The sequence below is a fragment of the Epinephelus fuscoguttatus genome, linkage group LG21 (genome assembly GCF_011397635.1).
Source record: "Epinephelus fuscoguttatus linkage group LG21, E.fuscoguttatus.final_Chr_v1".
NCBI classification, from domain to species: Eukaryota; Metazoa; Chordata; class Actinopteri; order Perciformes; family Serranidae; genus Epinephelus; species Epinephelus fuscoguttatus.
This window is the reverse complement of record NC_064772.1, coordinates 27,028,556-27,099,129: the sequence shown is the minus strand read 5'-3', so window position 1 is coordinate 27,099,129 and position 70,574 is coordinate 27,028,556. Positions and strand designations below refer to the sequence as shown.

The window sequence follows — 70,574 nt, the reverse complement described above, 5'->3', positions numbered from 1 at the left end:
TCTGCTTTGCATTTCCTCCCAGGGCTAATTTATCACCTCTTTTTCTCAGCCATTCTTCTGCAGGGGTGCAAGTTCTCCTGGGATGGGACTCTTCTGGGATGGACTAATGTGCTAGTGTCCAGTGGGACGCAGCACCACACTTCACCCTGTCTTTGTTTTTGAATAAAGGCAGCAACAAAAACTCTGGAGTCTTAGTTTAATCAGTGATATTTGTCTATAGGACATCAAGTTTATGTTTAATCAACTCTATGTAAGTTCTTCCAAATAAAAAATAATAAATACAGGATGTACAGTCCAGAGAAACAGCATCTGCATTTCTGTTAACACTCTATTAAGTCAATGTATGAAATGCAAAACTGGTGTATAAAAACCTTTAAACTGCCAAGTAATCAGACTTGAGGCGTCATTAGCACCAAAGCAGCTGGAACATACTTTCTCACAGTGTGGAGTTCGTCTTTAAAACCGAGCACAGTATGTGATGAATACAAAAAAAAAGAAAAAAGACCTGTAATCTAAGGTGTCTGATTTCACCTCCGGGGCAGGAGGTGGGGGTGAGCAGCTCTGTAGAGAGGTACAATATTTTTTAATGCTTTAGAAATTACCGCTCACTATTTGTCGACTTGTTTGGGCAACGAACAAACACTCGTGGCATATACTATACCTCCTAGCCCCACCTCTCTCCTGCACCCACAGCTGCAACCACCACCCCCGATCGTTTTGATCTAATTTCCTCTTCTTCTTTTTTTTCTTCCTCTTCCTTTACCTTTCCTGCTGAAATTGATTTCTGCTTGTTTGGTTTGGCAGTAATAAGATCAACAGTAGGATCATGTTTCAATGGCATACTACCTTGAACCCCAGGCAAATGATTTGTCCAAACTTAATAATGGAAATACTTAGGATGTATTGGGAGATGTAAACAGTAGTTGTAATAAAACAGTGCCGGGAGGTAAGGGCTCCTTTAAGTTGCAAAGCCTTTCCACTTATGTTGGCCGTACACACCTCGGGCTCTCCCCAAACACTACGAATAAAATGTATCCCCATTTAGCCTGGCAAAAAGTCACCCAATAAAAGCTATTTAACTGGAGTGCGGTCTGGAGCGTGGCATGTTCAGCCCGCTGCAAAGTTTGACCGCCAATGACAAAGCTGTCAGCACAACAGGAAACAGCTAATGCTTCACTACACAGACAATTAGTTTAAGGCTGTCACACACACATAAAGACAAGGTTTAAGTCCCACTTTATACTCTCTGTAATGCCACAGTGCTGTTTCTGCTCTACAAAGAGGAATTGACTAGAAAATCCCACAGCAGCGATGTGAAGAAGGAGGACGCATTTTTCATATTTTTCTGTGACAGGAGTCCCAAAGAAACAAAGGGATTTTTACTGGTGGCATGTGTTGCTACTCTCGAGCTAGTTTTGTTGTTCCTCATCTTTGTAAACTGCGAAGATTATTACCATGACAGCAAGCTGAGGCATTTTTAGACATAGATCAAAATTGCTTTCTGTTGTCTTAGTGTGGAGTTAACGAGTCAATCAGTCACCAAGACTTGTTTGGGATTTCATTACATATTGTGTTCTTGAGACTTGTCTTAACCTACTTCGACATTACAGTAAAACCTCAGCCATTTGCTAAAGTAGCCAAGGTAGCAATTTCACTGTTATATTTAGCTTTTCAAAAGGTATATTATATGTGTGTCAGTTTCTAATTAAACCCTTGGAGAGTTTTGTTTACAGGCCGTCGCCTCACACCTTGTATGCATTGGCCCATACATTCCTCAAAGTGAATTAGATTAGTTTCACTCCATGCAGGATGGCAGAGTTACTCCCTGTCTTCTGCTGTAACCTGAAAATGTATCCATTCAGGAAACGCTTCACATCCTCCCTCTCCTCTCCTACAGATTCCTCCTCCATTTTGCAAAGAAATGATACCTGGAGTCACTCGAGCATGGCTAAGTGCCTGAAATATAAATGTACCTCAAGTCGAGTTAATGACAATGCTCTTAACTGAGTGTGAGCAGATGTGACTGAGGAGCGTTCAGGGCGTGAAAAGTTTCTGCAACTACACTTTGCGGCACTGTTGACCCAAAGTAGACAGATTCATGCCACATTTTGTTCTGTATCATACCCACTGCCACATGGAGTCCTTGTGACCAGGCCACAGAATCAAGATAAAAACTTAACGGCTTATTCTTAATAAGTTTTCTCGCTCAAACACCCAAATCATTCCACACAGTGAAGCACAAATTTGAAACACAGATGCATTGATAATTTGCAGATTTATCACAAAAACTCAAACATGTGTGGACACAGTCTCAAAAAAGACCTCAAACATACTGTGCAAGGGCAAATGCTAATACATGATCTGTCACAAATCAATACCCCCAATAGTTTTTCTTGCTCTAAAATTGTCTCTCCGCACACACAAAGACCCGATTGAACCAAAAGTCTCTCCTGCCTGTGAAAAATTAAACACAATTTGAATCTCCAAATCCAATTTGTTACCATGATGTCTTTATTTTCTCATGTCTTGAGTGTCTTGGTAAATGTGACACGGACGCGGGAGAAGCAGCCGAGGACATCGAGTGGCTTTGTTGGTGGCGTAACTGGTGTGATGATGATTGTAAGCCTGGCATGTTTATATTTAAATCAATTTGTACTCTTGGAATTGAGGCAGTGTCATGCCTTTTGTGCCCTTCATGGCAGTTTTTAACATTCTCACAGCGCTAATTTTTTCTGCCTCTGTGGTGAGTAACCAATAAAAAGAGGCTTAGTCAGTGATCAGCGATAACAAGGAAAATATTCATCGTTCAGCTGCAAAGGGAGCAGTGTTTCTTCTCAGGACTTTTTTTCCCCCCTAACTCAGTCAAATACGAGACCAAACAGGAAGAAAGTATAAACCATGTGATTTGAAGCTGTCATCTGCTGAGCTGTTTAATTTTTTTAACCCTTGGTCGGAGGTAGAAATGGAAACTCTGAAAGTTGGGTGGAAATAAACAGCAGGCGGACTCGTAAAACACCTGTTTGCAGTATGGAGGCCTGAAAGCAGGAGTTGTTAATAGCCAGCCATAAATCGCTCACTCCATTGTTCTGTCACCAAGTTCCAGGCCTGCATTTCTCTGCGGGATTCACGAGGTAAAACTTTGTTGAAAGTATAACGCCCCCCACTCTGCTACTTTGACATCAAACATTTGAAAGCATCAATCGCTGGGCGCACCATGCGCACCTTTGAAACTGGAAAACGAACTCCTGAGCCGTGACCTTACACAAACATGCAAAACGCCTTTTGAATTTCAACTTCTTTGCAAGTGATTTGGTTCTCTTCACATAATCTACGTAAAAAACATTTCATAAATTTGAATAAAATATTGCTGCCTTCTTTTGTGGGACACAATTTGACTATACTATGAATTAGTCACAGCCATTTAACAGACGCTTTTTGGCAGAATGCTGATATTGAGATTAATGTTTGCTCAGAGAAACATGACGATTTATCAGAATTTAGCTGCTGTTGACCTTTTGTGAGGGCTTGGGAGTGCCAGCAGAGAGGGGTCTTTTTCCTAATCAGTCTTTTGACAACAAACACAAGCTGTTTGGGCCACAGAAAGCATTGACGGTGTGTGATGAGTGCATTCATGTCTGTGTCACCTGGACGGCCTGGGTAAATCCCCCACCTCTTTCATTCTTAAAATGGACCTGTGGATGTCTCTGCCGTCTCGTTGATACAAACCACAAGTCTGACAACAAAGGAGGAGGCAGAGAAATTGAGGGTGGAGGGGGTAAAAGAGCAGTCGCCACGGACAAGCCTGAACAGGACAGGAGGGAGACCTCTGGCCTTCCACCAGTCGTCCCTCCTCGGACAGGGCGGGGGATCAGCTCACTGTAACAAGCTGCACAAAGACAGCAGGAAGAGCAGAGGGAGGAGAGCTGAGCACCTGAGATCAGATCTGCTGATCACTTGGCTGACGTAAAGGGTCATCTCTGCATTCATCCTCCTTTTAAAGAGCAAAGTCCCTATTGTAAAGGAAAAAAGATGAAGGGGTTAAAGGTTCAGTGTGTCTCTCATTTGGAATAATTGTATTTTTCAAATTATTTGCTGCAGTTTGTAAGCTAGAAACAGAAAAATGTTATCGTTCCACAGCTGTTTTTCTTTTTTAAACAGGTGCCAGTTTATTTAAATGTTAATTTTCCTCATTATAAATCAGATTTTAAAGGTGTGAAGAGTGTGCGATCACTATGAGTCCTGCTAAATGCTCAGTATAGAGTACAGTGGTGTCCTTCTGCTGTAAATGGTAGACCATAAGAGTAAAACAGAAAAGACAAGGGCCACACCAGCTTTTCTACATCCTCTGTCTAGTTAATGTTGGGAGGCTCTAATAAAAAGCCACCATGTGCCAATTGAGCGCCTACAATTAACAGATTAGAGTGATAAAGAGGTTGCATGGCTGCGAGGCACGGGGCCGCCTCCACGGGCCCTCAGGGCTCCATGATGGGCAGGAGCAGGAGGAGGAGGTGGTGGTGGAGGGGATGGATGGTTGGGGGGGGGGGTGAACCACTGATGAAGGGCCCAGATAATCTCTTCCTCCCTCCTCCTCTCTCTCTCCCTTTCCCTCCTCCCCCTCTCACTTCTCCTCCCCTCTCCACCATCGCCCCACCCCACCCCAATCCCTCGCACTCCGTGCCCTGGAGCACCTTTCGCAAATACCTGCTCAATATTCTAGTTGGGGGTGCAGCAGTGGTGGTGGTGGTGGTGGTGGTGGTGGTGGGGCATGTGGTGTGTCTGCAGAGGGGAGATACAACACACAAAAAAGCCGCTTGAAACAAAAAGCGGAACATCTGCTAAAGCGATTGCGAGGTAAATATGTTTGACAATTATTGTTTACAGTGACAGTGGTAACAGTTTCAACACCCAAATCAAAACCCCGCCATTTCTCTATTTGCAGTGAAACAGATGGGCCTACAGCGATCCATTAGCAACCTGTCAAAAGCTTTATTCTCAACTTACTTTTATGTCTTTGCTTCTTTGCTGTGTGACTGAGGAGAGGCACTATTTGGGCATAATGATTATTATCTATTTGCCCAGCATAAATCAGATACCTACAGCTCATTGTGTATATTATTTTTTGTCTTGCTCTTTCTTTACTTTCTTCTCTTGCCAGTGTTTACTGTTCAAGGAGAGCTGCTTGAATCCACATTTGTTTCTCCCTCTACACATATTATTGTATTATTGATGGCGATACACTCCACGTTGCACTTGAAAGAACCTGCGTAACGATTTATTTTTTTTCTTTCGCACTGCTTGTTGTTTTTGTTTGTTTGCTTCGGCAGTGAAATCTAATACATTTGGGGCATTTCTTATTTGTGTGAGTGAGATTATTCAACAATACAAATTATTAACAAGTTGCCTCTTTTATCCTGCTGTCTGTATTCTCACGCTACCTTGAGACATCGACATGAGCCGCCATGAGCCGGCATGCAAAGAAAGACCTTTGAATAACATGATGTGAGGATCCTAATCAAATCAATTGGCAGTGGTTGTGGAGCGAGGGAGGTGCAACGTGAGACCTTCTCCTCCATTTTTATATTGTTTCACACAAAGCATGCAGTATGAAGCACAACACAGAATTAAATTAAGAGTACTTCCTGCTACAGGAAGAGGAAGGACGGTATATCAGCTGCTACCAAACAGGATTTGTGTGTATGTGTGTGTGCACGTCAGCATGCATGTGTCTGTCACTGTCTGTAAGTGTACATCAACAAACACTAAGGCGTTATCTACAGCTACCCCCGTCACCATTTTTCCCCAGCACTGTACTGCTCTAAATACGCTCAATCAAATAATGTGTTGGGAATAATTAACCCCAGAGCCCCCATTGGTTCTAATTGGCACCTATTAGAGAGCTGTATGATTCCTTGATAAACACTGTGGAGAGAGAGCGAATGGCAGCAGTGGTGGGCGGAGGTTTGATTGGTAAGCAAAGTGCGGGAGCGATGCATACCGGGGGTAACCAACATTTAATTATCAATGAGGTTTTCGCAACACTTTAGAGAGGCCCCGGGCATCGTTTCCTTCAGTAGTAGTAATGGGCTCTTTTTAATGGAACTTGTGTTAAACACGGTGCTGCCACTGCAAAGCTTTGGCGTTCAGCCCCAGCCCTTAGTTGTGGCTGCTTTAATTTAGGTGACTACTGAAAGAAGACGGAGCTCATTTGGGTTACACACTTTTTGAAAGTGTGCGCCAGGGCCATGGAGGGAGATAAAGAGGGTGCCCATGGTGAATTCACATAGGCCGCATTTACATTTTCTCATTTGTATCTGCTGTGCGACTTCTTCAGGGCCAGGAAAATGATTCATCTATTCAGGTTGCATCTAAGAGGTTCAGAGTAGTCTGCTAGTTAACTATACTTGTCCTTGTGTTAAGGGAAAAAAATATATTCTGCTCTGTATTCAAAGCACAAATTGTTGTATAATTTTCTTGAACTTTTCAGCCACAGCAGTGGAGCCACACTGTTTTAAATGACTTGTGGTTGAATGTCACTCTACTGTCAAACTCCACCCGCTGTCACCACAGTCATTAATGTGGTTTCCCAATAAGACCAGTGAGAACTTTATATGATATGTCATTTGCTCTCTCAACCAAACAAACTTGCCTCTATCCAACATTTGAACCATTTGTTTACCCTGTATTGTCATTTTTATGATCTTTTTGCTTTTCTTTTGAAAGTGTGTTTTATAAACACTTTGACGGGTCATGAACTGGTTGCCATAAGGGCTCAACATGTTACCAGACTTGCTATGTACTTTTAACATTGGGAGTTCAAAGCAAAAGAACATCCGACCTCACAGTCGTCATCAAACACGATCTAGGGGAAGCCTAATACGCTCTGTTTAACTAGAAGCAGTAGAAACAAAATCAGGATGTGTGGCTTTAATGTGAAGGGCTGGGGCTGCATACTAAATTTAAAATTGGGGGTTTTACCACATTCCACCAGCCCAGTCACATAAGATGTTTGCATTGTACTATTCTGCAAACCACTGATAATGATATTGATACTGATATAATGATTACATGTATATGAGCTGAGCATCTCACCAGAAGGAAGAGTGGAAGTTGGATGGCTCAACAAAATTTTTGCATTTTAACAAGAGATCGGGACATTTTCAGACATTTTTCTATGATTGACAAAAGCAGGTGTTTTTTAACGAAAGTTTGGGACATGTACAGTGTTTTTTATATATATCTATATGTTTTTTATATTGACTAAGTCAGGTGTTTTGTAAGGACAGATTGGGACTTGTCCAGGTGTTTTCAAGTTATTGACAAAAGCATTTTTTTTTTTACGAGAGTTTGGGACATGTCCAGCCGTTTTCATGATTGATAAAAGCAGGTGTTTTTAAATGACAGTTCAGGACATGTTTGACCATTGAATCAGAATCAGGTATTTTGTAACAATAGACATGTCCAGCCATAGTTCTGTATTGACAAAATAGGGTGTTTTTTAACAAGAGATCAGGACATGTCCAGCAGTTTCTGTATGATTGACAAAATCAGGTGTTTTTTTAACAACAGTTTGAGACATGTCCTGCAGTTGTTTTGTATTTTATATGGACAAAATTGGGTATTTTGACATGTCTAGTTGTTTTGGTACATTGACAAAATAAGGTGTTTGTTAACAAGAGTTCGGGACGTGTCCAGCCATTGTTCTATATTGATAAAAGCGAGTATTTTCCAACCCAAGATCAGGACATGTAAGGCCTTTTTTGTATATTGACAATATCAAGTGTTTTATAATGAGAGTTCAGGACAAGTCCAGCCATTTTTCTATAATGACAAAAGCAGGTATTTTTTAACACAATATTGGGACATGTCCAGCCATTTTTGTGTGCTGACAAAAACTGGTATTTTTTAACGAGAGTTTGGGACATGTCCAGCTATAGTTCTTTATTGACAAAATCAGGTGTTTTTTTAAGAGGAGATGGGGACATGTCCAGCCGTTTTTTTAATGGTTGACAAAAGTGAATGTTTTTTCAACACCAGCTCAAGACATGTCCAGCCATTGTTTTATGATTTATATTGACAAAATCAGCTATGTTGTAATCATAGATCAGGACATGTCCAGCAGTTAAAAGTCAGGTGATTCTAAATGAGAGATTGGGACATGTCCATCCATTTTTGTATAATGCGAAAAGTGTGTACTTTTTAAAATGCAAAAATGTGCAAAAATCCACAATAAAACAACAACTATTCAAACATCGTGGCCTCTCAAGAAAAACAAGCACATGTCTGTCACCATGTAAGTGTATCTAATATTAGATTATTTTTGATATTGCTCCATGTCCGAGGTGCAGAGTAGGAAAATGCAGTTTTCCCCAGATCTATTAAAACCTGTGGTGCATTGACAAAAGCATGTATTTTAAGCCAAAAAATGATGTTTTCCAATAGTAAGCAAGTTTTTCTGCCTAGACATAATCACCATTTAACCACAGTAGTGTCACAACATAATTTTAAAAACTGAAAATGTTAAGTTTCACCATATCCAACACACAAATGTATCATATCCACGGTTTGCAGAAACACACAATGTCATTATGGGGACTGGGTTGGTTTTCCACTTCCTGCCATCTTATTCAAAACAAGATTCAACCAGCAAACACAAGGAAAGTTTATTGTTTAATTTATTTAAAAATCAGCTGCTGTTTGTCTGGAATAAATGTGAACAGATGAAGAACAATAAATCTGAAGTGAATGTCATTGTGTCAAATCATCGCCCACAATGAGAAAGGACAAAGTAATCACCATTTCTAACCAAAGATGTCGTCAAGTACTACATACTGTATTTCTCTAACTGTGTTTAAGGAAACTGCATACGTGTGTGTTTCTGATTTTGGAAATGTGATCCATGGAAGGGTTGAGATACTGGCTTTGGCCTTCATCTGAGGCCTGAGGCTTGATTCTCCTCTTCCTCAACACTTGCACTGGGACTAACGCTGGGGCAAAGGGGCTCGGGGCAGAGCCAAGCCCGAGCCTGACCCACTTTTCGGGGGGTTCCTGATAGCAGACGGCTGGGAGTCTCAGGGTAGCCCTCCATCAACACCAGCTCCTGTAATCTGGCCTAGCATGTGCCAATCAAGCCGAACACGATGACAAGCTCGCGATGACACGGCCATCGTCCTCTCTCCTCTCTTTGCTGCCTGGACATCTCAAACGCAGGAAAACATCCCAGTGATTATGGCATTTCAGTGTCAACTGGCATGTTGAGTTTGGCCACAGCGTTGAGATTGACAATGGAGAGACAACATGTTTGTGAGCTTTGCAAAGTTTATTGGGAAAGGTTGAGGTTTTTGGCACACAAGTGTTCAGTGGTATTAGATGAAACTTGTTTGTGGAAGCGAACCATCAGATCGCATTTACATCCATGAAGATTCCAAAAACCATGGAGCATGAGGTAAAAAATACACACTGATATAAAAATATACCCACTGTAACTTTAAATACACTTAAATGTCAACTTCAACTACATTTAAATATTGGCAGAAAATTCATTTCATATGAACAAAGCCTCGTGGAAAGTTCACACTTTTTTCCTCCATTTTGAAAATGGTCTTTTCCATTTTCCAGCTGTCAGGAGGGAATCCTTTTTCTGGACACTCACATGTAAGCATACTGGGAAAGAGGGAGAGAGTGAGAGATAGTGAGTATGAGAAACAGAGGGAGAGAGAGCAGCACATCTGACAATCCACTGGCATGAAAGTGAGCCCCTCAAGCTAACAAATTCAGAGGGAAAATTACAGTTTTGCGCGTTTGTGTCAATATGCATGTCAAAAGGTAATTGGGAAATTGTTCTGCAATGTCAAGTCCTGTTGGCAGTGTTTAGCCTGTGGTAAGATCAAAACCATTTCTTCACAGGCTTCCGAGAGGCCAGACCAAGCTCTCTAACTCTCTCAACCATACAAGAGTCTCCTTTAAGCTAATAATGTGGCTGTTTATCGTAAAGTATCATACATTATTATCAGCTGCTCGCAGGATCTGCTGGAAATGACGAAAACTGTGTTGTACTTCTGTGTTGCTGTGAACCATTTACACGTCCATGAGATCAATTAACAAATAACATTCAATGAAAAAATGGCTTTTCCTTCATAGAGTTTCATTTCATCTGATGTTGATTTGATAGAGACTAATACAGTATAGCCATCATGGAGAACTACACAACCATTACCCGTTGCATTGTGCCTCAGAATTTATAGCTACTGCTAATTTCCAGTGCTTGTTTTTAAAGTTATGAGTAGTAAATGGTCACTCAGATATTCGTTTTATGCCTGCTTGTGTTGACTTTGCAACAATAGAGATTCACACTTAGGTGCAATAAGTGTTTCTGGAGTTCTGTGTTATAAAGGACACTAGCTAAAGTCGCTCAACAATTCAGTAGACTATTCGAAGCACGGCTAAGAACAAAACAAGTGTGAAAAGAGACTCAGTTAATGAAGACTAAATGATCAGAGTCACAATCATATGATTTGAAGTGAACTATTTTCTGTTAGTGATGACTGTTCTTGAGGTTTTTAACCTTAACCTTAGGCAAAGCCATTATTACCCAAATAACCGCACCAAAATGTTACCAAACAGATGTCATGTCATTTACACAAGAAATGGGGATATTATGAAAAAGAAAATTCACATTGTACACCGTTGTACCACAGCAGCAGAAATGGCCTCGCACCTACAGTTAGATGTTATTTTTAGCATGTTATTCTATTCATTTCAATCTCTCAACTCTGATTCATAACAGGGTTTTTAAAAGATTTCCTCCAACACTGGATATGTGCACAAAGGTCACCGTGCCTTAAGGTGCTGTTACACTACTGAAAGAAAAGTTCCATTAGTTTTGGTTTCAACAGACTTCCCTTTAACAATAGTCTAAATGCTGTTTCGCAGGGTTTTCCACTTTGTTATGTGTGGAATTGTAGGCTAAACAATGATAAACCTTGTAATTCTTGACAGAGACTAGGCAGATATCGAGCAGACAGAAGAAATACAGCTCGGTAGCTAAATAAAATGTATTTTAGACAGCTTTTAAAATCTATTAAAGGCTCAGTAAAATCCCCTTTTTTCATTTTAAGGAGTTCAATTCTAAACAGAGGGTATATTATTTTTATCTTTATCAGGGTCAGGCTAATGAGTTGGTCTCAGTCAGGCCTGGTTCAGTCACACTTCTGCATGCATATACAAATCATTGTTTCCTTGTCATATAAATAAGTTGAGAACAGCCTCCGTGACCTTCTTGTAGCTCCAAAGGCTCTTGTGTGCTCTCAGGAGTGTTGGCTTGAAACTGGCTCATGATGACCTTTGTTATCTGCCACAGCCGCCGCCCCTCCATCTCTCACTGTCACTATTTAGTGTTCAAACAGCAATGACAATCAATAAAGTATAACTTATTTATTTCTTATTGTGTGATGATGAAAGGCTGGATAGTGCGGAGTATGTCTTCTCCGCATGCATAGGCCCACACATCAACATCAGTCTTAGAGTTGCCAACAGTCCTTCAGAGTTAAATTCACTTTATTCTCCATTTAAAGTTTAGAGACATTTATTTTTTGGCACTCAATGTCCACTTATATCAAAATAATTACCTTCAATACCCAAAAACCAACAGCACAATAACATTCCCAAATAATACATAATAGTATTTTTGGGAATTCGGCACCAGACATCTCTCTTCTTTCCCTTTACATCTAAGAATAAATATTGTAGCCACTGCATAAGTGTTTCTTTCCTGCTGGATGAAGTTAAACCTGTCTAACCTGAAGGCAGAAGCGAACCCATATGGACAGAATGGGCCCTATCACCTGGCATTGGAGTTTTAGGACCCTATCAGCCTGGAAGCTTCAGGGAAAGAGATCCATAGTGTGTGTCCCATTTCTTTATGAATTTCTTCTTCTTCTTTTTTTAATTTTGGGAGACATATAGACATGTTTGTAGGAGCGAAGAATAAATCACATCTGTTCTTGTCCTCAGATTCTGAGAGCAGAAATTTGGATGTTAAGTTGCCCCCCTAAAATGTGTACTGGTTTGGAGCAGCTGAGTTTTTTGTTTATTTAAAAAAAAAAAAAATAAAGTCCAACAAAATGCGTAGGAGTCAAAAAAGTACGCAACCTTATGACTTTATTTAAAAAAAAATGTGTGCCTCTTTGTGTAACAACCTCAGGTGAGTTTAAAGCGACCTTTACGCCCTTTGTGGTGTTTTGTTTTTACTCTCACAACTTTAGTCATGAAATATTATTCCTCCCTTTGTTTTGGTAGGTGTCTATATAAATATATTTATTTGTTTTGTTTTGGTTTGGGGTTTTTTTGTATTGTGCCACAATGTGCGATTCCTGTATTTTGTTTTTTTTTCTATTTTGATCAGTATTTATTTTATAGCGTCTTATTGTGTATTTATCATTATTGTTGTTATTAGTATTAGTATTAGTATTAGTATTATAAGTTTTGTTTAGGGGCGTAAGGATAAAAAATAAATGTCCATGTGCAGCCACTCACAGAAAGACAGAGAGACAGAAAGAGAAAAAGAGAGGGATGGAGAAAGAGTGAGACAGAGGCGGGGGGTGTATACCAATCGTTAAAGGGCCAAGCCAGTGAGTTGATTAGGTTCGGGAGAAAGAGGAGCTGCTGCGGCTTTCTTTGCGCACAGACTGAGTATAAGTCCTTTATCATGGGGAGGCACCGGCGTGGCCCCGAGCTATTGCTGGCCTGAAGCAAAGTACCAGAGAGAAGAAAAAAAGAGAGAGAGAGAGAGAGAGAGAGAGAGAGAGAGAGGGAGGAGAAAAAAGAAAGAGAGGGTGGGGGTCTATCATCAAACTTCATAATAACGCTTGGGGTTTGCCACAGCTGCGCAGTGACCCTTTTATTTTGCTGTGATGGAACAGATAGCTCACTATGAAATAGTGTGAAATTATCATGTCTATTAATTCAGTCAGACATCCACGGCTCTCCACTGCTACACCCCCCCACCCTCACCCACCACCCCCCAACTCTCTCCTTCTCTCTCTGTCTGTCTTATTCCCTTATTCCATTCCTTATCCGTGGAAATATGTGATTTCCTAGCAAATGCTCCATTTTACTAGAGTGATTTTTCCATCGTTGATTCAGAGGAAATAAGGCAAAGAATGACACGGGGTGTTAGAGCACCGGGTGTGTGTGTTCACAGCACAACACAGGCCCGTGTGCACTTTCGTCTGCTTTGCACGTGCAGGAGAAAGTGTGTGCGTTTGTGAAATCATCACAAGGAAACAGGAATATTTATTCCTTATCGAATCAGCTTTTATAATGAATCCAACCATTTAAAGACAGATAGCAAAACTCTGCACAGTGGGGCGAGCTGTTAGTCCACCTGAATGCCCCTACATTTATATTTGACATATATGTTCTAGATTTTTCCCAACATTTATTCATTTAAATTAAGTTAAGTTAAATTCAGAAAATCATATTATTGTTATTATTGTTATTAATAGTAATATTTTTGTTGTTGTCGTGACTTGTAAAATTAGCAATAATAATAATAATAATAATAATAATTTGATATTATTATTATTATTATTATTATTATTATTATTATTATTATTGCTTACTAATAGAGTAAAGATTACTTTAAATTAGCCCTCAGCATTTTAGATTCCCAAACTGCCTCGAGCTTGAAGCAACATCTGTGCAGTTCTGCACATGATGTCACTTGTCACTTCATTTTTGTCTTTTTCCAGCAGCATATTACAGCCAAAGCAACTCATAATCAGCCATGTCAACTTTTTGCTTGGATGACCAAGTGGATTTCTTTCTCCCCCCTGACTTGAATAACACTTGGTGCTTGGAATCTGTGAGAAAAAAATATGTAAAATGCGCCTGACAAAAGTCTTGCAGTCATTGCTCATGCGCCCATTTTGCCAATAAAGCCTGCCAACGTGGTGCACTGTCAATATTAATGAAGATAGTGCTCCAAATGTGGTGACCTGACAGCAACAACAACGTTTAGAATAATAAAAAAATAAAGAATAATTTTTAAAGGATGTGTCTGTGTGCTTATGAAGCGTGAGGGTCTGGTTTGATAAAAGGTCTGGGGTTTGATACAGAGAGAGAGAGGGAGACAGAGAGACTTGATTGAAATGGCGTGTGCCTGGCTGACGGGAGCCAGTGAGGGACAAAGCCCCTGCGAAGCCACGGCCACTCGAGCAATTATTCCTCCACGCTGCATTTGGATTAGTGCAATGGAAAGAAGCATATGTTTGGCCCGGGGCGACACTCCCCCCCTGGCTGACTGCAGAGGATGCAGGGAGAGACACAGGCAGAAAGAGAGAGAGAGAATTACTAAAACTAGAATATAAACTGCATTAACCAAGTGGGGAAACATTAACACAAATTTAATCCGCTCTTTTTCTCATATATTCATTCGGGGAAACACAAGCCCATGAAATTGGCAGAGCTCGGTGCTTGATAGGTGACTGGAGGACAACAATGATTCCTGATAAGTGCTGCAAACATTGTTTATTGTTGAGGAAACCTTGAGTCAAATAGGCAAATAGACACCATTAAAAAATTCTATATGTGTGTGTGTGTGTGTGTGTGTGTGTGTGTGTGTGTGTGTGTGTGTGTGTGTGTGTGTGTGTGTGTGTGTTCTTCCTCTGTAGATGTCAACTAATCAAACACCTCTCATTTTTGTGAATGAGCCATATTGCGGTGGGATTATTGAGCGCCTATTCGGAGTCCCTTTGTTTATTCAAAGTCACTTAATGTTTTCTAATCGATTACCTAATGTCTCGAGTAATCAGGGGTGAGCTGATGATTTGGTGGAGTCATTGACCTCTCTTGGCTTCTTGAGCCCTGGCTCGCAGAGTGGGCAAGGGGCCCATACAGAAGGGGGTGGGGGGGGGGGGAGCCCCCAAAATGAGGCTGATGTCAGAGTTGAAGACAATTAGATATTTTGCGCTTCATTGCAAACTTTAAAGTCACATAATTCGATTGCACCAATGAGCGTATCAAATGTCATTTAGAGGAACCCCTACGTCTTGTCCAAGCCACTTACTATTAAGCCGGCAGTTTGAAACGCGCAAATCTGACACAGGAAGTTCTTCTGGACTGCACTTATTTGCAGAAATTGTATCGATACAAATGCCCATCTGCTCTCTATCATGTTAGACTTTGTCTCTGTGAGTATTTCTGGAGCATCAACATGCGTAGTCCATCAAAATCCTCTACCAAAACATCTCTGTTCCATCAATAAGGAGAAACTTTCCAGCACTGTGTGGACACTAATCCTTCGCAAAGACATTTTTCCCCCAAAGTACTGCGCAATGACTGATCATCTTTAAACAATCACTTCAATCTCCATCAGATCCCTCTGTTTAAATGTCAGGAGGACAGCTGGGCTTAAATCAAATTCCAATCACACCAATATAACATTTGTGGCAGTGCAGAGAACAAATCTGGGCCTTGAAGGCTGTTGCCCTATATCTTCCCCTGCATGCAGCTCCAAAGCATCGCCCTGCGAGCGTTACAGTGCAGAGTGTTGTAGCGATGGTGCTACAGGGGTAATTAGGCCATGCAGACACTCCTTTTTCACCAAGCAGTGACCTCAGCGGCATCAACTAAATACTTTCTGACCACAAACGCGGCTGAGAGGATGGGACACATTTATTTGCGCATTTGGAGCGATGAGCTCAGCAGCAGTGACGTGCAGCTGGTTGGAGATGAAAAGTTGCGTTAAATGCCCGACAGACAGTGATCAATAGAAGGCGAGGAGCATGAAGAATAAATATAGTTGCAGTATTAGCACACAAGCATTAATCCAAGCTCTGAATTAATCATCGATACATGTTCCGTTTATTTAAATTTGGCGCTGCAGCTTTTGATTTGAAGTCAGAATAAAGTGCGCGCACAGAGGTGGTTCAAGTCTGTCTGTGTTTGTCCTTCATTACATCTCTGCCTCAAACTATAAATATCAACAGAGCGCCAGCTCACTGAACCTGCCTTCACCAGCGGAGAGATACTGTATGAAATGAGCAGATGTAAAGAAAAATCTTCACTCCATCCTTGAGCAAGACGCTCTAACCCCTGGTATATTTTATTTCGCATATCCTCCAGAATATTTGATAACAACAGGCCTCACACTTATTAATTACTATACGGGAATCAGCTGTAATTGCTTTAGTTGAGACAAGCAGCAGTTATGGATTGAATTAGCCAAATTCAGCTGGGTATTGCTGACTGGCTCTTCAAATTTCAGACCTTGTTTTTTTTTCTTCTCTGCAAATGAATTCGCTGTGAGGCATTATGAGAAACTAGCTCTACCTGTTTAAGATCAAATTAGGCTAACATTACAATTTTGTATTTAAAAGGTATGCAAATTATAGGCAAGTATCGGTGTAAACAAAAACGACAGACAATAGGACTTAGAGTTTTTTTTAACACTCCAATTCCATTACACAGACAGGCACAATTACAGGCCCTGCGATCCTCCTCATCTCACACTAATAATGCGCACAAATATCCACCATTGTCACAGATACCACTATTTCTAATGCGTTCGTTTCACCCTCAAAAACCTGTTTTCATTCATCCAAGCAAACCCCGATAAATTTATTAAATAACATTAGCATTAATGACACACGTGAGGGGGCTTCCTTTCTGCGCTAATACCAGTGAATGCTGTTTTAATACGATTGTTTTCCCTTAAAGTGGCTACTTATGCTATTCCCCCCCTCACATCCACCATAGCAGGAGCAGCCGGGTAGTCTCTCCCCTTTATGAGTGAGCTATTGTGCCTGAGGACAGGATCCCACACACAATCTGAAGACTGAGCCAACAAAAACAGGGCCTGACAGACAATGCCTCGCTTCACCTGCTCCAGCACTGTGCATCGCAATTATGCCAAGGACATGTACAGTTAGGCTTCATTCACCCTCCTGCAAAACAACTGCCTCAGAATTAAACCAGGGCCCCGAAAATCATGCAGATAATAAATATGGCTGCTGAGGAGATTGGAGAGAGAGAAAGAGGAGGAGGAAGGAGGAAAGAGGAGAAAGGAGAAAGGAGGAGGAAAGGGGGGGTCGCCCAGTTACAATATTTTAAACTGCATGGTTACCAGACAGTGAAATAGGGAAAGCAAGAAACAATACCAAGATGCATATATCACCAGACTGATTCATGCTCCAGACGAGATAGATTCCGGAGCTATAGGTGCCACGCCATCAATATACAATCAAACTCAAATGTTATGCAACGGCCTGCACTCTGCAGCTCTGCACGCAAAATAAAGCAAAGGCCAGCATCAGATTTGCTATTACAGCCTGCGTGATAGCCACATTTATAGACCCACTCAGCCAAACACAACGACATGAGACAAAATAAAATAAAAAAAAAAATACCAGTCAGAGAAGGAGATTCGTTATGAAAGTATACCACGAGATATAGATTAAAAAAATCCAGCATACTGAGAGCTGATTGTTCATTGATTACACTGAGAGGCAAACAACACAACAAATATTTGATGCATGTCTTTGAATAAGGCTCCAGCACAGAATAAACGGGGGATGGGGGGGTGGGGGGCGGGAGGGGGGGAGCCAAATATAGCCTATAACAACCAAACATTGCACACCAGGCCTATATACATCTCAGAGGGTTTTAGCTGGAGGGGTGGCGCTGCACACTTCAAACGCGAATATATCCATTGTTGTGAGCCATTTGGCCTGCATAAGATCCTGTGCTCTGAACTAGGGAGTTTAAAGTAAGATTTTTTTTTTTTATTATACTTGAGGGAAACAATGAGTTCAGCTGCTTATTGCAAGGAGCAATCGTCAGGGGAGACTTAAACTCAATTACTGTAGCCGTTCAGAATGGGAAAAAAAAATACTAAGACAAAAAATAGAAATAAAAGAATAAAAAAAACGGGCGTTTTATGCAGTGAATAAAAAATTAAAAGATGTGAATAAAAATCGAGATGAAGCGTATCAAATATTTATTTTTTTTCTGGGCAACAAAGGACTATAATACATTGACAGGCATGGGAACTATTGCCAGCACATGTCTATACAATACAGCTAAAACCGCCTCCAATTTTGGACATTATCGGACATAACAAGATATCAGGTGGTCCCAAAAAGATGTTTTTTGAATGTCTTCCAACATTTAAAAAAAAAAAAAGACAATATTCCATTTATTGCTTTTATGGTGCTTCAAGGAGAGAACAAGAGGTGAAACGTATTCTGATTGGCACAACACATAAAAGCTTGTATAAAAACGAAAATAGAAACAAAAAAAAAACAGATCTCCTCAGGGTCTCACCTATATGCTCTGTCTCAAATTTAAAAAAAAAAAAAACTGAATAAGGATGATATATATAGAGAGAAATGGAAGTTTATTTCTATTCAATTTGTTCACTTGCTTCAATGTCGCCTCAACATGCTACAAGAGGGCTGAATTGAAATATCCCAGAGAAATAAAAATACCCCAAACTTCTGTTTTCTAAGAACCATAAAATCACATGAAGAACTAACCGAATATTCAAACCCACTAAAACAGGAGGCACCAGATAAATAAAAAAAGAAGTTTCAACAGACGCACCATATTTACAATTCCCATTAAATTACACATAAATAAATATATACATACATGAACACTGATTCCCTTATATAACCGTGAATCGTGTTGAAATTCAAAAAGTTCAAGTTGGTCGCTTGGAGAGAGAGAGTGAGAGTCTACAACTGAAGTCATGACATGGAGCTCTGTGGAATTTCTCTTTGTTTTTCAAGTTTATTATTCACAATACTGATAAGAATTCATCCTCTTTTAGCTTCGTTTTTGTCACAATCGTAAAATTGAGATATAGAGGGGTCGCTGGATTTCAGTCCATTCGTTGCAGCTCATAAAAAATAAGGGGAGTACATAAAAAAGTCCTCTGGCTGAGGCAATACACCTTTTTCCTCGCCCTGGAGCTGTTCCTCTGCAGCTTTTATTCTTTTCTCTTTTTTTTCTTTTCGTTTTTTAAATAACATTTCATATGGTTCAGGTGTTGGAAGAAGAAGAAGGTTCTTGCGTCGTGTTTCCCCCCGTGAATCCAAAGTGGGATGTAAAAACAAAACATGTAAAACCGCGCAAGATCAGGAAGTGGCACGTTTAACTTTATCAATAGTATTTATAAGGTATTTATAATATTTATATTGGATGGGTGGGGGCCGGGGCGAGGCGGAGGGGTGTGGGTCGGTGTAGAAGAAGGGCCCCGGGCTTTGGCCCTCGGTGAAGGTGGGATGGAAACATCACTTTCTGTGCTTCTCGTCTTTGTCTCCGCCTTTAGTGCCGTTATCTGAGTGACTGTTGGGGTTGTTGTTGAGGTACATTTTGTCCATGGCTTTGATAGCCTCGGTCAGATAGTTCTGCAGGGCAGTGACTGCCGCGCACAGTGCCGGAGTCCCGAAACCGTGCGAGATTAGACTGAAGTGGGTCAAACAGCTCTGGATCCCCGGTTCGAGAATGGGCTGCGGCCGTGAGTTTCCCAGCGGCGAGCGGTCCTGGGACAGCAGGTCTGTGAACTCTTTGCAGACTTGCCTGAAACAAAGAGAGAGACAGAGCGGCGTGAGCCAGAACATCGCAAATCCCAGCATGCATTGTAATATAAAAATAAATCTAACCGGGCACACTGCAAAAAAAAAAATAGCCTTTGTTATAATCAGTCAGTCCTGCAGGGGAGCTGGGCTGTAAATTCTAATTCTGTAAATTCCCTTAAAGTAAGAGAAAAGTGAGCAGCCAAAAAGCATGCAAAAATGCACTGCAAAAATCATCTCATTTTCTTTTTTAAAACATTTATTAGTGGGATGAAATTGTGCTTCTTACTCTGTTGTGTTTGCAGAAATTAACACTTGGCTAAAGAAAATGTCCTGGAGCTACAAACAGGTGAAACTTCATCTCAGAGCTCAGTGGCAGGATATCTTACTTTTATTAAGATTTTAAGGGAAAACACGAGTCCAAATGAGTTGTCGGTGTGAGAGCAACATTTTAAAACTTCACTCAGCCAATAATACAATAAACTTAAATTAATAACGCTTTAAAAAAAAAAAAAAAAACATCCACCTGCAACTTACATTTTGCTTATTACAACACTGTGCATTTAATGTAAAATATTTTCATAATGTATACAAAGTCATATTCTATCATTAAAAGCTATTTCATGGTGTTGGTATTTTAATAACACTAAGCCTGTAATAAGCGGTTACAGCTGTTTGATTACAGCGGGCCCGTCATCAATATTAAACGCAGACCATTTAAGGAATCCCCATGTTTCAGTTAACACGTAGTAAAAAATAACCAACACCAATGGTAGCGCTGCATGTGAACCAGCTATGTGTCAATGTCACTGGAATCACAAACACAATACTGCTGCGCGTGTGTGTGTGTGTGTGTGTGTGTGTGTGTGGATGAGGAACAGGCCAACAAGTCAACAGCAGCAGTGTATTTAACTGCATTAATTTAATTATAGTGTAAAATATAATGTGGAATTAAATGTGTTAATAATCAGAAAAGAAAAGTCTGGATAAAATGCAGGAGTAGCAAAAAGTGTGTGGCTAAAAAAACAATAGAATAAAAGTGTGTTTATTAATATAAGGAGATGATCAGTGATGACAGTGTGTTTTTATTATGATCACACGTCTGACATGTGTGTGGATTTTTTTTTGTGTTAGACGGGCACGTTTGAAAATGGTGATGAGGGTGTGTGTGTGTGTGTGTGTGTGTGTGTGTGTGTGTGTGTGTGTGTGTGTGTGTGTGTGTGTGTGCCAGATAAACACAGATGCACTCGGTGTGTGTGACACAGTGATATGTGATAACAGCACTTACTTTGTGGCCAATAGCATGTTTTTTCTTTGGACTTGTTCGTTTGGGTCGGAATGCTGACGGTTTACATATTCAGCTACTGCCTTGGCTGGAAACTCGGTCTCGCATACATAACCAAAATCCCTGGCAAGATGTACCGCTTCGCCTGAGAGAGAAGAAGAGGAAGGGGAAAAAAAAGAAGGTTGAATGTGTTTGCTTATTAATATGGTTACATCAAATTGAGAGCAGTTCACACCCCCTGCTTGGACCCAACACATGATGCGCACAGAGCGTCCACACAGCAGGGTTACAGCACCTGTGCCTCCACAGCAACACTAATGAGCATAATAACAATAATAATAATAGTGACGATAATAATAAAGGAGCCCTGCAAGCTGTCAATACACGTCAGCTCTCTCCTTCATACCGTGAGAACGCTGAAATATGGAGGGGAACAATAAGTGGATATGAAATATAGACGGAGCGTCATGCTTAACACCATGTCATTGATTACCAATGCTTGCACATTATCGGAAGTCCAGCAGATCACACAGGCATGGGGAAGCAATTTTTAAAGGGTTATACCTAAATCTTTGTCTTTACATATTCAGCTATGAGAATTACAGGTTGCATTCCGCCCGAGCTTCTCTTGTTGGTTATTTTTTTTCCTCCAAGTATTTGGTTTTAATTTCCTGAAGCAGTTGAGTTTTTACTGCAGGGCTTCCTGCCCATAAGCCTCTACTCCGGAAGAACGCATGCGCCAATTAGCATCAAAGCTCAAGTCCAGTAAACTCGTTTCCATAAAATGGAGCGGATCATAAACAATGACAGCACTTCAGCAAACGCAGTGTCCCTTCACTAAATAACCGGCTGCCTTCTCCCACCCTCTGCCATCATCCTCCACCCCCCCCCCACCCCCCGCCTGCGTATTACCCAGAATCATACATTTCTCCAGGCTCATTACAATACAGCACCACATTTCTACCAAGCACAATGAACATTCGGCCCTCTCCTGCAATAATGATTAACAGGGACCAATGAACCATCGCAGGCTTTCACCTTTGGAAACCCACAGCACACCAAAATACCACTGCACTGAATAATACGGTTCAACTCTGCAAGCAAAATGGATTTATCCAGTCGCCTAAAAGGCATCTTTTTTTCCCCAGTGCGCCATAATTGACTAATTTATTCTTTAATAGGCCCAAAACATATAGCTCCCAATAGGTCAGCGCCATGCCATTTGCATGCAACAAAAATCTTCAGTGAAACTAAAGCATGGGAAGCTATTAACGACAGAATTAAGTCACCATTAAAAAGCAGCCATACCCAGGCTTGTATTAATGTTTGAAACAATGCAGGGTTAATAAATCAATCGACTCCTCATCCATGAGGTGAAGCAGCTCAGCGGCGCCCAATAAACAAGCAACACTCAATAATTAACTGGACTTCAACACAAATTCATCCAGTGTATAAACTAGGCCAGCCGTGGACCTGCAAGTGTGCTCCTGAAAGCGAAGGCCAACGCTGCAAAGCCACTAGAATTACCAGCACTATTCTCTCTCTCTCTCTCTCTCTCTCTCTCTCTCTCTCTCTCTCTCTCTCTCTCTCTCTCTCACACACACACACACACACACACACACACACACACACACACATCCTTCATGCTTTATTACTTGCGAGGCAAAGTCGGTCCACATTACACGGATGAGCGCATATGCTGATTTCCAACACAGAGAAAGAAAGACGAGAGAGAGAGAGAGAGAGAGAAGAGGGAGAAAAAAAATCCCAGTTTGCAAGCACCTGATATCGCGGGAGCAACAAGAGTGGGAACGTGATTTACGGCGCTCGACTTACCTTCGACTAGTGACGTCAGCAAGGTGACGTTGGCTGCCTTGCGTCTGCCCGCAGGTAGATTCAAGCCGATTTTATCCAGCTTCTCCCTTAAGGATCTTCCTCCGTTCTTGGACTTGGCCCTGTGACAGAACAGAGCAGACATTTAAATATAATATATATAAAAAATTATATTTAATTACAATGTGACTTTAGTGGCAGGAACATTTGGAATTTTTTAATGACTCCAATCCTGGTATTTTGATGCTACTTCCTGTGGTGCATGCTCTTATATTTGCATCATATGTGAGCATGTGGCTCAGCCTTTTTTTTTTCACTAATTAAAAAGGTGAATGGACTGAATTTGGCTGGCTTCACCCTCCATTACATCCCTCATACGAGCTATAAATAATACCAAAAGAGCCCAGCCTTTTTCACCAGCAGACAAATACTGTACAAAATGAATAAATAAAGCCCTACTTAATAGGCAGTACTATTACTGGCTGCGTGTCTGCAGCACTTCAGTAGACAGTTCACTGGAGACCAATGTTTTCATGTGTAATGCCTTCACTGGGCCTATAGAGCTGGGCTTGAAACAGACTAGGCCTACATTAATTTGAGAGAGAGGGAGGGAGGGAAAGAGAGAGAGAGAGAGAGATCCATGCGCTAGGGAAGTTAATATGGAATTTAACAGACCCCTCCTGCTTTAAATGCAGGAGCTAGGTGTCATGGTTGGTCGATTTTAATTATTCTTGGTACAGAGGAGAGAGAGGGAGAGAGATGCACGCTCACAGACAGAATTGGAGTCGAGTGAGAGAGTTCATACGCACGCACACAGGCACAAACACACACACAGGTACAGAGAGAAAGAGAGAGGAGAGATTTTTTTTTTTTTTTTGCAGCCTTCCAGTCGAACTCACCTCCTCAGCACCCCGCCCAGCAGAGAGGCGTTGAGGCACTCGGGCGGCGAGAGGCGTCTCTGCACCTCCGCCACCGTGACCTTGTACTTTGATGTGGAGCTGAGGAGGGACAGGCGACCCGGAACTGAGCAGAACACCTCGTTGGGGTTTACCACCCCTCCGAAAAGACCGTCCTTATTTACGGGGATGGAGGAGACGTTGTTGTTCTTGGATAAAGACACTGGACCTAGCAAGGGAGGGAAAGAGAGGGGGAGAGGGATGGTGGGTATGGAGAGAGTGAGGGAAGGAGGGAGGGGTGAGGCAGAGAGAGACCGTGCTCAGTGAATTTCATGCAATGCAGAGCCTTAACTAAATGAGAAGGGGGGATTTAGGCCCCGGATTTAGAGTTTAGCACCACATGTGTACACTTTCAGCAACAAGAACATGCAGAGGAAAACGACTAATGGAAGCCTATACATGGCAATAACACTAATAATCACAGAAATAATAATAAAAATAATGTTTGTGTGTGTGTTATGGAAGCAGTAACACTGAGGACGATCGTGCGTAATTTACGCTCAACTATTTACGCACAAAATTCACAATATTTCCATTCATCTGCTCTTTATCGAAGCATAGAGATCTCAGCAGCAGACAGCGAGGATCTCCAGGATCTGAGCGCTCACACAGTCCATTTTAGCGCACCGTGGATCCACTCTGCACAAAGCAGCCACACCAACCGAGAGATTTGGTTCAGTCTACCTATTTTGACATATCCTCGGTATCCAGCAAAACACCGTCGCCCGTGTGTGATTTCAAACCGGGGAGTGAGGGTGTATTGGTGGAGTGTAGGGGGCTCAGCACTACTGGGCTTTACACCGTTTTGGTGTGCAGTAACCGGAGACAAAGGGGACTGTGCGCCTTTGGATAGATCACTTGTGACATTAATGGCTCAGGGGAGCCTAATAGAGACAATAGGAGTTAAACGAACTCTTGAGATTACTAATATAAGAAGCCAATTATCATGTTGATGCGCAGATAGACAGACTCAAAATAGAGAGAATGGGAAAAAAGACGGAAAAGGAAAGACAGAAAAATCGCCCCACATCTTATCTAACGAGCTCTAATTTGACCTGACAAAACGCTTTTAAACCTGACCATGAAAAGGGGTCTGCTCGGGTTGCATCATTAGCAACAAGAATCGGATTTTTAAACTGAAAATAATTTAAAAAAATAAATAAATAATCCAACAACAAGTCCGAGTTTGATTCCATCCCTAAATGACAGAGCACCATCCTACACACACACACACACACACACGGCCTGCATGTGCTCCATCCACCGGTACCAACTTCCATTTTAAATTTGACCATGCAGTGTGATTGCAGCTTCCCCCACTGAAGTGCCAGGATCGTCTATGGGCCTATATCTTTGACCATCAATACCACGGGCCTACAAAGCCCAACCAGCTCTACTCATCTCCCCGCTGCTCTGAAACGCTGACAGTAAATTCCATCAGCGAGAGGGGAGGAAAAAAAAGGTGCAGCCAGTTTGATGCACTTGGAAACCATGTAATGAAAAATAGGCTACTGCGTATTAGGATCAGTCAGGCATTACCGCATTGCATCGAGTTCTCTCGAGCAGAATGGTGAATGGTGTGTGTATGTGTGTGTGTGTGTAGCCTAGTGTGTGTGTGTGCGTGCGTGTGTGTAGCCCTGTGGTGTGCAGCTTGCAGAAACATGCATGGTATCTCGGAGGAAATTGCTTACCTTTTTTAATTACAGTCTGGTCGGGAATGTGAATTCCTTGATCATCAACAGGCTGTGACACAAATGCAAAAAAAAGGACAATTTTAGCACAAAGGCAGGAAAGTATCAGTCGTGTGTGTGTGAGAGAGAGTGTGTGTGTGTGTGAGTGAATGGATGCTGTGCACGAACAAAGCCTGACACAATTAGCGGCCACAATCACCCCAACATGGAGGCTCTCGAGGCCCATACCTGTTATTATTGTCCACGAGTGTTTTCAGCGGGTCCCACTGATGGACGCATTTTACACTAGATCACAAACTCAGACTTAAATAACGAAGCTGTGTCGCCCCATAATCCTGACCTAATTTCGCCCTCATATTGGCTCTACTCACAAGGAAACTTCTAATCTAGATTGGATAGTAATTACGGCAGCGCAGCCTATTAAAGGCCTATGAACTAATTAGAGGATTATTGGTGTTTGTTTCTGATTAAAAACTGGGAAGAATCCTCTAAATAAGAACGAGTGGTTATTGACAATTTTAGCGCTCATTTATCATGCATCTTTAGTAATCGCAGCTATTAACCTAAACTCAATCCACCAAACTCAATTCTCCTGTTAGGGTGCATGCAGTGTGTTATGATGTGATTGTGCGCATCTGTTTTTACACTGAGGAATCAAATAAAGTCAGAGGACGTGAGGAAATCAGTGTGCAAATACGTGCGCATTTTTATTTTCTTTTAATCTATTTCATTTAATTAATTGTGTTAAATAGGACAAAACCACATCGGATTTTGCAGCTATCAGAATTTGCAATGTTTTACGCATGGGAAACTGTCTTTTTAAAATGGAAACAACCATGCAGATTTGTGCTGTTTTATTAAAAGTAATTTTGACAACACTGAGGTAAAAAAAATGATATTTTTCATGGTGTAAAAAAAATAGCTGCAATAAGAGGCTAACTTAATGCGTGTCATCCTGCTTACAGTTATTAAACTATAGCAATAATATTTAACATTTTTAATATTAATCTAATAATGTTAAAATGAATAAGAGGCTAACATGAAAGGCATGGTGCTTAAATTGTAATAATAATTAAAAACTAATATTATATAATTAAATAAAAATAACACCATTGCCGTTTTGATTATTATTTATAATATTAATTCAGAATATAACAGTAGTAACCAGCTGTGCCAACAATTAATAATGACGGTTATATTATTCTCTATTTTTAAGCAGCCCAGGAAAAAAAAAAGATTAACTCAGGTAAATGCTGCCTCACCTGAACGTCATCTAAAGAGTGAGGTATTCCATGGATTGGGATAGAGTCCGACAGTCCCGTATCGATGCCGTGGCCGGACGGTAGGAGCACTTCCCTGCGGTACTCCCGGCACAGCTGGTGGGGCAGGCTGCGGTGCTGGTGCAGCAGGCCGCTCTCCTGACCCTGCCTCTGGCCCGGCCAGCCCGGGTGCTGCGGCTGCGGCTGGGCGTGCAGGGAGTTGAGGGAGTACGGGTCGTTGACGTGCGAGTAAGGGTCCTGAGACTGCGGGTAGATGGGCTGGTAGGGTGGGGGGAAGTACGGGGGCTGGAAGTCCGAGTTCGGTGTGTGGGAGAGCGGAGGGGCGCTCGTGTAGGGACTCTGGCCCACGCCGCCCAGCTGAGGTAGCCTGGCTGTCCCATTGCTGGTGCCGTCGTGACGGTCCTGGCAGGGAAGGACAGAGAGAAAAGTGCGTTTTAGCCTAAATACATTTCAGTAATACACAAGCATACATGATCGCATTTTCTCCCTCTTTGTTTTAACTGGAGAAAGCTCTGCGGGCTTCTGCTGGGGCATTATCAAATGTGGCCTGAGTGTCTGACAGGAATTAGACCAAGTGTGGAATCTGTTTTCTTAAATCTGAATAATTTCTCCTGACTGATTTTAGCAATAAAGACAGCATTTTCACACACCAAACACTTGTCCGCAAAGTTTAACAAATAAAATAACATGACAATAAATGCTTTAAAGTAAATAATCAAATAAAACATCGAAATTCCGGAGGTGGAGATGCCCGAGCCTTTGCATTATTTCAGCACTTCTCCAAGGTGTCCCGCAGATTTTTCAAAGCATGCAAGCTTCACAAAACACTTTTCAGCGGAAAGAAATATTTAAACAAAATCTGGTGTGCAAACAAATTGGAAGTATCTTGACACGGTGAGGCTGCAGCAACTTACCATCGCGGAAAAACTGTGCACTAACATTTAACAGGATTTTTTTTTGGTGCCACTCGAGAAATGAACAAACAGTTCGAAAAACACTTTGGAGTGTTTTGGGGGGCGAGCAAAGGGGAATTAACCAGTAAAACAAAAAAATACAGCCCCCCGAAAAGAGTCTTCTCTCCTGAAAGATCACGATGGCCCCGGCGATCAGATATGTGCCACAGAAGCAGGACGATAATCCATCAGAAATAAATGGTTAGATCCCCGCTGCCCTTCATGTGGGTCTAAAAACGCAGGTTTTCGGCGATGCTGGCGGATTTGGGCTGAAAAGTTTCTCTTGGTAAACCCTCTTTTCTCCCCTGCTCTCCTTGGCTTCTATCACAGTGCTGCCGTCCCCTCGCTTGAGCTCATATTAGCAAAAGAGCCGCTTCTTCGTCTCCCTCTTGGACTCCTAATAGAGCGCATTCATGACTATTAATATTACAGGAATACTTAATAATAAGGAAAGAATGGTCGGAAATCGGGCGTGAAGCGGAGGACGCAACTCAAGGCAGGAGTCTGCGCTTAAATGACGTCCATTGAAAGGAGGAATCAGTATCTAATCAGAGATGGGGAGAGAGAGGGAGTGAGAGAGAAAGAGGGAGTGAGAGACTGTGGAGGGAGTGGAGAGAGAGAGAGACAAAAAGAGGGACATTCACTCTCGGCTGACGAATCAGAGCGAGAGGGAGGAGGGGGGGCATTTTAAAAGGGTCCCAGGGCCAAAGCGCAAAAGTGAAAGAAAGACATAGGAATGAAGGGAGGTGGACCACAGACAGGGGAAGAAGCAGCCATGGAAGGAAACAACGTGCACCTCTGAACTGGGTGAAAATCCAGCAGACGACGCTATGGGCACTCCGACCGGCTCATTTCTACCGCTCGTCCCTTTGTTTTCCACCTCAGACTCCGACAGCGAGCTGTCCTCCATGGGTCTCCTTTCTCTCCTCTGTCTCCGCCGAATTAAATCCACCGGTTCCTCCTCGACACCAAACCCAGTGTCACACCGGCTAACTTTTAACTTTGACCCGGAAAGACGGAGAAAAATAAACTCCTAAAGTGTCTGACAGGGCCGCTCGGATCCGGCGCTCTCACCAACTTTTACGCGCGGCTAAACGAGAACTCCACTCCCCTTCCTGCTTAATCACACATTTTTTTTAAATTACGAAACACCGGGCTGTGACCGGATTTCGATTGCAAATTTATTTTTTTTCGCTTCCACAGCAGCGGGAAAACATTGTCTGTAAATTAAAAACAATACCACAACATGAACGCGGAGGTGCCCAGCTTTTGTTTTCCTACTCCCGGTCGTCCCTATCCTCCCAGGACGCGGGTTCAAAACACGTCCGACTGGCTTCTCCACTCCTAAACAAGTCCCTGATATTACTGCCAAACTTTGTCTATGCCCATAACAACAATCACTCAGTGTATGCACCTCACACATTACATGCACACACACACGCGAAATCTAACGGCTCAAATTGCAGAGAAATTAAAACTGTCCATGCCATGTGAGCAGTGAATAAAGCAGGCAGCGCTTACATCTGCCATTTAGCCAAAATATGTATTTTTAATTAAAAGCGTGGTAAGTGTATATTATTGTTTTAATGTTTTCACGTGTCATAAAATATTTGGATTTATTTTTTTTAATGTGAATTTAAAGAGAGAAAAAATAATCAGTGGTGTGCTTTTGCTCATGCAACTAATATTTTAAATTCAGCTGTTATTATTAAAATGCAGAATTATTATTCTCATTATTATTATTATTATTATTATTATTATTATTATTATTGTCATGATTAATATTGTAATTATTCTCATGATTAAATTATCCTCCAGTTTCAATCTACACAAATACACAAAAAAAGAAGCACCTGTGAAATTAATAAAAGACATAAATCTATTCATCCTGCACTTGAATTAAATGTGTTCACTAGCAGCTGTCAGCAGAATGACATATTTGGATCAAAACAATACAACACATCCCTTTAAAAAAAAAAAAAAAAAAAAAATTAATCGTCTCAGTAAATTTCAAAAATTAAATTAAACAAAATGGAAGAGGAGCCCCTTACCTCGCAATCTTCATATTTAATGTTATCAGTTAATTTCCAAAGCATTTTCATGGGTTGCTGAGGTGGATATTGAGTATAGGTATCGCCTTAGTCTTGTTTTCACTCAGTGAATTGTGCTCCCCGCTCAGAAAAACTACTTTTATTGAAGCTGTGGGCTGCTGTCTGTCTTGCGCTCTGAGGTCTCCCTCTAATGGTGGAAGTGAAGGGCTGGAGCAGCTCTGTAATAACACTGGCACAGGGCCTCATTAGCATATCAACAGCCGTTTGATTCCCCCCATCTGCTCACACAACACCAATGGACAGCGCACAGGTAAAAACTAAAGCAGCAAGACGCTACACATGCTTATTATTTCTACTGTTCAGTGAGGTGTGTGTGTGTGTGTGTGTGTGTTTGGTGAGGGGGGGAAGGAGGGTATAGTCATGCATGGGGACCTGCATGCACCTGGGACGGTTTCTAGTAGAATTTTACGCGAGGAGACAGAAAAGCAACTCCAGAATTTAAAGATTTTAAGGATAAATCTGTTTGATAAAAAGGAGCAAAAATGTGAAATAACTTTTTTGTGTGGCTGCACTCCTGTAAAACCTCTTATTGATGACTTTTCTTAATGTGGAAACAGCATGCCTATGCAAATACAACACTGTCGCACACTTTGTTGCCAACCTTGATTTTTTTAAAACTCCCAAACTGTTATTTTAATCCCATTGAGAGTGGAGACCTTGAGAGGCTATTCTTCCAGTGTTATGTTAAAAAGGTGAGCCATTCGGAGCGGCTCTACAGGTCCATTGACTACCTGTAAGGGCGCAGGGTTTGAGGGAGGAGGAGGAGGGGGGGTGAATGTAAATAATTAACACAACAACATGGCCTTGTTTCATTTGAATGAGCGGCTGAGGGAGCCTGGCTCTGCCCTGTCGCCGGCCGAGCCTTCACCTCAGCAGGTCGTGGGTCAGCAGACAGGTCGGCAGTTCTTTAAGGCGTTGGCCCCTCTCCTTTAAAACCTGGATTACCATTTTTGGCGAGGTGCTTTATTTTAGCGAGCAGTTGTTATTCATGAGAATGGAGCGATGATACTGGCTGACAATGACAGCTATGCATGCGAGTGTCTTTCTGGAGATCTGGCCTGCTTGTCTACAGTCGTAGTGGTGATCGTGTTTTTAACGAGTGAAACTGAGGTGTTGTGTTTCAGCAGGTCTTCTCTTAAATCCTCCACACCTCACAACACAAGGCCAGGTTTTCAGTGAAGCTCAGACAAGATACACTCTATAGAAAGTCCATTAACTTTTAACTCGTCAGTTTAAAACATGTAATCTGAATTTAAAGTGAATATATGCTCAGCTACGTTTATGGAAAGTTGGATTTCACTCCAAAGGCGCACCGACACATTTTGGAATAAAGGCTGCGTCTCGCCCAAACTTCACTTCTCATAAACCAACACCTCATGTCTGTTTCCACACATTTTTAACATATGATAAAACACATAACAGTGTGTGTGAAACGCGCATAAGCTTCAACAACATGCCTCAGGTTTTCGAGATGGACAATTTGACATGTAAGGCTACATCACCGCAAAACAGACTTTCCAAAATAAAATATCTCGACTCTCTTTGTGTGATCTCCTGACGGGTTAAACCCATAAACTACACTGTACCAACTCTCTTAACAAAAGATTTTTACGGTGCCTGTGCAGCCTCATCCTACAACAAGTCGACACTTTGACAGTTTTCATGGATTTTTCACAGCCGTGTCTTTGTCTTAAAGTAAGCAGCACATACCTGCCAGTCCCCCATTTTGCCCATAATTGACATTCTTTGTCTTCTGCTGCCTTTGGTGGATTTTTGGTCGATCCGGTGCCGTGTCTATCTCATTGAGCCTCCGGTCCCAGAGTAAACCTTTTGCTTTTTTACCTGGACCGGATCGCCTCACCTGGCCATAAAAACGGTGCGGGGCCACCTGGTGACGCATGCGCACTGCAGCGGGTGTGGACGAGAAAGGAGAAACTACCTGGGAAAGAGTGAGATAGTGTGTTTGACTGGGTGCTGCTGGATAGGCCTGGGCTGTCATATTTAAGTGACAAAAAATGAGATAAACGATAAAAACAAATAAAAAATGTTGATGTTACATATTTGAGGAAACTCTGAGGTACAATCACAGCCATTTTTATTCATTTAAAAAAAAACCAAACATGTATTATATTTGCAGAAAAGTGTCAGCTTAAGCTTTTGCCATGTAAAATCCATATTTTAAAAAGTGAGAATTTCTTTGCATCAGGTATTCACCTGAAAATAATTTATAAAAAAGTGAGAAAACTGTAAAGTGCACTGTGGTATTACCCTCCTATTAAATTATGGTGAAAATGTTTAAATAAAAATTACTTAATAGGGAATCTGCCAGAAACTTAAGCAAAAAAATAATAATAATAATTTATGGATAATATGTTTTAAATATCTGTTTGATATCTTTCCTTTTTTCTGTCTTCTTTACCTTTTTGTGTTGGTGAAAAACATGAATTCTCACTGCAAATGAAACTGTGTCAAGTTAAAAAACTTGAAGGTTAACTGCCAACATCATTACTTCTACACAGAGAGCTACCCTGCTATTGTGAGGGTCATTATTTATTTATCCACTGTTTATTTCTAATACATACTTATGTAGACCCCTCGGGGCAACAGCGAATGAGCTCCCCCTCTCTCTGTCTTACACACGCACACACACCAACACACACACACACAGAGGAGAGCAACACGTGCGCTCACATAGGTGATAATGGTCAGGAAAAAAAAACAACATTTTTGTCTTCTTTTAAGTTTTTGATGCAGACAGCAAAGGGACGCGGTGCACGTCGCTGGCTGACTGTATCATGGATGGTTCCCTCAATACATCAAACCCGTATTTAAACATATTTAATGCATGCACTAAGAATATTGGACAAACTTTTATACGAAAAAACACACCTCATTTTTTTCATTTTCTCCGATAAATCCTTTATACTCGTGTGTTTTTCGCAATTGCATAATTCCACAAAGAATCTATAGATTTTTTTTGTGGCGTTAATATTTAAAACAAGCCTTCATGTTTGACTTCAAAGGCGAACACATTTTAACTGCACACACAATACCTGCAGCTATATAGACCTCACCAGGACTGGACAAAAGAGAGGGAGGTGGTGGTGGTGGTGGTGAGGGGGGGGATCAGAAATATTGTTTGGGGCTCTGCGCACTCAGGGAGGAGTAAGTTTTAAAGCAGAGCTGTCTGAGAGTGGGTTACTCTCAGACAAGAGCGGGGTCCCTTTTGAATATCCAGCCTGTTTGTCTAGGGCTTGGTTTCAACCACTTCCACCATCGCACCGGGCCTCCGGCAACGTTCAGCTTCCTAAAACTGCGAGCTGTGTTTAATAGGCGTCGGCAACGGCTGCACCTCGGGCACTTTGTGCAGCCTTTCATATTTAGACAAATTACAAGACATTGTTGTAATTATTATATTAGTAGGAGTATTTATTCATTTTTATTTGCTGTATTGATTTGGTATTAGTGGTTGTGTTGCGTGTTTATGCTTGTGCGTGTGTGTGGTGCTGTCCAAAAGCTGTCCGAGATCTTCGTGCGTAATTTACGCGTCTGTCTCATTGACAAAAAATGTTGTGAAACATTCACTTGAAGCTGTCCTCCCCTAGCTGTGTTTTAAAACGTGATCGCTGATGGGACTAATGCCCCCCAAGTTATGGTGAAGTTGAAAATGTATCTTAGACAAGATGCCCAGCTTGATTTGTAATATTCTGGCTGCAGACGCGCTCCAGCTGGACGTGCCTGGCTGCTGAAGACAGTAACTATCCTGTCACCAGCACTCAAACCTCATGTAGCTCCGTGAGATTCATGAAATTGGTGTCTGTTGAGTGAGAAGGTTTCAGGCCCTTTGTGTGAAACGCTGCTGCCCAAGCAAGATAAATTGTGCTCTAGCGCCACCTTGCTTCCGGAGAAGGGCGAGGACGCGCCGCCTGTGGATTTAAGACAATATTGCAGGTAATTGAAACCAAATGAGAATGTGTGCGCGGTGAGCATTCCAGTAAGTCAAACTGCCAAACCGATGCCAGTCCCAAAAAAAAAACAAAAAAAAAAAACAGGTGGTCAGAAAGAACATGTGTAAATGAGTGAAATATAAAATATGACCACGGGTCAAAACTCAGGCAAATGTCAGGTTTGTTCATCACTTGACCAAAAACTTACATACACGACATTCATTAAGCACAACTGAGCCCTCATTGTGACCTTTATCCACCTGTCCTTCTTCATGAACTTTAATCACACGTCCAAGACTAAACCGACCCATTTTCACGGTTATCACCCAGCAGGGCTCCAGTACTGAAAACACACATTCCGATGCAGTGAAAGGTGATATAGTGTGTGTTTTGTCCTGCCTGTGTGCAGACGTCTTTCTTTGAATGTAAAGAAAGTATACTTGGGGACACACACAAGTTAAAGCTTTGGGATGTTGGAGTATGTCTAAAAATACAGTTTAATCTGATCCTGTGGCGCCATCTTGTGGTCATAAAAATAAAGACATTTCCCACTCTGGTGTCTGGGACCATCACTGGTCTTTGTGCTGGTAGTTTAATTTCACTGTGAGGTCATTAATCTGAAGTTAGCAGATGAGAAGATAAAGATGACTCTTTATAAACGGGGCTAAGTCTTCCCACAGTTTCTTAATCTCATACAATATAGAAATAATATTTTCTTATGATGACATATCAAACAACAAAAGTCCTCATAGATTCCTTCAAGCAAATTATCTTTGGAATAATGGTGTGTTGTCTAATGCACACCAGTGAAGAAACAGATGGGGCTCAAGGGCACCTAATCAGTCTTAGGAGGTGGCAGTGTCAAATTAAATGCTACAACAATAGAGTGATTATGTCAAACATGTTAATACATCATCAGTCCTACACACACTGCAATACTTTACATTATTGTTTCAAATTGCAAACGTAATTAAATGTATCATTAATAATATGAATTATTAAATGTAAAAATCTAAAATGTAAAAAAAAAAAACCTGAAGCGCTGTTACGACTACTGGAGTAAGGTTAAATAAATAGATAAATAAATAAATAAATAAATAATAAACAAGAAAGACAGTTAACTTTTGTGAGATTTATTTTTGCACGACATAAAACAGGCTTCTTCAGGAGCTGTGGTGCAGCGAAAGTTATGTTTATGAGGAACATAATCTGCTGTCTTATTTACATTTGGAGAATAGTGCACATATTTTATTTGTATTTTATTCTATTTTATGATATTGTATTTTTATTTTTATTTTATTTTATTACATGTTGTGTTTTATTTTATGTCATTTTATTTCATTTATTTCTGTATTTATTTTTGCTTTTAAATTACATCAACTACACATGTTTTGGTGAACGACATGAAAAGTTTGGGGGAAAAAAATCTATTTAATTTTGGGGAAATAGGCTATGAACAATCTATGCCAGAAAAAACACAACTTTAATAATAATAATGATGATAATAATGATAATAATAATAATAATTAGTAGTAGTAGTAGTAGTTGTTGTAGAAATTCCGCCTCCTTTGAATGCAGCACCTGCCTCCCAAGCACTACAGCCTACATTTCCCATCAGACACCCTCCCATTATTGTGTGCACCAGTCATTTGTGCTCGGTGGAAAACAAGTTGCCGTTGATTGTAACAGAGGGCAAACCTGAAGAGCAAGGTTGTATGTAGCTATATCTGCGTTTTCAGTTTTATATTTGACATTCTTAAATGTTTAAATCTCTAACCTTATAACAAACAATGACGTATATGCTCAGTTAGCTTCGGTGTTAGCCCTGTGTGTGTGCTGTAACAACAGAGATGCTAGCTTGTGTTGCTGGTGCCGAGCTAAGGCTGTGTACAACAGTTAGCCTTATCTCACACACCAGACACACACATAACCTTGAGTGGAGCCAAAATGTAACGAGCCCTGATCACAAACTGACAACAGCTGCTGTGTCACTGCGGGAAACAATATCTCTAATACTACAATGCTTCTGTATCTGCTGTTGCCTCAGCTAGTTTTCGCTAACAGCTCCGTGCTGCAGCACCCAGACAGTCCTTTAGATATATTAACATATGTAAGTTATATTAGGTTGGCAGCAGGAGGTCGTCTTAATTAAATAGTTACCGTTCACATTGAGGTGGTTGTGCCACTCACACGCTGTGACTCTTGCAGGTGTCCAACATGTCTGTGGACTGGGTAGGATATGGGTACGCAGCCCTCATTGCATCCGGGGGAGTCGTTGGTTATGTGAAAGCAGGTATGTGCTGTATTTAATGTGGGGAACGGTGGAAGGAAACACTTTTCAGGTGTCTAAAATATTTAAAAAGCACCAAAGTTTTGAGATTATAATGATGTTTGATGTGGTATTTGCGTAATTGTTAACTTTATTTTATACATCACTGTGTCTCTGAAGTTCTTTGCATTCTAAAACTAGGATATGTCTCTCCCATAACACACCTGTCAATCAATGCTCTTCAGCAGTGGTGTAATAGTAGTTGATGAGGTTAGTGTGCTGCTATGGACAGTGGCAGGCAAAAGTTTGGGCACCCCTGGTCACAATTTAATTCACTGTGAGTAGTTAAGTAAGTAGAAGATTGACTGATTTCCAAAAGGCATCAAGTTAAAGGTGACACATCTCTTCAGTATTTTAAGCAAGATTACTTTTTAATTTCAATCTTTTACACTTTAAAAATAAAAAGGAAAGGGGCCTGAAGCAAAAGTTTGGGCCTCCTGCATGGTCAGTGCTTAGTAGCGCCCCCTTTGGCAGGTATTACAGCCACTAAATGATTTTTGTTACCAGCTATGAGTGTTTAAATTCTTGTTTGGAGGATTTTCTTAATTGCAAAAGGCGTCTACCTCTGTGAGATTCTTTGGCCGTCTTGAACTGCGACCCATCTGACTTCTTTTTGGAGATACACATATCTCAGTGTCTTTATCGGCAACTCCCTAACCTGGAACCCACATGTTGATAGTCTCTGTAGCAGATTACAACAGTGGTTGCATGATTTCTCACATTGTCTGAGATGTAAGATTTTTTATCAGGCAGTCTTAGTAGTTTCGATTGATCCATACAGTGTGGGAAATAATAGGTGTCAAAGAGCACATTTCCATGCAGTCTATTTTTGAACAGTCCAATGAGATCATCAATGACTCCTCGTGTTCTGCATACAGAGTACGAGCTGCTGCCCTCTGGTAGGAGATTAAGAGGTCTTTTTAGCATATGCTGTTATTTATATATTTATTTAGCTTTCTGTGTTTCATGGATATAATATTGAGGTGTCTATGTGCTATGTTGTATGTTGTGTTTCTATGGCTGCAGTATGAGTGTAGGGCCCAAGTTAGTGTTGGTCTTGATCTTGCATGCGCTGCTCTTTTGAGGTCTTCCCACTTATTTTTAATGATGTTTAGGTCAGGGGACAGTGAGGGCCATGGCAAAACCTTCAGCTTTCTCCTCTTGAGGTAGTCCATTGTCGATTTTGAGGTGTGTTTGTTCAGGATCATTGTCCAGTTATAAAAGCCTTCCTCTCTTCATCTTCAGCTTTTTAACAGATGCTGTGATGTTTGCTTCCCGAATTAGCTGGAATATATCTCTGTCCATTCCTCCCTCTACCTGTGAATGTTCGCTGTGCCACTGGTTGCAACAGAAGCCCAAAGAAGCTCATCCTCTACTTACTTAACTATTCACAGTAAATGAAGTTTTGAACAGGGGTGCCCAAACCTTTGCATGCCACTGTACATGGGTAGCCAAATATATTCCTGTGCCTTTTTGTCTGATAGGAGGGTACACCCCATATACCACATATTATCCACTACACCACTGCTCTCCAGTCTCATGGATGTCAGGTACAAGTGTTGACCTGCTTTGTGTTGTGTCTTTCAGGCAGCGTCCCCTCCCTGGCAGCCGGTGCGCTCTTCGGTGGCCTGGCAGGTTTGGGAGCCTACCAGATCTCCAATGACCCCAATAACATTTGGGTGTCCCTCGGTTAGTATACTAAGAATATACTGCACATGATGTGAATGTGCTGCACGGGGATAGGTGAAGAGTTTCTGTTTAAGGACAATCATGTGTCTCTATGGTTGGAATCCATCCTGATTAACCACCCTCCACTGACATTTTCCACCACGTGGTGTCTTCCAGCTACATCAGGAGCTCTGACAGGCATCATGGGAAAGAGGTTCTACGCATCCAGGAAGTTAATGCCAGCTGGCTTGATGGCTGGAGCAAGGTATCCATCTAATACCATTTCACTGACTTTACGTGCATGAACATAATCAAGGTGAAGCTAATGAGGATTTCTGGTAAGGATGGCAGAAGGAGGGTGTGATGGTTATTTCTACAGAAGCAAATGTTCTTGATAAATGTGTCTGTAATGGGATCATTAAATAGACCTTTACTGTTGATTACTCCTGCTCTGAAGCTAAAAGTCAGAGACAGGGATGTGATATGTCCTTTTTTTCTTGTTTCAGTCTCCTGATGGTGGGGAAGCTCAGTTTGGCGTTGCTCCAGAAACCCCAGAGTACCTGATGGAGTGAAGATTCTAATGTGTACCCAATCTTCTGTTTAGGGAGCAGCCTGTCAGCACTTGTCATTCACTGTTAATGTCATTTTGTAACAAAAAAAGAAGTGTATATTTGAGCATGAAATATAATACTTTGTTTATATATAGGAATGGTTGTCTTGTCCTTTTTTGAATGAATGCTTTAAGAACGTTCACATATTTATTTGTATAAAAAGGTTTACAAAATGTTCAGTGAATTCATTGCATAATACAAAAAGGTGTGCAGTTGTCTTACAGCACCCACAATTAGCAATCATTTCTGTAGACATTACACTGAAGGTTTTTTTATGAGAGTAAAAGCAGAGGAAACAGCATTGTAGGAAACATTCATTAATGACCGCTTTGTCATCTGTAGTAAAACAATACTTGACAATAAAAACGACTAGTAAAAAAAGAAAGGTTAGATGCTATATTTAAAGTCTATTGAGAATACCCCAACACTAACAGTAGTATTGGCTCACACTGGATCCCACAGGAGTTCAGTGGGATTGTCTTGCAGACAACATCAGTCTTGATTCAGCATCATGGCAACCGTTATCTCCGAAAGACAGAGACTAGTGCACATTTACAGTTCGATCCTACATCTCTAAGGATCTCTGGAAACAAAATCATGCCACTGTGGCATTAAAAATGTCTCCTCAGAGTGTGGGATGTACATCTGTGACTACTCTGTCTGCTACCAGCTACCTCCATATTGGAAATTTCTGTTTCAGGGAACTTACAGAATTTCCTCCAGGTTCAAGTGTGTTTCTAACTCTGCTTGCAGTTACCTTCCTTAGCCAAAGATGTGCACCACAAGGCAACACAGTCCAACAAGCTGTGCAACATTCTTTCTGAACTACCGATTTCCACCATATTTGGATGTCCAGTCCACCCTGCCGTGGACAGGCTGTACAGCCGGCGCTCTGGTCAGGAGATTCCCAGAGGTTTTCCCCAGGGCGGAGTAGCTGCTCCCCTTCATCTGAGTCCTGTCTGCCCTCCTCTTCCAGCCCTCGTAATCTGGAGGAACATGCCAGTCAGTCAGTTCGTCTATTCAATTAATACAGTAGCTATAAGGTATCTGTCTTTATTAACAGCAGTTAAACATGATGTTTTGGAAGCGTCAAAAGTAAAGAGACAAATGTTGTAAGCAAAAGCAAAGGACAAGGAAACAATACAGAGGAACAGCTCTAAAAATATGACAAAATAATTCAAGCAAGTGTAAAAAACCTTTATAGCAGCAACTAGAAAACGGCAATACCTTCATTAGTTTCACTCAGAGATGAGTTGGATACGGTCTTGGCTTTTGCAGATTTCGATTTTTCTTTTTTATTATCAGGAGAAGAAGAAAGACTGACTGAAGGAGTAAAGAGAGAGAGAGGAGAAACATAGTACCAGTGAGTGAGAGTATGGATGGAAATATTGAAGAAAAGAAAAATAAGAAAAGAAGTAAGAGTAGACAGCCATGGCATAATGGTCGAGTAAGGGATGACCATACAAGATGGCAGTTATTCTCACAGAACAGACCTACATAAACAGGATTTACTTAAAGGGTAAGTGTGGTATTTTTCAACCTGGACCCTAATTTTCCATGTTTTTGTGTCTCAGTGACTGATGGGAAAAGCAACTTTGAAACTGAAACTGAAACAGCAGCCGGCAGCAGCAACACAGGCTGCAAAGTAATCATCTGGGGTGTGTTTAAACCGTCAATTTGCGTTAACTTAAAGTGCTTGTTTTTGTGACAAATAGGCTCAGATTATTACTCTATTTCCGTCTAACGTTACGGAAAGGATCTGTATGAGCCACTTAAGCATGTATTTATATTTGGAAAAATGTCTGTGTTGATATATCATATAGGCTCTGCTATTATTTAAATTTGCACAACTGTTTCTGTATATTTTGAAGAGTGTATGTGTACAAAATAAAATTTAGAAAAACCATCTTGGTTTGTCTTTTCACTGTTCCAACAATCACCAACTTTGGTTTGGTTTAAATAAACCTTTTTCACACAGTTAGATGTAAACACAGGCTGGCTCTATACACACCAGAATTACTGTTTATTTAAAAAACAAAAAAAGAAAAGGACCTTTCTCTTAAACAAAAAGATCCATCTCTGTAAGGATCCTTTCCATAATGTTGTCAGACATTTAAATGATAAGACGAACCTGTCAGTGGTAGAAACAAGCGCTTTTAGTGGACGTAAATTGATGACACAAACAGAGCTGCTGTTGTTCCCATTAATCTTTTTTTTTTTTTAAAAAAAGCATGGGATAACAGGGTTCAGGATTAAAGATACCAAACTTATTCTTTGATGAGGAGTGCAGCTTTTGAGCCAGATAAGTGGGAACATGGGGATGTTGTCTGACCTAAAAGTACCAGGAATCACTTTGTTCTCTTAACTTAGATGGAATAAAATCTTACTTGTGTGCTGGCCGGCCAAAGGAGCGAGCTGGATCCTCTGTCCCACTGAGCCCACCTCTTTCTTTTGGAAGGAAGGGATGTAACCACCAGACAGGTTGTACTTGGTGCTGACAAAGTTCCCTAAAAGAAGAGAAAGATATGACTTTATTTTTGTGCGTATTTATTGTTACACCCTCCAGGTGCCTGACCAGCGTTTGCTTCTAGTCAGCGTCACTAGAGCTAAAATAACGTGCACCATTTAAAACACAAAAGCATACAAATGAAGAAAACTTTGGTAAACACACCTAATAGATGTTCTCACACTTGGCTTTACTGATACAAATCACTTGTGTGAGTGTGTGTGAAGTGGCTGCTGCATATGCAACAGCTACTGTAGACCCAAACAAATGACTGAGGCCAAGTGACTGAGTCATTCAGCTTCTCCAGCGACTCCATCGATCTGCTTCAGCAGCAGCCACAGATGGTTATCAGAGTAATTAGTGAAAAGCCTCATTGTTCCCTTAAGAACATGTTGTGGTTGTGGTGCAATTTAACATCTATTTAGCAACTGGAGTTCTTGGTTTTCTGGTTAAACTGTGTATTTGTACCCTTGTCTCCTGCAGAGCCTTTAGCAGCTGGGTTCTTTTACATGTAAAGTCGCTGGCTGAATACCTGAAGCTGGTTGCATCGGCCAACACTGACTACAATTGATGTTTGTATACAAAATAGCATCAGCATAGTTACTTACAGTTGAAGGGTCATTTTAATATTTTTCAACCTGGATCCTATTTTCCCATGCTCTTATGTCTCCGTGACTTATGGAGGCAACTATTTCTGAAATTGGTCGATGGAGACTGTTAGCAGCGGTGAAACCAGCTGCAATCTAGCCACTCGGGGCATTTGTGTTCCATCAATTTATATCCACTAAAAATGTTGTGTTTGCCACTGATAGGCCCAGATTATCATTTTAAAGTATGACAACACTATGGAAAAGATCCCCACAGAGACAGACTTTATTGTTTTAGACTAAGATCCTTTTCGTTTAACCAGAATCAGCCCCAAAAATCATGATCGCCAAACTCCCCAGACTCCATTTAAATAAAAAGTAATTTAAGTGTGTACAGAGTTGGCATATTTACACATCTAATTGGTTGAATTAAGGGTTTATTTAAACCAAACCAAAGTGGGTAATTGTTGGAACAGTGAAAAAATGAACCAAGGCAGTTTTCCTGAATTTTATTTTGTTTCAGCGACTTTGAATGAAGTGTGTTTTATGATGATTAAATTACTGTTTTTTTAAATGGAGTCTGGTGGGTTTGGTAATAGTAATTTTAGGCTGTGTCTGGTTAAACAATAAGTATCTTACTCTATAAAAGAAAAGGTCTACCTCTGTCGGGTCCTTCCCGTGTTGTAAGACACTTAAAATAATAATTTGTGGCAAAATCAAACACTAACGGTGCGCAAATTGCCCATTAACATTACATTACAGCCTGTTGTGCCATTGCCGGCTGCAGCGGTCTCACTCAATACTGGACCAATATCAAAAACTGACGTCTCTAGTAGTCACTTAGACACAAAAAAATGGGAATATAGGGTCCAAAGTTACCCTTAAGTCAACTTACATCATTGCAAACACAGCAAAACAGTTCACATGAAGTCATCGCATGTAAATACCTTTGGAGAGATCAATTTTCTCCAGTATTCTTTCTTTAACAACACTTTTCTCTGGTGGGCTATCCTCAGATTTAGAGCCATTCTCTTCTAGTCTCACACCAAAAAGTAGAGTCGGAGGAGATATGCATGCATTCAGAGAGAAAGAAGGAAAAGAAAAATAGAAATCAGTGAGGAAATTGAAAGACAAATACCATATATACGTTAGCAAAGATGAAGCTGTGTCTCAACTAAAGTTTGCAGAGAAAGAAAAACCAAAAAGAAAGGTACTTTGATTTGAATGAAAAGTTGCATTCATGAGTAATAGGTGTATCAAAAGGTGTGTGTGTGCATGTTAGGAGGTGGGACAAATGAGCAGGGGGTGCAGTTGAGGGCCATTTAGAAACACTTGATCTTACACCGACAGTCTTAATCTCATGAATAAGCAATAGGGAGGGAGAGACAAGGTGAAAGAAAGAGACAGAAGAAGGCAGCACAGCGGGGGCCCATATTGTGTGTCTGTCTACATGACAAATGATTTATAGAGGTCTCCCTTTTCTGAAGCCACAGACACTTAGGCTCACTCCTAACGCTGCTTTGTCAATGGCTCCATAACTACTGATCAGGAGACATTAGCTGCATCATTAGCCTTTAGAGCCTTTGTGGCACAGAGAGGACAGTGTCATATTATGTAACTGTAGGTGACACTGACAGTCGCCAGGTTTCCACTGCACGGCAAAATGAGACGAGTCACGGTGTAGTCATTCACTTTTATGTGAATAATTAGGCTTAATGTCTGAGTTTGTTGCCAAACAAAACGCGTTATAGGGGGTAAAACAAGCACTGAAAGAGTGAAATATTCACTGAAGAATCAGGGCACAAAAATGGTATGCATTAAAAGGCCCTTATTTCTTTTTTTAGTATTTTTTTTTTTAATCATAGAGAACTCGTGAATATCCTGGAACACAAGTCATTCAGCTCTACAAGCTGTTGACGCAGTTGTTATATGATTTCTTTAACATGTTAGTGCATCTGTAAACTCGAGCCACGTCTACTGCGCACTCCATCAAACCATCTTAACACCTCCATATTACACATCAGTCCTTACCTGCGTTGGCTCTGACAGATAATCCTCCTCCAATAGGAGCGAGTGGTTTATTTATAGTGTTTGAGGAGTTCTCCCACAGGTCCCGCAGCGTCATACCACTCAACTCCTTCTCCCCAGAAGACGACTGATTCTTGCCGATCAGCCCTTAAAGCAAAAGGAAATTTGTGATGAAAAATCAAGAGTGCAAACATTTAAATCACCGTGTTGCATTTTCGTAAAACTGTCCGACTCCAGGGGAATGCAATGATGCCTGATTGTTTTGTTTTTCTTGATATGAGGATGATGCTTTGTTTTAATGACCAATATTTATTGACATTTGTGTTTGTGGACCAGCTGATTTGAGTTTTCAAGGGAAACTTTCCAAACAGGAAATTTATTACACCGGCTGTTTTTCAAAATGCAATTAGATCTACAAGCCGTCATGCTTGACAACAAATCAACTGACTCAGATAAACAAGGTCTGAAAAGTCATTTCCAGGGGAGTTTAGGATGCAACATGATGCAAAACCACAAAGAGAAAGGAAACATTGCTTTTATAACACTATGTTGTGGTGACCTCATTCCAGTGATAAAGATGACCTACTTGGCTGTCAGTCGTGCAGTCTTACCTGGCAAGTATCGTGACTGGCTTAGATAGTGCTGCCGTGCGGCAGATCCTGGGAGATTAGAGTCCATTTGGCCAATCTTAACATTGTTGGGTAGCTTAGTGACAGTGCTGAAGGAATATAAAGGTTTCTGCTCCTTGGGCCTGAAAACAGAAACCAGACGTTTAAAGGTCTGTGACCAAACCTCATTTGTAACAGAAGTGCATCACATTAAGTCTTATCATATTGTCGAAAAATGCATTCAGATTGGGCAGAACATATTGCATATAATTTTATAACCCTATGACAATGATAAAATGCTTCACAACTCAGATGATCTACTCCCATCTTAAATTATGCAAGATGCGTTTTAGTCAAATTGCCGATCCACTTCTGTTCGGACATCACAGCACTTACTGTGGGCGGTGCTCTTTAGGGCTCCTCTCCTCCTCTGCGTTCCCCAGGCTGGGTTTCTTGGAGTTGGAGGCGGCAGTTTCTGAAGGGTCAGATTCCTCCCAGCTGTCTGAGGTCTTGGCCACCGTCTGGCCCCAGCGTCGACGGCCACTCTTCAGCACCCCAATCCCACCGCCACCAACGCTGTTCTCACTGCCCAGAGATGCTGCTTTCTGCAGAAGCAGACAATACATGTCATACAAGTCTTCCTTCTTGGAGGAGAAGTCCAATTTGCAAATATAAAGGATTCCCTTATGTTTTATTATCAAGTCTTTATTTAACATGAAATACAATAAAGCTGTGGTTTGCATTAAGACACTCACTGCATGGCTAAGGCCTCCTGGTTTACTCTCAGACTGGGGAAGGGGGATCTGCTGAAGAGGCTGATGATGTTGCTGCTTTTGGTTTTTGTAGGAGGATGTGGAGGCTTTGGACTCAGAGGAGGACTGCTGGGGATCAGCCTTGGACTCTGAGGCCTGCCTCTGGGCCTGTGGCCTGGCCTGGACTTTCTTGACATCCTGGCTCTGAGGACGAGGCCCTAAAATCTGGCCTACCTGGAAGTACGGGTAGCGCAGTGCCTAGGCAAGGAGAGAAGGGAATACATTATGAATAATCTGCAAGCACTGTTTTCCAGCAAAATCAACACTTCTTTTACCTTATGTAGTCCATAACAAGAGAGTCACAGACTTTAAGCCCTGTACATACAAACAACATGAATCAAAGCATTGTGTAACTTGCACACTCAAACCTGCAGGACGGTGTGCGTGAATGCAAAAGACGTGTCCATAAACGTATACACCAAACAATTATAATAATTTGACATGAAAGCATGTTAGAATGACGGACACGCAATGTAGAATTCATCCAACTCAAATCATTATCATTTTTGCTGAGTAAGTTTAAAATGACTCCGAAGCGCTTCCTTAAAGTGGGCTCTGAGTAGATATTCATCCTGCACCTGGGAGCTTCGTAAGCAGAGAATGGAAAAGCACCGTCACTCCCTCTGGAAAGGTGTTTCCGACTCAGCGCCCATAGAGTAATCCAACTGTCTCAGAGGGGTGTAAATTATATCTAACTATGTGATGACCATGTGCTATACATAATATGTATGACGCATAGCACACATGTAGAACACAGAGGGAATGAAGTATGGCTTAAGATCTACTTAAAATGACTGGGATTAGGATGCTAATGCAGTCTCAGTATTGGGACTACAGATAATCTGCATGTAGTGGTGAGTGTTGTTGCACTGGAATGAAAATCACATCTCCGAAGAAGGTACGTTTTCATAGGTTTAAACTAAAAGTGTGTCCTTGGAGTCCAGGTTACACTTGAGGCAGTCACAGACACATGTTGCTTTTGTCCCCTCTGTGCAGATTCATAGCGCTTAATACTGTCACTCCCAATAAATGGCATTTACATCGAACAGAAACAGCAAATAAAGTCTTAAATTCCCAAGACATAAACAGACCTTTAGACTCGACCTTGAGGCTTGGTCTTGCCTACCTGTACAGCAGTGGGTCTTTTTTTGGGGTCCCACTGCAGCAGGTCCTTCATCAGGGCGATAGCCTCATTGCTGGCATTCGGGATGAGGGTCTTCAGGTGGGTCGGCACACATTGGGGAAAGCGAAAGTTCATAGCAGACGCTAGCTGGTAGCCCTCTGACCAATCCGACTAAGAGAAGAGATAATCAGATGGTCATCAATATTGTACTATTGTGAGGGTACATGACTCAGTGTACTCCCTCTATGCGTAGATCATTTACAATTATGCAGAGGAAATCCAACACCTGAACACCTGCGTTTCCAAATGCAGTTGTACAATATATGATAAAATATGCATGAATAACAAAAATGAGACTCTGTCTTGTGGGCTAATAAACTTTTACAACTAATACACCCAGAAACAATGTCACCGAATGCCTTGCCTTGTGGCTGAGGTCACAGACCAAAAAAAATGGGCTCTAACTCTGCTCAGCAATCATAAGAATAATAATGGCTTTGGGACGGGCTTTTTAAATGAAGTGCATGTCCTGTTCAGCATGGAGCACACTTAAGCTGATTTGCACCACAGAGAGAGGAACGCTGCTCCTGGCCTACTTACATACTGTTTGTTTCTATATGGTGAACACATTTTCTCCAAACAAACTGAATCATATCTTTGTTAATATAATTTCAATCCATTTAACACTGGGTGTTTGCAGTTAAACCACCTCTCTACATTCAGTCTCTTCTCACCTTTTTGACGGTGCCTAATACTTGGCAGATCTTAAAGATCTCGTCCACTTCACTGTTGCCAGGGAAAAGAGGTCTGAGAGTGTAGAGTTCAGCCATGATGCAGCCCACAGCCCACAGGTCAATAGGAGAACTGTAGGTAGACGACCTGAGCAGGACCTCTGGAGCTCGGTACCTGGACAGAGAACAGACTCAAATAAACCCAGCAGACAACAGAAAAACACAACACAATGAGGAGCTCACAAGGAGCCTCGCACACTGTAATTGATGCATATTGTCTCTCCTCTGTGTTTCAAATGGCTACTGATGCCTTGACAGTACGCTCACCATCTGGTTGACACATAGTCTGTGTAGGGAGGTTTGGAGCGGATCTCTCTTGCCAGTCCAAAATCTGCTATTTTGACCAGTTCTGGGCCCATGCAGAGCAGGTTCTCTGGCTTCATGTCTCGATGAAAGAAACCTGTAGAGACGTTAATATCAAGCAAACAATCAATGCAACTATTCAATATTAGTATTTTACATTCAGTGCAATGCAAAACTCAAATAGCACAAGAAAAGGAAAACGGAGGAGCTGCTATATGGGTGTATATGTGCTTTGTCCTTATAAATTAAAAAAAATGAAATGTTTTTCATTATTTAACCATGGCCATATTGTTTCTCTGAACGTAACCAAGCTGTCTTAGTTACCTTATCTTATCTGCACTGTGCATTAGTTGCCACATGTACCGAAAGAAAAACTTTGGTAGTGCATTTAGCAGTTACAATATTAAAATTATTTGTTATATTTTTGAAAAAAATAGACAAAAAACAGCAATCCAGGTGGCATTATATTTTCTGACAAATATACTCTGCTATGGAAAGTAGTTGCATATGAAGGATCACTTTACATGATCCAAATTCTAAGCATGAAGACACAGGCAAAACCTTAGACTGTGCGCAGACTACTGAACTTCATCTTTCTTTCTTTTCTTTTTTGTGAAATAAAAGTCAAATGTCTCTGCTGATGAAACAGGTATACCCAACAGAAGCTAAAATGCTATAAATGCATCTGAACATAAACATATCTAGCAGGCATACAGAGTAAAACAAGTATACTACATGTACTTTACATACATTGTAGAGCTTGAGGTGTTCTATCTGAGGGTTTTTTTTACAGCATACCATAAAACTTCAACCAGTAGCCCAGGCTATTATTTGCTTAAATTACTAAAATCAACAGGCCTATATATGGGGCAGGCCTTTCATTCCTTTCATACAAAACTGTTGCTCAGCAAAGATCAGGAAATACAATCAAATTGTTTCTTTAAACCAGTATGAATATTACTTGTTTAAAAATTAGGTTTTAGATGATATATCAATCATGAATTTGATAGCTCCAACAGACAGTGAGTTACAGCACTCGAGGGTTACGGCACCCAGCATAGCGACACAACACCACTTTATCTTGTTAAAACAATACTCACAACTTTTATTTTTATGAAAAATCCTTTTAATTCTTTTGATCTGAGGACCCTTACATACTAAAGGAATATGAATATGGTAATATGGTAATATGAACAGGGTAATCAAGGAATGGACACTGGTTTGAGGCAGCCAGCGACCTGGATTTATATGTCCAAAGAACTTCTATAAAACAAAATAAACTGCTTGGCTAATTGAGACAAGCAGTGATTTGTCAAAATGTGTAGCCACATTGGGCTAGTAAGGGACTGGGCTTTTAACTGAAGTTTTAGAGTACACCCAAACCAACTACAGACAGGCCACGCTACTTTAAACAGGTAAAGAATTATAGAGTAAAGCCTCTTACCATGCTTATGTACAAAAGCCAACCCAGATATCACTTGAAACATGATGTTCCTAATTTCATTCTCAGAGAACATCTTATTCTCTCTAACAGCGGAGCAAAGAGGCAGCAAAGGAAGGAGAGAGGGGTAAAAGAGAAATTAAAGAAAAGCAGTTAGAAGAAGGAGAAATCCTGAAGAGCACATGCGTCCTGGATGTGTGGAAGTGTAGGATTGTACTATAAGGCAAACACAGGCTGTCTGTGAATGTGTTTGTTTGCATTTACACTCCAATAAATTTGTATGAACGAGTTTATGTGAGATTCTTTAAAACTTGCACACATCCATAAATGATAGAAATGCAGACCGGTGAGTTAGAGGTCGTAATGAAGGGTTCACAAACTACAAGATTCAGATCAGTTAATCACCAATTTGACAATTCAGGGTTGAAATATTCCATATTTCATAGCTTTATAGTTTTCTGATTACTTTGACGCTGTGTAACTGTTCAGTGAATCTTGCAGTAAGCGACCACGCTCATGCACTTGCAAGGCATGAAGAGAACACAGTACACCTACCATGTTTGTGAATAAATGACAGGCCTTGTAAAATCTGAAAGCTTATGTTTCTTATCACTGACTCGGGGAACAGTTTTTTTCTGCAAACATAAAATTGATAGAATACTCTTGAGCCTGCTAACATTAGGATCATTACCTTAACAGCATTCAGTTTGCTCTTGTACACACACACGCACTGTAACTGGTAAAATATGCTGAAACACACATGAACATATTCATTTAACCAATTAAAACATCACAGGCTTTCTTGACTTGTCTGGTTTTTGCCTTTCACAGGTGACAAACACAGGCGTGAGCCAGTGCAGTGTACACCTGGGGGTTCCAAACTAGCAAAAACATCAGCACTTCCCCCAGAGGTGATGTTAGTCCGGGTGGCAGCTATGTACAAACAGAGCAGTGTCTAATGCATGACATGGTGTGGTGACAATAACATAAAATATTCCACTGGAAACCATCGGATCCTGTGAGATCTTACAAATTATACCAATTAATATTGTTAATAAGTGTCTAAACCTTTTTTTGCCATGTCAGGCTTGTGCTCCCAAACAGATGTTGACATTTAGAAACTTCATATATATTCATATGATATCAAACTAGACTGTGTTATACACCTTGTACAGACATTTGCATCTTACAGTGTGTTATTTTCTCTTCTTACCTGTCCTTCATAAGCTGGTAGAGATTCTCCTTCATGTACTCAAAGACAAAGTAGAGGTGATCGTTCTCTCTGATAACCTCCTTCAGTTTCACCACATTCGCATGGTTCAGCTTCTTCAGTGACTGGTACGACAAATAAGTAAGAAACAAAAGTCAAAGTAAGAATAATGGCACTTGTGTAAATAATAACAGGTCAGTAAAACACAGTGTCAGGCTGGGCAATATATCGATATCACATTGATATTGTGATGTGAGACGAGATGCCACCTCAGAGTTTGGATATCATAATATTTCAAGACAATAGAAAGCCTTAAATGTCATTGTACAACTAGTATATAAAGTTGATCAGTGCTACGGCTGGTCAGGTGCCAACTAGTCAATAAAACAAGCAAGTAAAAAAAACAAACAGAAATAAATAGTGTAAAAAAAAAAGTGTTGATAAGTGTCTTCTTTTCTTGGTGATAATGGCTGTATTATAGTAAAGTGATATAATTGTATGAAAACTTAATCCACACATACTATTCAGGTCAAATTTGACCTGTCCTAACATTTCACAGCAGTAAAAACACCCTAAATGCCATTTTTTTAGCCTGAAATTTGACAGCCTTTTCTACAGTGACCCACAAAAATGAAACTATTTAAAAATCATAAGATTATTCAGGTGCCTGAGCTGGCATTTCAGTAACTAAAGGAGAGCAAAACATGGACAACTTGCTGCAAATGTAGGAAACACATATGCTAAGGTTGTACACGCAAGGTTTCCTATCACTGCTTTGAATGTGAGGTTTTGTTTTTTGGTTAAATATCAGTTAATGCTGAATTAAAAGTTAGTAGTTATAATTACTCCTCACCTTTAAGGCCAACCACAACCTAGCACCTCTCCAAACTTTTGCACATCCACACTTACACCCACACTCTCAGGTCTTCCTCTTCGGTCCACCTCACTGTCCCGCCAGCCCGCTAGAGCTAGAGTAGGGATGTCACGATTATAGATTTTCTTGGTACGATTATTGTCAGAGAAATATCACGGTTTTACGATTATCACGATTATTATGCATTAATTAATTTCACACTATAAATGTGTAAAATCACATGAACACTCCTATAGATAGATAGATCTTTAAGTTTCATTTATTTCCATGTGCTCCTGCTTTTTCTTTTATCTCTCAACACAACAGTGATCGTTATAAGTACGTGTGACGACTATTTTGTTCACGTATGAAAATATAGTAGCCGTACAACCGGGCTTGGTAAGGTTGGAGTGTTTTTAAGTTGATGTGAAAATAAACGACGAGCATTTGTGAAATCCCGCACTCGTGTGGACGTGAGTTTCTGCCTGTCGTCTCACTCCAAAGAGCTACACGGACCCAAAACCATTACAACCTCACGCTGTGTGCACACAAACTGCAAAACTATCCATCAGAAAAGTTTTTGAGACGTGCCTTAGCTTGTCACGTTGCACTGTAAGCCCAACTTGTATCATACCACTATGCCATGAATTGCAAATGACACGCTAACATATAATTTTTAATTCAGTGTTACATTAGATAAATTGAGATTGATGTATTTTAACCCAGTTACTGTGCATTTGCCTTTACTTGCGAATGTAAAGCCGAGTGGTTGTCCCGCAGGTGTTGTATCATGTTGCTCTTGTTTGATCCTTTGGCAGCGACTTTTTTGTGGCATGTTTTACAAACTGGAAAGCCGTCGTCAACAATGACCCCTTGGTCATTTTGCGATAGCCAAAATGATCCCACACGGCTGACTTTATCTGTTTTTTGGGGAGGAATAAGTCTTCTTCATCCATACTTCTTCACTGGGAGTGTAACTTTGTTTTCATTCCGTGCAAGTTGTGCTGACCTACTGTATATGGTTCTGCGTCGCGGCATAATCTTTGGAGAGTGACGGTGTTGAGGAATCTTTATGATTAATTAACCGTGGCGTTTAAAATCGTGGTTAATAGTGAAATCAAGTAATCGTGACATCCCTAGTCTAGAGCCTTCAGCCACTTTGCTCTATTATCTCTATTATTATTAGTGGTAGTATGAGATAGTAGTTATGAGGATTTTTTTAATAATATACATTAGCAGTGAGAACAGTGTTTGACGGTTGTAATGGTTATAAATGCTTATATAATTAACCCCACAGTTCCAGAGTGGTCTTGCCATTTTCAGTTTCAATAAAATACATGCACATCATTATGGCTGTTATGTTCTCCTGCCTTAGGTAAAATAGGACATGACACTGTGTGATTGTAGATGTTTTTTCTTCATAAATGAGTGGTGTAAAACCTAAACTACACTCTCACTCTGCTCACTAAAACATTAATTAAGGATAAATCATCCTTTTAAGGTGATTAGGTAACACCCAGATAGGCTTGGTATACATCCCAAACATATCTGTGATGAGAACGAACACGAAATCAGCACAAGGAGAGCTAGATATCATTACCTCTAAGCACCTGGTGGCTGCAACAAACAGCTCATGGAGGTTGCATTGATTTACATTGTGAAGCGTTCAAGTTCTCTTCAGTAAAAATGAAAATATTGGGCAAAGGGGGAGGCTCGCCTAGGGCACCAAATGTGCTATGGCCACCACTGTCCCATAACTTGCCTGAAGTGTCACCATCCTTACCTTCACCTCTCTTAGGTTCATACATTCTTCCCAGGAATAAAACTTCCTCTTCATTCTGTGAAAGAAAGACAACACCAAACAATAATTTAGAGCACAGATCAGATATTTTAACTACAAAATACAGGGAACATAATGTAGGCAACACGCGGTACAGACACTATCCTTACAAAACTGCTGTCTCCATCAATAATTCATCTTTTTTGAGGTGTCTCTAATTTCAGCTCATTTCATTTCAAGAACAAAACCAGCATACTGTACATTCAAGACTGTTAAGTGATATATATTATATTCTAAACTGTAAAGGCTTCATCATTGTTTTCTTTCTACTTGAATTATGATGTATTAAGTTATCAGCTTTATCGCAGTACGTGTTCCTCTGTACATTAAAACCACACAACTGCTGGTGTACAGGACACCTTTATGACAGCTCTTCTTCTCTGTTCAACGCTACCTCTCCCTCCAACTGGAATTATGTAACAGTTACAGAACATGCACATATCTTTTTCTCCTCTCTGGGCAGCTGCCAGTTTCGGCCGGCCCTTCCACAATGTCAGCAACCTGACACACTCCCTCTACTTTCACTCCCTTTCACCGCCACCGTGTGTATTGTCTTGCATGGTAACCAAATGATCAACCAGTGGACGCATCTCCCCAGTTTCTCATCTATTATTGAACCCTGCTGCCATGCTGCTGAAACAAAGGCGTGTAAGCTGGTTTGTTTTGCCCCCGTCATGGCAGGAAACCAGTGGCCCTCTCAGTATAATGTTAACCCAGGGCAAAGTATGACAGTCTTGAAGTACATCTGCTTTATAACACTGCATGTAGGCAAATGTCAGAGAGGTGATTAATATCATATCAATGTATTGTCACGCTCTCACGAAGAGAAACAATATTTTAATCTTAAAAAATGATCCTCACCTCTTGATAGCCACTAGCTCTCCAGACTCGTTGCTTCTCCCCATCAGCACACTCCCATAGGTGCCATCACCCAGCTGCTTCAGGGTGGTATAGCGATTCATCATCTCTCAGGATGGTTTCATCAGCTTGTTAACTTTCCGTCTGCATAACAAAAGTTGGCGAAACACAGTGCAGATTTATTGATACATGTCTCTCTCGTCTCCGGAGGTGTTCAGCCGTTCTTTTTCCCAGGAAAGCCAGTATGTCAGGATGCTCACCAATTCTTGAAGATCCAAACTCATCTTGCGGTAACTGATCCGTTGTTAGAAAGGTTGGGTGCTGGTGATGTAGGTCAGCCAAAAGTCGACACTGTGTCTTTGGGATCCTTCAGTGACAATAAGGAAATTATTATTAGCAGCAGCAGATACACACCAACTACAACTACAAAGTGCACAGCAGTTAGAAGCTTTACCCGCTCACAGAACTGGATTTTTAAGAGATCTTAAGACAAAGCAAAGCGAGGACCACTTCTTGTTTTTTCCCTGAGTGAGGAGGATTAGGTGTGCGTCTCACTAGTAGGAGGCTCCAACATGACCACACAAGGGAGATGACAAAGCCAGCCCTAGGCAGATTAGGCCAACAGGGATGTAAATAGGATGTTACATCACCATCATGCTTACCGGCATCCACCGCCGTCCCCAAGCACCCTGCCTGGCAAGAGGATTTGATTGACGCCATAGGCCACAGTGATCACACTGTTTATACTGCACAGTATATTCTGCCAAAATACTTTTTTAACAGCGGTTGTCAGACTTGTGTGATACTGATATTCTGCATTTTCTTCTGGTAAAAAATAAATATCTCTTTACTGTTTTTTTTTACACACGACTTAGCATAAATGTGATACTGCATTACCCATCCTCTTTGCTGATGACACTAATATTGTCCGATCACAAGCTAATTTTATCAATCATGTACTGAAAATGGTTCAGAATAAACAAACTTTATCTAAAGTATTAGTAGGTTAACAAGTGTCCTGGAAAGACCACACTGAGTTGTGTGTAAAAAGACTATGAAGTCACTCAAATGCCTTTGCCTCGTTAATCACTCGACGCCTTACACTTATAAGTGGGAGCAGGAGGAGTCTCCCACACATGTCCAGTGGGTTTTCAAAATAAGGTATACACTGGGTGGATCTACAGGTAAATTTTACAGGACATGGCAACCATTTCTGACACATACAAAGACACTAAAACTGTGTGATAGTTCATAATTGATTCTTACTTAGAGCAAATTGCAATGTAGACTGGCTAGAGACAACTGTAACTGATGTATAAATCTATTTGTATGATTGCATGTGTGTGAGTATGTTCACAATTAGACTTATGTTGCTGTCTGCTTATGTATGTCTGAAATGTGTGTCTGCCCATGTACACGTGTACTGTCATTTTAGCTTCCATTTTAGTCCTATACAACAATTTTTTTTCTTCGCTTCTGAGGGATCGGGGCATAAAAATGGACAATATGCAAATGTTTGTATTTTGGTATTCCACTCTGGATATATTACAGTAGTAGTTATGTTGTTGAAAACACGGGGGAAAAAAATTCTAAAAAAAAGACTATGAAGTCACTGGACATCATTAGAAAACTTACGCATCATACTGTCACATCGTTTGGGCCAGTACATATCCTTCTTCCGTGCACTACTACTTGTAATCCAAAAGAAATTTGTCCAGTTTGCAACTGCAGCAAATCGTCGGGAATCATCAGCTCCTCTGTTCAAGAAATTAAATCTGCTGCCAATGTTTAATATTAACATTTATAAAACCAATATTTTTTTTTGTATAAATCTATGTTTTAAAAGTACAGCTTATCCAACAAGACAAGCAGAGGATATTTATCTTCCCTATTACCGCACAACACTTGGACAATATGCTCTGGAACAACAGTCCTCACCTCATTAAAACCTGTCCATCATTACCCTCATTTAAATCTGAATGACTCAATGTATTGATTATGTTTATGTGCATGTGTCTGTCTCATTTATGCTTATTATATTTTCTTGTTTTGTCTGTTATACTCTCATGTTTAGGGGAGAAATATTGTTTGTAATAGAATAGATTTTACATTCTAGAGGGCAGGTTTTCTCCAACACTTTCCCTAATCTTTTATACTTGTTTTTAATCACATCTTTTGTGTTAATAAAATTCAAAATTCAAAATTCAAAATATTCTCACATCTGCCTCATGTCTAACACCTTAGAGATAATAAGGTAAACTGAGTCGCCTCTCTGGAACCCTTTAAGCCTACTTTATCCTTTTGCACGGAGGATTCACGCTGGGTTGCCCCAGACAGTTTCTCAAACAGAAAACACAGGGAAAGTCTGTGATTTTGGTGGTGCCAACAAATGTATATATCATGATATCCAAGCAGCTCCATGTTTCATAGTACTCTAATTTCCTCCACAAAACAAATCTGGCTATTTGAACCATCCTCAAGGTATAAACTCAGTCATTAAAAGGGTGGATTCAAAGAACATTTTCTGATTATGAGAGCGGCTGTGACCAACAAGTTGCAAGAAATTGTACCTTTCTTCATCAACTCACATAAAGTTTCTTTTGTGTAAGGCAGTTAACACAGGTGGTGCTGGTTAACTGAAAAACACCATCCATACCCTGACATAATGTGGTTAATTAAATGTCAAGGAAAACCAGGTATTTTTTGGGCTGAACGGTGGTTAATGGGTTTATTGGCAGCAAATAATGAAATGCATACACACACTCTGAGCAATAATTGCCTCATAAATGTGAGCTCTAGGGTGTAAGGATTAGAAATCCATCTGTCAGCTATTTTCATGAAACTTCAGTGAAGTGTGTGGAGCAAAAACCTGTCTCCTTCCTGACCTACTATATTGAGGTTAAAGGAAATACAGAGGTAAGCCAAGGGCCGCTGAACAAAATAAGATTAGTGTTTATTTCACTGAATGGGGCCGGGAACTCCCGTCCAAAGATAGTGCCCAAACTGGATTTAGCTGTGTGACTAATTATAATCATAGTGTAGTTACATGTGCGTCCATTATTTTTGGCTTCTCAGTTTATCCCACTCCCAGTGTAAAGTAGAGATTACTTCTCTGAACAAGCCCCTGCTTGATATCCCAGTCTCCCTGACACAATAAACAGTAAGACAGGTCGAGAAGCCAGGCTGCTGGCACGCACTCAGCTTTCACATACTGCAATCTGTTGTGGAGGGATTTAAAGGGAATTAAGATGTGTCCAGGCCCCGTGACATTAGGAAGCTATTCAAGGTCAATTATATTGAAAACACACGTGGACTCTGAAACAGAGAGAGTTCAATTTGATCATAACCTCTGAATGCGATTACTTGGTCAAATAAAACTGTAGTTAAGTATCTCAGCTGTCACACACATTCAACTAACTGTCCTTAAAACTAGGATGTTATCTTAGACACAGCCTAACTTAAAATAGGCCTAATGATGAAGGATTTGAACTATCTAAACTTCTGTCAGATAGACGGCGTGGCCCCAGTTCACTGACACAAACTAGAGGTAAATTTGTAGTAGCTGACATGTCATTTTGACAGCTGAGTTCAACCATCTTTGCTCATGCCCCTTGTCCCCTCGGTTAGTCCCTTGTTCCCTCCGTTAGCCCCTTGTCCCCTATGTCTCGTGTAGTTTTAAACTCACCATGGAGGGTGTAGCTTCTCCCTTCAGCCGTTGTCTGTGCCCGCTGATAACACGACGTGACTTCAGATAAAATTCACCTAGTATCTAAAACCTAGGAGCTCAGACCATAGGGTGCGTGCCTGTGCGCGTGACTGCTCCCCGTGGAAACGTACACACAAACGCGACGCTTGCTGAGTTGCCAGGTGACAAGCGGTGGCGCGTGCGGGCGCAATGCTTTGTGGGAGTGCGGAAGTGAAAAAACACATTCAACAACGGCTGAAAATGTAATTAACTAATTGATATTTATATGCCATGTAGTATTTTAGTGTTTTACGGTGTCCCTAAAACATTTTGACTCTAACAGGCTAACGTTTCAACACCCTAACAAACTGGCAAAATTATTTGAACTACAAATGGCGACAACCAAAGCTGCCGGTGAGTATTTTTTAGTTTTGTTCCAAAACCGTAGCTACTTAAAACTGAAAAAGGCAGTGTTCCAAGTTTCCGGTTTTATCGTTATTATTTATTTTATTATTTTTATTTATTTATTTATTTATTAAATTTTTATTTAAGGAATATCAATACATAGCCTACAGTAACATTATATGCACAACAACTGAACATGCCAGGGGTACATGTAAACAGAGAAGAAATTCAGGAGAAAACAACAAACAAAATAAATAAGAAAAATATGAAAAAGTGGTAAAAGTCAAAATACTGTCTTTCATTTCATGTGGAATTTATCAAGCTCAGTGTTCGTCCTTATAACCTTTTTATTTTTAAGGCCTCTTATGCCACATTCTGTTGAGGTTTTGAGTCCACCTGTTTGCTTTTGTGGATGTGGAATTTTTTTCAGTAATAAAATCAATACAAAAAATACTATATTTTTCCACCTCGTGGCTTTCAAAACAAGGGATAATGTATTCTTTGCCCAATTTTTCTTCTTATATAAAGTTGAACATCCACCCAAAATATTGTGGTATACATTGTTATAAAAGAAATGGCGAATTGTTTTTTCTTCTAATTCACATAAAGTACACTAATATTCAATATCAAGTCTAAATATCTCCCCTAGTTTCCCACAGTAATCTCAACACGAAAGTTTAGGATGACAAGAAAGTGACATAAGTGAGAGCTCAACCTCTGTGGACACACTGGCAGTTCATGTGTTGCACCACTAGATGGCGCTGTCGGGCTGTGGTGTAGTTTTTTTTCACATTTGCCAATACACTGTATAGGCCTTATGTATGGTGATGATGAGACAAACACACGTTTAAAATGTTAATTGACTATTTAAATGTTGTCAGTGTGGATCAGTAGATAGACCAAGCCTCCAAGACATTTCCAACAGGCCCAGTAAAAGAAATGAATAGATTAACTGAATAGAATAGAATGGAATACAATAGAATAGATCAAATCATTAACACCTGAACACACACACACACGTTTTGATGTCAGACTTGATGCAGCCTAGGAGCGTGTGTGTCATCTTCATCACTTCCCGGTCACAGATAAGATGATCTGTATGTGCTGATTAATGCTCAGGTATTCATTCATTGCAGTCCACGCGACTCTGAGCCACAATACATTAAGATTAAATTAATTAAATTAAGACAGCTTTCTCATGTGTGCTTGTGTGTGTGTGTGCGTTAGTGTGTGCAAGGGGTGGTCTTCACACCCACACACACACACACACACACACACACACACACACACACACACACACACACAGAGCAGGTAAAGCCAAGAAACAGGAGAAGGGGGGATAACAAGTGGAATTTTGCTCTAAGAGGATTATCGCGGTCGTTAGCCAGCAGCCGGTCTTCTCAACGGATGCCCGGTTAGCCGGTCGGAAAACAGCGCATCGGGACGCGTGCAATAACCTACTGCAAACCGGGCGAGGACACGGCTCATACTGGTGGGAGTCGGAAGCGTTTTGAACCGGTGGTACATGTAGATTAACTGTGACACTGCAAGATGATAATTTGTAGTTCTTATCCGATGGGAGCGCACTGGTATCCGTCGCCGGGATTGCATCTGCACCGGAGAGCGGTTTCCTGAGTTGGGGGGGGTTGTTGAAAGCCTGTTTGTGGCATGAAGACCCGACCTGCAGGGATCGGCAATGCTAATGCCGACTGGATGGGCTCGCTGCCCCCCAAGCTCAGTGCCATGCCCCTCAAGCACATTGCAGTGCCAGGTGAGACTGTCGTGCGTAAAGAGGTTTGGTTCTTTGCGTCCATCTGTAGCCTACACCACACCTGGATTGATAGCACTGTCAGCTCTGGAAGGGTGACAACACAGCTGCAAGTCTGACTTGAATAGGATCTGTTAATTGTTCTTTTGGATCTTCATTTGTCATTTCCAGGGTCTCATGATTCTTTCACCTATTGGGTGGATGTGCATGCTCCTGTGGGACCCGACCAGAAGGCATACGTGAAATACCTCGCCACCATGTTCAGCGTCATAGCTAAGAAAGTCATGGTGAAGTGGTCCATGACCCAGGTACTGAGTTCACATCTAACCATCTGTGGAGCCTGGCAGCTTGCAGATGACTTATGTTGTGATATTTTGGGCAGAGTTTCTGTATGTTTTATAGAATACCAGATGTGTTGGTTTGTGTAGCCAGTAGTTATGCATCATGTAATATATAATGTTTGTATTCCCAGAATCTGACATTTAAAGAGCAGCTGGATGCAGGAATTCGCTACTTTGATCTCAGGGTCTCCTCCAAACCGGGCGAGGCAGGGAATGAGATCTACTTCATCCACGGCCTGTTTGGCCACAAGGTGAGCAGTGGAGTAAATATGTACAGACATCATTGTGGCTGTTGTGTCTGCCTCTGTGTCCTCCCTTATTGTGATTAGATGTGTTTTATATCATCTGTCACGTTCCACTTTTGTCCTTCAACATTATACAACAGCACGGACATTGAATGTGTTCTGCTAGTGTTGTGTTCTAGTTTCCAGCTGATGTTGTTAGCAGTGAGATGGAGATGGCCTTGGACAGGGATCAAAGGTTGTGAGTTTAGGTGTAAACATCCCTCTCCTGAAATCTGACCTGTCCCCTTTATGACTCAGTGTTTTGCTAACAGTAGTGCGTCACCATCAGACCTTTAGGTTTGATGCAGCAAATGACCCCCGACCTTTCACTCTTCTCTCGCCCACAGGTGTGCGATGGCTTGTTAGAAATTAACTCCTTCTTGAGCAGGCACAGGAAAGAGGTGAGAAATATGGTTTAAATTAAACACAAATACACAAGCATGACCACAGACGGATAGAGTGTGCCTACTAACTGATTAATGTTTGTTTGATGTAGGTAGTGTTTCTAGACTTCAACCACTACTACGCAATGGGCCCAGAGCATCATGTGTACCTCATCAACATGCTCCAGGAAGTGTTTGGCAGCAAGCTGTGTCACAACTGTGCAGTGGAGAGCATCACTCTGGACTACCTCTGGCAGAAGAAACATCAGGTGAGATCAAAGTGCATCGATTGACTCCGGTGATCTCAGACCACTTAGAGCTCATACACATGTACAAGTAAAAGCAACATGGAGGTGTGTGTTTACTGGACAGTCCACTTAACCCCTGTGGTCAGGTAATCCCCTGCTGTAATTAGTGGTCAGTGTCATCCCATTAACACTTGTTCCATCATCCACACCACCTTTCTTCTTTCAGTGTATTTATCTTTTATCCTTTGTTCACACTCTTCTTTTTGTGTTGGCTCGCCCTACATTTCTTTTTCAATTTCCTCATCTGACACTGTCTTCATTCTCTTCTTTTTATACATTCAAATAGTTTTAAATTTGGACTGTCACCAGAAGCTCCATGTGAACATGCATCTGTGTGTGTGTATGTGGTCTTCCTGATTAAGGTGTGATCCATTTTATATCTGCATGCTCAACTCAATCCCCAGAGTCTCCAAATGTTGGCACTGTACATCTGCAAACCACCGATATGTTGCATTTGTACGTTTCATGTAACTTTATGTTTCTATATTTTTCAATATGAAATTTTACAGTATGTTGTAACATAGCTGAGGCTAATGTGTGGTTAGATTCAGGCACAAAAACACTTGGTTAGTTGAAGGAAAACATATTTTGGTTTAAAATACCCAGTGTGGTCACTACAAGCACAGCTGGACATGTCCCGAATTGTCATTAAAAAAAAAAGAAGAAAGAAACACTCGCTTTTGTGGCTACAAACACAGCTGGACATGTTCTGTCGGCTGCTTGGCAGGTGTCACCCCATCCACCATCCCCTCCTCCTCCTCCTCCTCCTGATGAGCAACTCAGCTCATATACATGCCATCTGAACATCGTCATGCGTCTGATGTACAAATGTTACGTAGCCTTGGTTTGCAGAAACATACAAGGTGCGTAAACATTTTATTTTTGCGACTGGGCCAGCACGGCTCTGTGTGCATGTCTGTGTCTCATACATACTATCAGTTTAACTCCTGCTCCTATGACCCTAATCTGTGACTGGCTTAGTTGGCAAAGGAGAAGGAGAGGGAGAGAGTGCGGAGCTGACAGAGGAGAGACAGTAGAGGAGGAGAGATCTGCACAATTACCAGCTAACTATGTTGTTGAACATGTTATAGAGAAGACACCTCATCAGTTGTCTTATTATTCCACTGCTAAATCACTGTGGTGAACAGTGGACTAGTCAGATGTGTTTTTATGATGGTCACAACTACTTTATTGGAATATTAAACTCTGATGCAGATGAGTTTTATCTCAGATGCCCATAATGTGCGGCTGTACAAGTGTTTAGATGTTACTGTAGATGCAGGGCTACTCATTATTATACAGTAACTTTGGGGTCTAGGTTGAAAATATTGTCATGTTAGTGCATGTAGCTGAAGAAATAGGACATAGGGCAATTAAAATAATTTTCATATGTTGCTCATAAGGGGGTAAAAATGAGCCAGCAATAATCATGTTCATCCTAAATATAAGTAATGAAATTTAATTTGCTGTACCAGCATCCAAATGGTATGAGTCTTTGCTGCTGCTGCTTCTTCTTCTTCCTCTTCTTCTTCTTCTTCTTCTTCTTCTTCTTCTTCTTCTACTTTTTCTCCTTCTTCTTCTTTTTCCACTGTTGCAGGGTAAAAACAAAACATACTGGACCTTTTCAGGGGCCCAGCCATTTCTGTGTGCAGGGCTGGACCTGATATCTACTTGACTGTCAACATGGGACTATCTGAGTGTTACCTCTTGTTATATGAGGTATACCCCATCTGTGCAGTCTTTTAACTTTTCTACTCACTGTCTTTGATTTATTTGTCTCCTCAGGTGATTGTGTTCTACCATCATCCATCAGCTCAGGGCATCCCTGTCATGTGGCCTGGCAACAAGATCCCTGCTCCCTGGGCGAACACCACCGAACCCGACAAACTCACACAGGTCAAAAAACAACAACGCCCCATATATACTTGTGTCATTCATACATTCAGTGGTAAATCAGTACAGATACCTGCACGAGATGGAGGATTCAAGCTAACAAGTCAGCAGCTTAGACCTCTATCTCACATTAGGATGTGATACAGATTAGATATGTTGTGTTTAAACTGCTTGTGTTTGACATTCTCTCTTCTAGTTCCTGGAAACTACGCTGAAAGAAAGGGCCAAGCAGGGCTCCTTCCATGTGTCTCAGGCCATACTCACACCCAGGGTTAACACCGTGGCCAAGGGCCTGGTCTGGGGGCTGCGCAACTACCTGGTGGAGAAGTCAGTAACTGAGTTTGGGTGTTTTTAGAAGGTTGTGACTGAGTGAGGTGTGGTGGAATATTGAGGATGTGACATACATTAATTATAGTTTTGATACTTCAGTTTTTACTTAGAATTAACTTTCAAACACATGTCTAAGATTTAGCAATTGAGCCCAAGTGTGTGAGTGTGTATGTGCTCAGGCATCTGTGAGCCTTATCCTCTTCTTGCAGAGTCATCTCCATTTGACTATGTAAGTCTGTGGCCAGTAGAGGGCAGTACAGTTCATGCATGTAACAACGGATTGTCATCTTTGCACATGTGCTTGAAAATGGCATTATGAACAAGAGCAAACTAGATACTTAGAGCAAATGCACAGTAACAGAAAAATGCAAAAATGTAAAGAACTCATTTAAATGAAACCCACTACAACCAATAGATGACTGTGTGTTATTACTGACTTTCACACTTTCTTTTTGCAAAAGAGGCGTTTCATGTTCTGTTCTTGATCTGTGCGAACGCTGTTGTGTCACATTTAACAGTTTAATGTGACCATTAATAGATGCCGTCATATAGAAACAGCTTCATCAGCATTTTAAAAATAATTATTTCTATTGTCATAGTACAAATTAGATGAATAAAAACCCACAGTATCTGCTTCTGGCTGCAGACTTGTGGTGCTGTGTGTTCACATCGTGCTGCGCTACATCATCCAGACAACAATGCGATCTCCTGAAAAAGCGTCTTTCCATTTGTGGAGCTATTGTTGTCAAGCTTTACTGTGATTGGCACAGCTGTTTTGGGAATATGAGTGTATCTACTACCCACCACACCCTCTGATGGAGGATGTAGTGCAGTAATGAAACAAATTTGAATGTTTCATCCACTTATAACAGATTGGCTACCACTAGGAAAAGTCTGAGCTCACATTTCTAAGTGTGACTTCTCTGTTACAATTTTCTTTCACGTCACTGGTTTATTTCACTAAGGATAAGCTCTAATCCTCTTTATCCATCTCCAAACTATAGAGGATCAAACAGAAACACATTTCATCTCTCAGATAAGAGACCTTATTTCCTAAGCAAGGACTAGATTATTTGCACAAACTTCAGCAGTCACCCAGCTCGTGGAGCCGAAGCTTTGAGTGGAAATGACAGCGGAAATCCTGACTTAGAGTACATACCCACCATACCCGCAAAATCTGAGAGAAACTGCCACTGATGCCAGGGTATAAAACTCCTGAACTGACTCTCTGGCGAGACAGGAGGCGGCCTAATTTTGCACTTCCGAGGAAATGGGATTGTTTATCGCCACTGGATAAACATTCTGACTTCCTGGTTTTGTTCTGCTGGCAGTTCAGACATAGTGGAGAATTTAAGGGTGTTGGAAAGATACAGTTACAGAGACATGGCATGTGTTTGTGTGCCTGTGTGTGTGTCATTGCTTTGCCAAGAACCAAAACAGAATGTGTTTGAATGCAAAGCAATGATTTTCAGACAATAGTGGCAAAGTAGTCTCTCACTGACAGACAGACAGACAGACAGACACAAATATCACTCCCTTTAACTGTTTTTCCATTAGGTCCACTTTCTCCAACATCAAGATACTGAATCTCCAAACCTTATCAATGGCTGTTTATGGAATTTGGTGGACAGATAGAAAGTCAGCCAAGGAACAACTGATTAGAGTTTGGCAACGTGATAGACATAACAATAAATCTCACAGAGGCAGAAACTTGGCTCGAGATAATCTGAGTCGCAAGGTCGGGTTATGAGTTTAAATTGAAATTGAAGTGACAGCATGTTTGGTGTAACAAAAATCGGTGTAACTGTCTCCCCTCTAATACATACCTTCTCCTTTTGTGGCTCTAGAAACCTGCCAACCATCATTTCCTGGGTTGAGGCTCAGAGGCCGGGGGTGGACGGGGTAAACATCATCACCTCTGACTTTGTGGAGCTCACTGACTTTGCCAACATAGTCATCAAACTCAACAACCTGCTGTTGTCTGAACAGGGCCGCAAACCAAGATGACATATGTTTGCACAACAGGACAAATGTGCGCTGACCCACAGAGTGGTGGAGGTCGCAGGTCAGAGGTCAGATTCCTCCACCATTGTTGGATAATACTTACATAATGCTATGAAATAACTTTAAATAATAATGTATTATTTTGCTTTGTGACTTTAATAAGAATTTTTTTCATCAGCTAGAAAATGGCTCTTTCTTTAGCTGACCAAGTTTCTTCGTCTTGCTCAAGGACACACATAGATAGATACTGTGTGATCCAGGGACCCTTGAATGGCCCTTGAATGACATAAAACCTTTGAACTTTTTGGAATTTTGAACGTCACTGCTTTGGATGCAGCCGACTCTCTCAGCCCCCAATATCATGCACACAAAGTCCAAAAGAGGGAAAGAAGCTGGTGCTCAGATCACAGAGCATGCCCAGTGGCATTTTTACCATCATCCTGTCATACCACAGCTCTGGCTTCATGTCTGGATTAATCTTCCTGCGTTTCCTTTTGGGTTAAATAATGGAAATATACCACACTGGTACTATCAAATGGCGGAGCAGCAAGGTCACCATGACGAAAGAGACTCACAGGAAGCTGTGACCTGGACAAGGATCGTATGACTCAGAGATATCACTTATACAGTTCCAAGATCTTAAACATTACAATAGCTGTCATTCTTTAAAATGTTCCGACCACATCACAGATTCGTTTTTGCCAAGGGGGAAGCCCTAATCCGATATTACATGATTATTTAGATTTTTTTTGTATGTATAGATATTTAAGTTATGACTGCATCAAAACTTCAGGTATTTTAACCCTTTGAAACCTGAGCAAATGGGCTTGATTTCTTTCAAAAATATGGGAAGAAGGCAATGAGCAATGAAAAAAGAACAAGGACATGACCTTAAAAACTGCTTAAATTATTATAATAATTCTGTACCATACTTTTAAGTATGTAATAATAATAATTCTAAATATAATTTTTCCCCATTTTTTTTAAAAAAAAAATCTAAATCTATTATTTTTTTGCAATTTATGGGACACTTCTTACTAAGTTGCTTATTGCTTTTTTCCCCATGTTTTTGAGAATAATTTACCAATTAGCACAGGGTTCAAAGGCATCTGAAAGCAGCACAAGAAAAGTAATGTTGCTCCAGGTTTCAAAGGGTTTATAAAATGCAGTAAGGACAAACATTTTGTTTACAGGCTACTAATACATCCAACATTATGTTAAAAAATTGTGAAAGAAAATGCCCGACATCATGGCAGTGGAGTCTTTTTTACATAGCATCAGTAATTGTAAACACTTGGCCAGAGAGCTGTAGCTGAGTTTTTAACGACGCACTTGGTGTTTTTCGCATAATGAGAAGTACAGGTAGCATGTTTTGCATTCTTAGCAGCATTTTATGTTTCCATTTTAAGCATTGCCATGTGTTGTGAAAACGATGCCCACTGTGCCAACACTCCCAGTACATATTGTTGGGCTGTAAAGTTTAACTAGAGATACAAACGGTGGCACCTTTAGGGGGGAACTGCAGAGGGAAAGCCAAATATATGTAGAAATTGTGCCACTATGCTCATAAAACATGCAAACCCATATATATGCACAGCTATAAATGTTTGTTTGTCAGTATCTTTTTTCCATGTCATTGTTTTACTAGACATGCAGAAATAGAAACAATTTCCTGGCTGGGACTGTAAAAGTATGTAGGGGAAATGCATAGACAGGCATTTACAGTATATCATGTCCAGCATGTGTCACGTCTGTGTTGGGCTCCATAAAACAAGGCTTATATACATGTAGAAATAGCAAGGAAAGAAAAATGCCAACGTACTGTAGTCTGAAATGTTTTGTGTTTGTTGCTGTGTTTGTGTGTGTGCCTTGTGGGCCCAGTGATTACTATGCATGACGTGGACAGTACTGCAGTGACAGTCACCCAGCATTCCTGTGGTCAGAGTAGGGAATGAGAGGAGGAGAAGGAGGATTTCAGAAGAAGACGCAAGTGATTTATAAAGCAGAGGCAGTTAGAAAGAAAGTAGAAGGAGAAGAAAGTAAGAGGAAGTTCAGCTGGGATCATAAAAAAATGGAGGATGCAGAGAGAGAAATCTGAACAGCTGTGTGTTTCTCTTCAGCAGCAGCAGCATCGTCTAACAGGAAAGTAAAATGTTTTCTTTTCGTATCAACTCTGCCCGTCTTTTTTCACTCCCTGACTCACTTGTGTGAAATTGGCTCTTCTGTCCAGGCCACATTGTTGACATGGCTGAGCGTGGTCACCAAGTGCTGCGAGGCTCACGCACACACAGACACACAGTCACAAGCACAGGCACTTTAATTGTGGAGTAATTACACATACCACGGCAGGCAAGTGGGAGAGCGGAGTGCAGCAGCTCCGGCTGATGGAGAGCATTCCTTTGTTGTTTGGATTGGTCCTCTCTCTCTCTCTCTTTCTCAGTCCTCTGTATCCCTGCTGGCTTCCCAGGTTTCAAAGGAGAAGACAGCAACTCAAGCATGTACTTCCAGGTGTTAATAAAGTCCTAAAGTCATAACACTGCATTTGTGCCTGTGTGCATGTGTTTGCAGACCAAGATTCTGTTCCTCTACAAACAGTCTGTACCCAAAGTGGAGCAAACATTGACGCACAGCTCCCTAAAACTATTTTGGGCACCACAGTCTAAGTAGATCTGCAACAACACTTGGCTTTTATGACCTTTGTGCCCTATCGCCTCATTTCTGTGTCGCTAAATTCAACACTTCAGCCCCCTCCCTGGTCCGCACCACATTTGACTTCATCACAGTCAAAAACACGGTCAGTTTCCAGTATTTAATGAGATGGTTTTTGGCATTTCAGTGGCAGTTGGTTGCGTTGGTTACATGGTGTGTTTGTGTTAAATAAAGATGTCTAACTATTCTTGGAAAGACATTTGGGTTGGCTTAAAAAAAGTGATTAACCCTGCATATACACTGTGAGTAAACAGAGTTTAAGGCATTTAACCACTGCTATATGTGAAGTGATGTCAGTGACCCGAGTGGACCAGGTCAGTAACATTCATTACACACAGATTTGTTAGTGCTCTCTTTTAGACCATGATGACTATTGAAACAGCTGTAAAAACACATGACACTGTATCTTATGACTGTCCTACCTCTGACAAAGTGTAGGATGAGTAACGAGAGAGAAAGACTTGGCAAAACGTGTAGAGGCACAGCACCAGACCACTGCAAACAGATGAAAATGCACCTGGCTCACCCTTTGCCACAAACAGTGTTGATGTCATCCATTTATCTGTCATTAAGATGTTATTAAAAGCATGTGGTTTGAATAGTTTTACCCACACAACACCTCAGAGACCTACATGGATACCAGAGTACTGGTCGTAAATAGTTCAGATACTGTTTCACAGGCTTTTTGTGAGGTAGAAAAAGATGTGCGATTTGTCTGAATGAAGGGGTCTCTCATGGCAATGTCTCCTAACACCGGGTGGAATCCCTCTCCAAACAGCTCCAGAGTTCCTGCTCAGCCTCCTGGGATCACATGGGAGTTGTGGAATTCACTCGGGAATGCTGTCAAACGTTCAAACCCTCTTGAACCCACGGGTTTCGGGATGATATCATTGGGAATGCTGAGCAGCTCTCATGCTAGCAAGCGACCATGGAAAGCATAATAGCTTTAAAGCTTCTGGAAACACTTGACAGGGAAAGTTAAAAGGAAGTGTAAGGCCATTTTCAGGGAGAATTATCCTGATAACATTTAGCTGTTGCCTTTTTAAGGCCGTTGGCTCAAACGATGCATCTGTTAATGTTGAGTCAGGGCCTAAAGTGACCACAAAAGCCCACATGACATGGTGCCACATGGAGGCACATTTCTGGTGTTGGTTAACACTAATGGGAAAAACAAATGTAATGGACAGTGCTTTTTTTCCAATAAACTTATTCCACTCTGGGTCTGGCCTATAATGTATGTCCTCCCCTTTTTCTCTCCTTTATCTTTGCGAGGACAGTCAGGTTTGTGAACTTCATGTAATTTGAAGAGTCACACTTTTAAGGATATGTGCGTCTATGAGTTCAAAACCTTTATTGATAAAGTAGATCTCTTCACATACTGAGTGTCAAGGAAAACTGAGGAGCAATGGAGAAAGTGGAGCACGGCCGGGTGCACAAGCTCTCTTCCTGTTTATCCACAAAGAGATCCTCGCGGTGCCTGGGAGATAAGATAATCCTGCTGCCATGGATATGCATGTGTGTGTGTTTGTGCTTTTGTGTGTGTACATGTGTGCAGGCAAACCCTCCTTGGCCTCAGTCCTAACCAGAGGACCACTTTCAAGACAACATTTATCATTTTCCAGCCATGAGAGCACACCATGCATTACGCTTTAGTTGTGGTTGGCGTGCATAGCCTAAACAGCATTCTGCATGACTAAGGTTGTATTATAGTTTTGCATAATGTGTGTTGTTGTTTTATGTAACCTCTGCTATGATCTGTGGAGAATGCATGAACCTCTGCCAAATAAAATTAACTACCTCTGATACAGAACTACTGGCATCTCCTGCATGGTGTCTTCAGACTGATGCATGACCGTACATGTAGCTGAGATTTTTCAGATGGTGAACATAGCTTTTGCAAAGAGCAGCCAGCCACGGCTTAAATACCAACAGTTTCTCATGCGGCATCGGACAGACCAGACATTTAATGATAAATTAACTTTTTGCATGAAGTACTAGAATATGTGTTTTCATGGTGGAAACACAGATGGATTTTTTGATGAAAATTAAGAAACTGTTTGCACATTCTTTTCCTATATAATTTTGTCGAAACAGCCAACAAACTTTGTTCATCATCTGCACCCCCTGTCTTGGGCAAATTAGTGTGGTCATATCAGACAGCGTATAATTATTAAGTAATGAACTTATCCCTCAGCAATATAAAGGCTAAGTGCAGTGGAATTAAAAGCCACTTCAGTTTTACGGTAAATGTTTTAAAGGTTCAGGAGATAACTTTTTAAAAAATGAAAACAATTCTGTCACATTTGCTGAAACGGTCACTACATCCTGACAGTAGTACATGAGACAGATCATCTTCAAAAAAATCCAGTCCCTCTTGCTTCTCTGAGTGCACCTAATGACATTTGCAAGAATCCACCACCTCTGAATGAAACAATCAATCAGAGCTGTAATACAGTGTCAATCACTGCTCGTCCACACTGCACAAGCTCAATATTTTCAGCATGCGCCAACACAGTGGCTGAGTAACAACCACCAGCGATTAAAAAACTGCCTGTGCTTTCTTTGCCAACAGCGTACATGGCAAAGACATGTCAACAGAAGACAACTAACAATGAAAAGCAAGCAAAGACGAATCAGTTAAACCAAGTCTGAGCTGACATTAGTTTCGAATCCTTTTAAGTCCCATGGTTCTCCCTTTACCTTGGAAAAGCTGCTCCAGTGTTTACTTGTTTTATGGTTTTATCTGAGGCTCAGTTTAACTCTTTCTTTTTAGCCTGCTTTATGTTAACAGACTTTTCTTGTTTACTTGTCTTTGCTGTGTGGGGAGCAGTGATTGACAGCTGCGTTAGAGACTCCTCCTGGCTCTGACTGGTTGTTTTCACAATTCTTGCAAATGCCATTAGGAGCAGTAGGAGGAGGATTGTGGATTGTGTGTCTCACAATCGTCCTACTCGTCCTACTGCCAGGATACAGTGATAGTTTAAATGAATATGACAAAAACTTTTCCTTATAAAAATTACCGTAAAACTTCAATTAAACGCCCAGTCCTTTTTACTAGCCCAGTGTGGCTACACATTTTAAGAAATAAAGGCCTGTCTCAATTAGAGGCCTGGTCTGGTTGCCAAGCAGCTCATTTTTATAGAAGTTCTTCAGATGTATAAAATCAGGTTCTTGGCTGCCTCAAATTATGTGTCCATTCCTCGATTACCCAGTAAGTTATTCGTATTCCTTTAGTCTGTAAGGGTCCTCAGATCAAGTGTCTG

At 41.0% G+C, this 70,574-nt stretch overlaps 4 protein-coding genes across 16 annotated transcripts; 2 read left to right on the top strand and 2 right to left on the bottom strand.

Annotated features, from left to right (window-relative positions):
• Positions 1-17,987: 17,987 nt before the first annotated feature.
• On the bottom strand, positions 17,988-31,514 carry tfap2a (transcription factor AP-2 alpha). 6 transcript variants are annotated; one of them, XM_049565723.1, is made up of 7 exons: positions 31,397-31,514; positions 26,605-27,024; positions 25,343-25,394; positions 23,595-23,820; positions 22,699-22,817; positions 20,866-21,007; positions 17,988-19,581 (listed from the first exon to the last, which is right to left on the bottom strand). In XM_049565723.1, exons 1-7 carry the CDS (start codon positions 31,427-31,429, stop codon positions 19,293-19,295), a joined length of 1,281 nt encoding a protein of 426 aa, XP_049421680.1. In that variant the 5' UTR covers positions 31,430-31,514; the 3' UTR covers positions 17,988-19,292. The 6 variants fall into 6 exon arrangements, with proteins under 6 accessions (XP_049421680.1, XP_049421678.1, XP_049421679.1 ...); XM_049565721.1 differs by lacking the exon at positions 31,397-31,514 and adding an exon at positions 29,627-29,728; XM_049565722.1 differs by lacking the exon at positions 31,397-31,514 and adding an exon at positions 29,627-29,717 and having other exon boundaries at positions 23,595-23,814.
• Positions 31,515-35,259: 3,745 nt separating this feature from the next.
• On the top strand, positions 35,260-38,339 carry tmem14ca (transmembrane protein 14Ca). Of its 3 annotated transcripts, none has more exons than XM_049565356.1 (5): positions 35,260-35,343; positions 35,842-35,926; positions 37,550-37,651; positions 37,808-37,895; positions 38,137-38,339. In XM_049565356.1, exons 2-5 carry the CDS (start codon positions 35,851-35,853, stop codon positions 38,192-38,194), a joined length of 324 nt encoding a protein of 107 aa, XP_049421313.1. In that variant the 5' UTR covers positions 35,260-35,343; positions 35,842-35,850; the 3' UTR covers positions 38,195-38,339. The 3 variants fall into 3 exon arrangements, with proteins under 3 accessions (XP_049421313.1, XP_049421314.1, XP_049421312.1); XM_049565357.1 differs by having other exon boundaries at positions 35,288-35,346; XM_049565355.1 differs by lacking the exon at positions 35,260-35,343 and adding an exon at positions 35,427-35,743.
• A 28-nt stretch (positions 38,340-38,367) lies between these two features.
• On the bottom strand, positions 38,368-57,082 carry mak (male germ cell-associated kinase). 5 transcript variants are annotated; one of them, XM_049565349.1, is made up of 17 exons: positions 56,887-57,082; positions 53,462-53,568; positions 53,205-53,345; positions 52,287-52,341; positions 49,654-49,775; positions 48,444-48,526; positions 46,964-47,096; positions 46,640-46,811; positions 45,909-46,076; positions 44,726-44,980; positions 44,367-44,575; positions 43,974-44,113; positions 43,366-43,509; positions 42,282-42,368; positions 40,629-40,748; positions 39,469-39,564; positions 38,368-39,227 (listed from the first exon to the last, which is right to left on the bottom strand). In XM_049565349.1, the coding sequence occupies exons 3-17, from the start codon at positions 53,306-53,308 to the stop codon at positions 39,067-39,069; spliced, it is 2,049 nt and encodes a 682-aa protein (XP_049421306.1). In that variant the 5' UTR covers positions 53,309-53,345; positions 53,462-53,568; positions 56,887-57,082; the 3' UTR covers positions 38,368-39,066. The 5 variants fall into 5 exon arrangements, with proteins under 5 accessions (XP_049421306.1, XP_049421307.1, XP_049421309.1 ...); XM_049565350.1 differs by lacking the exon at positions 42,282-42,368 and having other exon boundaries at positions 38,370-39,227; XM_049565352.1 differs by lacking the exons at positions 39,469-39,564; positions 48,444-48,526 and adding an exon at positions 48,996-49,075 and having other exon boundaries at positions 38,371-39,227.
• A 28-nt stretch (positions 57,083-57,110) lies between these two features.
• Positions 57,111-67,139, top strand: plcxd2 (phosphatidylinositol-specific phospholipase C, X domain containing 2). 2 transcript variants are annotated; one of them, XM_049565348.1, is made up of 8 exons: positions 57,111-57,300; positions 59,231-59,367; positions 59,532-59,651; positions 60,032-60,085; positions 60,181-60,336; positions 62,161-62,271; positions 62,465-62,595; positions 64,446-67,139. In XM_049565348.1, the coding sequence occupies exons 1-8, from the start codon at positions 57,279-57,281 to the stop codon at positions 64,603-64,605; spliced, it is 891 nt and encodes a 296-aa protein (XP_049421305.1). In that variant the 5' UTR covers positions 57,111-57,278; the 3' UTR covers positions 64,606-67,139. The 2 variants fall into 2 exon arrangements, with proteins under 2 accessions (XP_049421305.1, XP_049421304.1); XM_049565347.1 differs by lacking the exon at positions 57,111-57,300 and adding an exon at positions 58,947-59,062.
• The last annotated feature ends 3,435 nt before the right edge of the window (positions 67,140-70,574 follow it).

What these genes read in the sequence shown, in the direction of transcription:
- tfap2a (XM_049565720.1), bottom strand. Translation starts at nt 28,485, where the DNA reads ATGGAGGACAGCTCGCTGTCGGAGTCTGAGGTGGAAAACAAAGGGACG. An exon ending in CTGGGCGGGGTGCTGAGGAG is followed by an intron (nt 22,818 to 23,594) that starts GTGAGTTCGACT and finishes GTTCTGTCACAG; the next exon opens with GGCCAAGTCCAAGAACGGAG. An exon ending in GCTGACGTCACTAGTCGAAG is followed by an intron (nt 21,008 to 22,698) that starts GTAAGTCGAGCG and finishes CTTCTCTCTCAG; the next exon opens with GCGAAGCGGTACATCTTGCC.
- tmem14ca (XM_049565355.1), top strand. Translation starts at nt 35,654, where the DNA reads ATGCTTCTGTATCTGCTGTTGCCTCAGCTAGTTTTCGCTAACAGCTCC. An exon ending in CTTTAGATATATTAACATAT is followed by an intron (nt 35,744 to 35,841) that starts GTAAGTTATATT and finishes TGACTCTTGCAG; the next exon opens with GTGTCCAACATGTCTGTGGA. An exon ending in TAACATTTGGGTGTCCCTCG is followed by an intron (nt 37,652 to 37,807) that starts GTTAGTATACTA and finishes GGTGTCTTCCAG; the next exon opens with CTACATCAGGAGCTCTGACA.
- mak (XM_049565349.1), bottom strand. Translation starts at nt 53,308, where the DNA reads ATGATGAATCGCTATACCACCCTGAAGCAGCTGGGTGATGGCACCTAT. An exon ending in CCTAAAGAGCACCGCCCACA is followed by an intron (nt 44,114 to 44,366) that starts GTAAGTGCTGTG and finishes TTCTGTTTTCAG; the next exon opens with GCCCAAGGAGCAGAAACCTT. An exon ending in CCAGTCACGATACTTGCCAG is followed by an intron (nt 43,510 to 43,973) that starts GTAAGACTGCAC and finishes TTTTGCTTTAAG; the next exon opens with GGCTGATCGGCAAGAATCAG.
- plcxd2 (XM_049565347.1), top strand. Translation starts at nt 58,960, where the DNA reads ATGAAGACCCGACCTGCAGGGATCGGCAATGCTAATGCCGACTGGATG. An exon ending in CAAGCACATTGCAGTGCCAG is followed by an intron (nt 59,063 to 59,230) that starts GTGAGACTGTCG and finishes TGTCATTTCCAG; the next exon opens with GGTCTCATGATTCTTTCACC. An exon ending in CGCAACTACCTGGTGGAGAA is followed by an intron (nt 62,596 to 64,445) that starts GTCAGTAACTGA and finishes TTGTGGCTCTAG; the next exon opens with AAACCTGCCAACCATCATTT.